At 41.6% G+C, this 72,089-nt stretch overlaps 1 non-coding gene across 1 annotated transcript; it reads right to left on the minus strand.

The window, feature by feature from the left end:
• Nucleotides 1-42,096: 42,096 nt before the first annotated feature.
• On the minus strand, nt 42,097-42,199 carry LOC126163344 (U6 spliceosomal RNA). Its single transcript, XR_007535233.1, has one exon. It is a non-coding gene; the product is annotated as a U6 spliceosomal RNA (small nuclear RNA).
• Nucleotides 42,200-72,089: the final 29,890 nt, after the last annotated feature.

Below are 72,089 nucleotides of genomic sequence, written 5' to 3' on the forward strand. Positions count from 1 at the left end.
TCCGAAACATACAGGAGGCGTCGTGGATTGGCCTCCCTATTCGCCAGACATGAACCCCTGTGACTTCTTTCTGTGGGGACACTTGAAAGACCAGGTGTACCGCCAGAATCCAGAAACAATTGAACAGCTGAAGCAGTACATCTCATCTGCATGTGAAGCCATTCCGCCAGACACGTTGTCAAAGGTTTCGGGTAATTTCATTCAGAGACTACGCTATATTATTGCTACTCATGGCGGATATGTGGAAAATATCGTACTATAGAGTTTCCCAGACCGCAGCGCCATCTGTTGTTGACAATTGTAACTACTGTAATTTCGAAAGTTTGTCTGCCTGAAAATGTACTGTTGTCCCAAGCATATTGCAACAAACGGTGTATTTCTATCGCTGCTCGTTTAGTTTTTATTACCGTTTGAAATATACCGGTCATTTTTGAAACACCCTGTAAATATTGCATTTTCGGGCAAAAACAAAGTTATAATACGTGGCAGGTGTCATTAGCGCACAGTTAATAAAGTCATTTCATGAAATAATGGATAAACTAGGCACTCATCTTTTCGTGTTTCCCACGCTGGTCTCGTTGTGAACCCATGGCTTCAATCGTCGAAAATCTAGGTGGTGATAATTCCTAGCTCGGATGCAAAGAGGCCTAGGTGTTATTCTGCGACATTCAAAGTTTTATAGATGTGTTCCACAAACCATTCTTGAAGATTGAACTTTTACAAGTTAGCACAATGGTGATGTAAAAAAGTAATCAGCACTACGAATTTAAGTTATACTTCTTTTTTATTACTTTTGTTGCAATATCACGTAACTCACAAAACATCACTACACAATATAAAACATACTTGAAAACATCTTCCTCACTGTTAAAGTTCACTGACAACAATTTGTGTCTTTTCAACATGACATCCATGACTTGACTCTCTAGTCTCTAATGATCGCTTACGTGCCCCAAAAATCAGGAGTTACAAGTACGACAAAGATCATAGTGAGAAAAGAAAGAATACACATAAGAATAATATCATTGCAACATAAACATATTGATGTATCAAAGTATCTCTACATTAATGAAATCAAATCTGAATGTTGTCTGAGAAATATGTATACTTTACACAAACACAGTGGAATATTGCTGGTATCGAGAGGTTGAGGTGAGCTGCCGTAATGGTTACGTAATTCAAGTACCATTACAATGTCTATGCAGTAACTTCAGATTTTGACCATGCCCGTTGAATATTACTCAGTATCAGAACGTAAACGAAATACCTCAGCCAAACAAGAGCGGCGAGCAGATTAAAAACATAGGTTATTTTCTGTTACCACTCACGCTCGTGCCTTACAGAGTCGCGATTCAATTTTCGCAAGCATTAGGAAACAGTATCAATTGAATACAACACTCAAATGTTATCCATCCTCATTTAATTCATTTTCGAAATAACATTAATGCCGGCCGATGTGGCCGAGCAGTTCTAGGCGCTTCAGTCTGGAACTGTGCGACCGCTACGGTCGCAGGTTAGAATCCTGCCTCGGGCATGGATGTGTGTGATGTCCTTAGGTTAGTTAGGTTTAAGTAGTTCTAAGTTCTAGGGGACTGATGACCCCAGATGATAAGTCCCATAGTGCTCAGAGCCATTTGAACCATTTTTAACATTAATGGCTACATTTTTCGACTTCTTTACGGTCTGTGCCAGGACATTCTTTGTCAGCTGTTAACGTATAAGGATAAGGAGTTGAACGAGAAACTACGAACGCCTGTAAAAGGGAACAAGGGAATGCTATCCTGCAAGGTATGCGGCAGAACTACAGTGAAATTACAAATGTAGGAAATGAGGTACTGGCATAAGTGAAGCTGAGAGTGAGTGTCATGAGACGTACTTGGACAGCTCAGTCAGTGAAGCACTTGCCCACGAATGGAGAAGGTTCCACATTCGAGTCCTAGTCTAGTACACAACTGTAATCTGCCACGATGTTTCACCTCAGGAGATGCTTCGAAAGTGTTCCTCAACACTTTTGAACAATGAATAACTTGTATCAACAATGAGCCACACTGGATTTTGCAATATTATTCCACGCAATGTGATGTTTGGTTTGGTAAAGTCCAGGCTTCGTAGTAGCCGTTACAGTGGGTCTGAAAACATTGCTGAGCCACACCCAATCCTGCGGTCTCGTAACTGTTCATCAAGGAACTCATGCAGTGAATGGCAAAGTGTTCTGGGGCACCGTCTTTCTGTAACCACACATAATCCATGAATCACCGGATATCGTCCTGAAATATTATCCACGTTTGCATCATGTCCAAATAAGAACTTTTAATTGTGTACCGTCAGGAACATATGGTCGAAACAGGTATTATTATTACATTCCGGCCCTTATCATATCATCAGGCGACTTCCTTCCCGCGTTAGCACATAATTACATCCGAAAACCGAATACAAAACGATATATTGTGTATAAATCATAAAATTGTTCTTGAGCCAACACTACATTTGGGAAATGTGTAGGATGCAACTCACTGCTCCACAGATAATTCATTGACAATAAATCCATTCATTTTGAAAATCTTTTGTAATGCGTTCATTCATTTTTTATCACAGTACAAAGTTCATCTGCTTTTTTGTGAATGGATTTCATTGGAGACTGTTCAGTGGCTTAAGCGAAGGAAAGGCACGTTTCCCGTCGCTTTCTCTTGCGTCTGTTACGTGGTCTTTTCTTTGACGCCGCCTTAAACAAAAATACTATTATCGCTATAATAACAAATGATTGCTTTACGAGAAGCGGCGTTCCCAAAGCAACCGCTACATTAATTGTCTCTGTCATTGTTTGTCGTTTACGGGAACGTTCATGCAACCACACACGCCACTAATCATTGTGAGAGTAACAGCACTGTAGCTCCTCAGATCAACCTTGGCTTAACAACTGAAACAGTGCAAATACTGAAACACGCAACAATGAAACAAACACTACAGTTCTGATAACAATGCTTTTCCTCATTTTCAGAGCAGGGTTACATTCAAAATAAATACGTTGAGCTCAACAAAACACTCCCTGACTTTAAAATTAAATAACATGAAAGCAGTGATCGACAAAAGAATGCAACAAACGCTGTGTTTATTGTGAAATCTGTAGGAATTTTACACCTAAGATTCGAAGTTATAGTTACAAAAGCTGTTAACAGGTGGCACAGTAATCTCAATATAAGGTGGCCAGAGTCCAGAGCACAGAGTGATCATTTCCACTGTTAAGGCATGAAAGCAGGTTCGCGCATTGAAGGAGGAGGTTTAAATGGTGTACTCCAATGCACAACGTGTGTTTATGAAATTAGAATACTCAATTTAGATGCGTAGTATTACGAAAAAGAAAGAGATGTTTTCGAAAGCGTTTTTAATGTTGCCGAAACCATTCTCAAGCCTGTTTCCTAATTCGAACTGATAGGCAATGTTTCTAATGAACTAGTGGTGAATGTTGGTCTTAAACAAAGTGTTGTTCCTCCTGAAGTTTCTGAACTCATTCAGCAACAGTCTATGAAATATGTCTGAAGAATATCAGGAGAGACTGATTCCAAGCGTTCCAGCATGCATACAATACTCAAAAACAGTCTACATATGTTTACATTAAAAATATGATGTCATTGTTTCATACCAGTAACCCCTCTGCGACTAAGGCATGACTTTGCCAATCAGATTCTCGTAAAAATTGTTAATGAAGGATTCAATTATAGCTGTACCTAGTTCATAGATGTACACTCCCATATGAATGAATTGGTAAATAAACAAAATTGGTGATTAAGTGGTTCGGAAAATCACCATTTTTGTGAAGAGAAAGATCTGCTTTCTCCCAAAGTTACTATTTGCGTTATGGCAAGCAGCAGAGACATTATCGGTCCTTTTTAATGAGGGAATTGATAACTAGCGAATTTTACGTTGCAATTTTTGTCGTCGGTGGTGGACGAACCACCAGGCACAATGTGGTTCCTATAAGATTTGATCTAGCGACATTGCAACGTACAGGTGTTTCTCTTTTGCGAAAAGTACTTCGGGAATAGAGTAATAGCGTTGAATTACCCAAAATTTACTCACGTAGGCATGGAATGGCCACGGTATTCACCGATATGACTCCTTGTGACCACTTTCTGAGGGGCACAAGAAAAGACATTAGCTACTGGAACTATTGTCCCAACATACTGGACGAGCTCGTATCGTCAATTTTCGTGGCAAATGAATCCACTTCTGTTAAGACGCTACAAGATGTAATTGAAAATTTCATTATTCATAGGCGCCACCTCACTACTACGAGCGATGGACATACTGAAAAGATTGTGATGTCTTTTCAAACACTGCTTGCAGCGAACAAATTTATTTGTGCATGCCGATACGATCGCTACAGCATACGCAATCCATCAGTTAGCAGTTTTTGTAACTACTACACTATCTGGCGCCGACCGGAGTGGCCGAGCGGTTCTAGGAGCTACAGTCGGGAACCGCTTGACCGCTACGGTCGCATGTTCGAATCCTGCCTCGGGGATGGATGTGTGTGGTGTCCTTAGTTTAGTTAGGTTTAAGTAGCTCAAAGTTCTAGGGAACTGATGACCTCAGCAGTTAAGTCCCGTAGTGCCTACAGCCATTTGAACCATTTGCCACTATCTGGCAAAACAAGTGAAGCACGTAGGATGGGAGGAGGAAATAAAATCAAACATCACGTGTAAAATGAGTATTTGACATTACTGCAGTCATTGCTAATTCGCCTTAAATTTACAGGGAACTTTACAGTATGATGCATCAAAAATGGCTCTGAGCAATATGGGACTTCTAAGGTCATCAGTCCCCTAGGACTTAGAACTACATAAACCTAACTAACCTAAGGATATCACACACATCCATGACCGAGGCAGGATTCGAACCTGCGACCGTAGCGATCGCGCGGTTCCAGACTGTAGCGCCTAGAACCGCTCGGCCACCCTAGCTGGCTATGATGCACCCCTTCATCCTGGATACATGCACTGATTTCGTTGAAGAGTGTGTCATAAAGCCATTGTATCATCTCCTGATGCAGGTTGGCCCTGAACTGTTGTAACTGGTCGTTGATACCCTTGGTACTTTTACTGGAACGTTGTTGACGTACGAGCTGCATCGACAGATGTTCTGTTGGGGGCAGAACTATTGATTATGTAGGCCACGGAGATACTTCAGCATGACGCAGGCAGTTCATAGAGATTCGTAACACCTGCAGACGGGCATTGTCATGTTAAAAATAGCACCATGTTATCGTCGAATGAGAGATAACACATGAGGACACAATTGTGCACCACATACTGTTGTGTTTTCACAGTTATCTCAGTCACTACCCCACACCATGGCACAAGGAGTAACACACTTATGCATCTACAGGAAATGGGAAAAATGGAAATTCTCCCCATATAGACTCGCCGATGAAGGTCATCTAGGGCAGTGAAGAAACGTGATTCATCAGTGAACACAATGTGACGACATTCGTCAATAGTCCGTGCTTCTCAGTCATGGCACCACTGCGAAAGCAGTCGTTTGTGCTGTGATCTTTACGACAGCCTACACATGGGACGGAAATACGGAAAGTCCGTAGTCCCGCTGCTTGGTTGTTCTCCAACCTGTGGTGCGGGATGATATAGAATGTTGCAAGGTGTCCATTACTTTCTCGGAAATAAAAGCCGCAGATATGAAGGGTTACACTATTCCTGGTGCGCAATACGGTGAACCTCTCTTGTGTTGGTCAACCAGAATCTTGACGACGACTGCGCCTGTCCTCATATTCCCACGAAGGCTAACGTTAGACAAGCGTCACATCCGAAATCTCGTAAATATGGATATTGCACGATTCGACCAGCAGGCCAAATGGCCAAATGGCCAAATGGCAACAATGGGGCCCCTTCCATACTCTGTGAGGTACAACATGGAATCTCAGTGTCCCCCAAAGTGATCACTCAACATTTGATGTTGTTCACGTCCCTCTCATGTTCTACCACGTCTGGTACCAACAATAAAGAAGAACAACACTAACGCAATCTGGTGGTCATTCTACCTGGCAAAGGGAATCGGAAGTCTAACCGTTTACATACCCTTAGATTTTGTGTACGTGTAAGGGATTACACGGCCCGCAGCTCATGGTCTAGTGGCTAGTGTTGCTGCCTCTGGATGACGGGGTCCAGGGTTCGATTCTCGGCCGGGTTGGGTATTTTCTCTGTCCGGGGACTGGGTGTTTGTGTTGTCCTCATCATTTTATCATCATCATCATCATTCGTGACAGTGGCTCGATTGGATTGCTTAAAAATTGGACTGTCTAAAAAATTGGGACTTTGTACGGCCGCTGATGACAGAGAAGTTGAGCGCCCCACAAACCAAACATTATCAGTATCATCATCAAGAGATTACAGTGACATCCGATCATGTTTTCTGGGTTTTTTGTTAGACAATGTACTTAGAAACTTCCCCGCTCGTATAGCTTTACGTGTTAAGTCGCTACTTCCGTGACGAGGAGGTTCGTCGGCCCCAATTCGATTCCACCTGGCATATTAACAACGAGAGCCGGTGCGCCGCCCCACCATGGACATTGTTTTAGACCTTTTCCCACATCCCACACGGTGAATACAGGACTAGTGCCCAAGTCCCGCCCCAATAACATGATTCGCAAACATTTAGAAAATTTCCGCTCAATATCGTATGAATAACACAATATAACACAGTATTCCGTTCTGGGGGAGGGGGATAATGGGGTGGACATTCAGCCACCCGTTGCATTAACCATGCAAAATCTGTTACCAATGATGCCGACTCTATGCTGATGCAGGACGAAGCCACAAGCAAATGAAGAAGTGTGTTTAGAAACTTAAAGGCTTCAGACTAAAAGTACTGTTTTAAAAACAAGAAATTCTTCTTTGAACGCTCTATACTTACATTTCATCAACTGTGGAAAGTCCAGAGCGGTACGGACTCTTCTCTTACATGTTTCCTTTGTCGTTATTACACAGGGCGCCCATATTGGCGACAGGTACACATAGTGGTCAGTACAGTCTGAAGAGCCTCTAAGGTTGTCGCGAAGTAGGTATGGTGAGAAATGACTGTTAAGAAAATAATTCCTTACGTTGCGCCATATCTGAGTTAATTATCACTGAAGCTAGCCCATCAGGCGATTGTGCGCTCGAGTTCAAGTGGCCCGCTAGAGACGGTATCGCGTAACGTGTCCTTCGATTGGTTTCCTAAAACCTAACAAGAGAGCACTACAAAAATTTGACATGGGTTGGTAATAAGGATCGAATCCGAATCGGAAACTGAACTGTCTCTTACGCTATCGTCAACGCTATGAGAATAACTCGCGCTAATTGTCTCGGGTAGCTTGAATCTGACCGCACAACGGCCTGATGGGTAAATTCAATGTTGCTACGGCTGATCAACAAAGGCTGAGGCTAGTTTTTTCCTGCAGCTTCCTTGATTGTTTTCTAACTGTACCACGAATACCTGAAAGAAGTGAATTTTTATGAATAATGTCCATAGGTGGCAGTACCTCGTATCGGTAAGTTGGTAGTAATGCTCCAGTATATATAACCTCTTTGCTTTCCGTGTACCAGACAGTGGAAGTGATGGGAAAGGAGTAGTACGGCGCATTAAAATTCTGCGTTCGTTTAAACCATACTGCCTCTGAAACTCACGAGAAGCTGCAGAAAGTGCACTGCGAAGATGCACTACCTCGTGAAACAGTGTTTTTGTGGTTCGGGGACTTCTAAGAAGGCCGACTTCTCTGTTTTAAGAAAGATTGACCTGGTATTTCGGCTTTTGCTGTGACTGAAAGCAACATCACTACAGCTGCTGTGACTAGCCTTGAAGATCGGAGCATAACATCACGTAAACTCAGTAAGTGTTGAGATTTTGGCGTGGAAATGTCCCCATACGACCCCCGTATGTTGAATCCCCAACAAAAGCTTTTGCGGATGGAGGTGCTGCGACTCTTTGCTGATGGAATCGGTTACCACCGGTGAAGAGTCGTGGTTGCATCATTACGGCCCTGAAAAAAATAAAAATAAAAATAAAAATAAACGAGCCATCAAAGTGTAGAGATCGCCAGGTTCTTCGTCACCAAAAAAGGCTAAAGTTATTTAAAGTTATTCCATCTGCAGGGAAAGTGATGACAATCGCATTTTTTGATCGTCATGGAACGATTTACCAGCATACTGTTCCCCCTCACACTACTGTTACAGGAGCAGACTACACGTCAGTGCTAAGTCAACTGAGGAAGTACTTTGCAAGGAAACGATCAGATATTTCTCGCACTGGGTGGCGATCTCATAATTGTTAACTCAACACTTTCAAAAGCCAAAAGATTGAATTTGCGACCTCATACGTAATGGGTTCCTTATCGGTCTTTATTTATTTATTTATTTATTTATTTTGAGCTATTTCCTCATTACAGAGGCTTATCTCCAACATAATAATTTACTCGGAAATTACTGTACAAAGAATAAACATTCTTAAACCACATTTTCAAAATATTCCTCCAGGAGTTTCGCTCTTGTATGTCCTCTTCCTCTGCGCCCATTCTCCTCACTGTGTGCTGTACAGTTTGGATCCAGGTGGTCATAGGTCGTCCTCTTCTTCTCCTCCCTTCCGGTTCCCACTCCAGTATCAATTTTGGTATTCTGGCTTCCTTCATTCGTCGTACATGCCCGTACCACTATAATTTCTTCCTCTCCGTTACGTCATATATCCTTTCTTTTATTTCCATTCTCCTTATTGTTTCGGTGTTCCTTATCTTCTCTTTCCTGGAGAGTCTTGCCGATCTTCGCCAGAAGTCCATTTTTTAATGTGTTTCAGGTTAATTGTCAAGGCCTTATTTCCATATTGAACCTCAATCTCTAATACAGATTTTTATATTAATTTTTTAGTTCTGCTCATTAAATTCCTGCTCCATAAGACTGACCTTAGCCTTCCAATGACCTTCCGTCCGCTACTAATTCTTTTATTGATTACTGATTCTGAATTTCCCTCGATATCTAAAATGGATCCCAAATAACAGAAAGTGTTCATCTTTTTGATTTTCTTTCCTTCAATGTATAGTTCAACTGAATCATTAGTCAAGTATTCTATTTTTTAGTGATTTAATCTTCAAATCCCAAGTGTTGTTTGCTACTGCTAGTTGATTGCAGATGTAGTTAGCAACCTCCCCATCTTGTGCTACGACTACTTGATCATCAGCAAACAATAAATGATGTAGGTAATCTCCATCTGTTATTTCCAATCCCATACTATTACATTTACGAGACCATCTTCTAAGGCCAATATCTATATAGGTTTTATATAATGATGGTGACATTGGACAGCCCTGTAAAAGGCCTTTGCTTGTTCTAAATTTCTGTGAAAGTATATTGCCAACTTTCACTTGGCAAATGTTATCGAATTTTTTCTTAACAATTATTTCTCGGCGCAACTTATCGTGATACACTGTACAAGCGATTCCTGACTACCCTGTATACAAAGTGTTCGGCAACTCCCTTTACAAACTTCTAGGATATGTAAAGGGGCGTGAGTACATAATATTTTGAAAAGGAACCAATGTCCAGAAATCTCATCCAGCGACGCTACAGAGCGTCAAAGTTACGAGCACTGGCACCTGAAAATGTACGTACATAAAGGGCGATTACGAGATAATGTTACACACTTTCTAAGATGATGGTCAGGGATAAATGTACCGGTTTAAGGTACGGTCCCTGTACCGAAAACGATGTAGTCAAAAGTTATAACGAAAACCGTTCTGATACCTCTGACGTTCTGGTATAGTTGTTGCTAAGATTGTAGGGCAGGAAGTTCCAGATGTGGTAGTATGGACCTAAACAAGAACAATTGTCCAGTTAAAATGAGCTCTAAAGTGCATATCCTAAGAGCTATGAACACTTGTTCAATAGAGGTGTGTTTCACAGTACCGAAGAATAGGTGCTCGTAGCGCCTCAGACATGCGTATTACAGATCATGTTTACTGGACATTTTTTTCCTTGTTTTGGCCCTACCACCTCTGAAAGTTGCCTACCGTAGACTCAGCGCAACAACAACAGCGATACGTGTAATCTATTGTCAGAGGAATCAGAACGGTTTTCGTTTATAACTTTCGACTCGTTCGTTTCCGGAACAGCAAACCTTACTTCAAATTGGTAAATTTATCGCTCTTCATCATCCTACAAAGCTTATAACATCGTCCTCGGAGTCACCCTGTACATACTTAGATTTACAGGTGCCGTTGCTTATAACTTCGACGCCCTGAAGCGTCGCTGGATGACGTTTCCGGACATGGGTTCCAATTCAAAATACAGGGCTATTACAAATGATTGAAGCGATTTCATAAATTCACTGTAGCTCCATTCATTGACATATGGCCACGACACACTACAGATACGTAGAAAAACTCATAAAGTTTTGTTCGGCTGAAGCCGCACTTCAGGTTTCTTCTGCCAGAGCGCTCGAGAGCGCAGTGAGACAAAATGGCGACAGGAGCCGAGAAAGCGTATGTCGTGCTTGAAATGCACTCACACCATTCAGTCATAACAGTGCAACGACAATTCAGGACGAAGTTCAACAAATATCCACCAACTGCTAACTCCATTCGGCGATGGTATGCGTAGTTTAAAGCTTCTGGATGCCTCTGTAAGGGGAAATCAACGGGTCGGCATGCAGTGAGCGAAGAAACGGTTGAACGCGTGCGGGCAAGTTTCACGCGTAGCCTGCGGAAGTCTACGAATAAAGCAAGCAGGGAGCTAAACGTACCACAGCCGACGGTTTGGGAAATCTTACGGAAAAGGCTAAAGCAGAAGCCTTACCGTTTACAATTGCTACAAGCCCTGACAGCCGATGACAAAATCAAACGCTTTGAATTTTCGGCGCAGTTGCAACAGCTCATGGAAGAGGATGCGTTCAGTGCTAAACTTGTTTTCAGTGATGAAGCAACATTTTTTCTTAATGGTGAAGTGAACAGACAATGTGCGAATCTGGGCGGTAGAGAATTCTCACGCATTCGTGCAGCAAATTCGCAGTTCGCCAAAAGTTAACGTGTTTTGTGCAATCTCACGGTTTAAAGTTTACGGCCCCTTTTTCTTCTGCGAAAAAAAAAAACGTTACAGGACACGTGTATCTGGACATGCTGGAAAATTAGCTCATGCCACAACTGGAGACCCACAGCGCCGACTTTCAACAGGATGGTGCTCCACCGCACTTCCATCATGATGTTCGGCATTTCTTAAACAGGAGATTGGAAAACCGATGGATCGGTCGTGGTGGAGATCATGGTCAGCAATTCATGTCATGGCCTCCACGCTCTCCCGACTTCACCCCATGCGATTTCTTTCTGTGGGGTTATGTGAAAGATTCAGTGTTTAAACCTCCTCTACCAAGAAACGTGCCAGAACTGCGAGCTCGCATCAACGATGCTTTCGAACTCATTGACGGGGACATGCTGGGCCGAGTGTGGGAGGAACTTGATTATCGGCTTGATGTCTGCCGGATCACTAAAGGGGCACATATCGAACATTTGTGAATGCCTAAAAAAACTTTTTGAGTTTTTGTATGTGTGCGAAAAGCATTGTGAAAATATCTCAAATAATAAAGTTATTGTAGAGCTGTGAAATCGCTTCAATCATTTGTAATAACCCTGTATTATGTACTCACTCCCCTCTACGAGTTCGTAGAAGTTTCTAACGGGAATTGTCGAACACCCTATATGTCACAAACAGTTACGGAACATTGTACAGAAAGAAGTCGTACATCCATTGTTTTCGTTGTTACGTCTGAATGAGGCATCATCACTCCTCTAGTACAGACATGTCTGCATAGCGAGCCTGCCTAACAAGTTGTCATTTGCACAATGCGTGCTTTCCAAAGGCACTGCCGCATTCTTCTGCCGTGTCCGCCTGGGAACCACAGCGGATTGTGACGTCAACGAGTGCCGTTTGTGTGTTTCCTCTCCCTCTCTCTCTCTCCCTCTCTCTCTCTCTCTCTCGCTCTCTCTCTACCTCTACCTCTCTCTTCGGCTGCGCGGTCGTACTTCCACGCGGGAATTTACGGCGAGACGGCGGTTAGAGAGACCAACAATACGGGACTTTGTGCGACGCGAAATTAAATTCCTGCCACTCTTTCTTTCTTGCTTCCGCGGCGTTGTTTCCTTGCGACGAGCCGCGGGGGACGAACCGCACGGCGGCCGCGAGCCGCGCCGCTGCAGTCGGCAGGCCCGCCCGCCTACCCAAGGCGCGGTCGCCCACTGGAACGGCCTACTCGCTCGCGCTGCCCTTAAAGGAATTTCCCTCCCGGTTAGAAACTTTCCGCAATCGATGAGGCCGAAATTTTAGCATTGAACTCGGTCGGGTAACCGGCGCCAGTTCGGAAAGTAACTCACCCTCTCACTCTCTCTCTCACTTTCGTTCTCTCTCTCCCACGGAGGAAATTAAGCGAAGAAACGCCCATTCGATACAGCACGGACGGCGACATTTCCTCGCAGAATACCGCGGCGTATTTTTCAACGAAAGCTCGCGAAATCGTAGGCGAGAGGAAATTGACATGTATTCAAATCTTTTCAGGCGCCTACGGTTGACAGATAACGAAACGAGCCTGAAACCAAACTCTCTTCAGCTTGTACGCTTCCATGTTTTAAAGTAATTCAAGTCTGGTTACAGATTTTACGTGCAGATTCTGTGTGAAGAGTGCCACCTCATTATATTATCTAAGACGAAAAATAACATTTTAGGAGAATGACAATGAGGTAGTGCAGACTAAATTGGCCAACACCTGACCAAGTGAAACAGTTGATTTATGACACAATACTCTTTTGCTTCTTTTTAGCTTCCCATTGTTCCTTCATTCTTGTTCCCTGTTCTTCATTTCTTTATTCTGGTCCTGTCCTTCTTCCCTTACTTCGGATTTTCTTTTCGAAAACTTTATTTTCCACTTTTACCATGGATTCATGACTATTTTTTAAGTATTTATCTTTTATTGCCAACTCTTGTACATCGTTCTTAACTTCTATAAACGATGAAATTTAAACTTTTGGACTTTTTTCAAAGAAGTACTATTTTTTCCAGCTTATTGATACTGATTCTCTTTAAGAGGCCATAAAAATAATCCTCTGTGTTCTCGATGTATCTGTTATATTGTCAATATCCGTCCGTTTTGTTTCCCAATTTCTAAATATCATTTGCGTATAGCAGACCCAAATTTCTTTTGTTTTATTCTTCTTTCTTTGTTTCTTCTCCAAAATATTTATTTGTCTGGCTGTATTTGTGATTCGGCATGCTGGGTGTACAGATACACGGATTTAATCACTACATTGTAGTGCCTCAGTTTTATACTGATAATTGGTTTTTTCTGATGTTGGTTTTTGCATGGAATGCTTTTCCCATTTTTATGGCCCTATATATAATAGCCGATTTGTCCAGAATATTTATCTTCATTGTCATTTAAATTCTGCAGTCTGTGTAAATTCTCAAACTTCCGTTATTTTTCCATATTTTATTTCCTTGAATTTTGGTGCACCTTTAATGTCTGAAATGTACTCGTATACGGGTTTTTAAAATCAGATTTGTGATCCAGTCTTTTCTTCTTCCTATTGGAAAATGCTTATCATTTCCTATTGGAAAATGCTTATCATTTCGTATCATCTCGTAGGTTCTTTGACAAGATCGCTAATAGCCCTCATATCCAACGTTCTGAATTTTTTCTTTGGTATATTATAATGGCTGTCGCTGATCATGTGCAAATATGTTAATGTGCACTGCAAATATCATGTTAAAATTAGGCCTTCTCTCTTATAACTGAAGCAAAAAAATGCACTAATATTATACCATTTCTCCTTGAAAGTGTGCTGGTACGCAAACAAAATGGCCTAAAAGATGTTTTGCAGCACTTTCTCCGTTATAACTAGAAACGACAGTGATGAGTGCTGAAATGATTTCAACCATGCTACGATCCATTCAGGGAAGACATGCAACTGTCTTTGTTCAACTGTGCATTCTCTGATGTGACGTCATCTCTGCTGGCACTAACCGTGCCTCAGTCCTTGCAGCACAACGTCAGCAGAGACAAAGAACACAGGATCTAGCAAAATCTCTACCAGCCGTCAGAGCTCTAGCCAAACGACAACGGCAAGTCAGAACTGGAAGGCGAATTGGAAAGCATAGCTTTGTATTGCTAATGTACAACGATCAGAAATACGTCGGGCTTCATACGATTTCTTATAATTAAATGTCAAGTAATGATATATTGGTTATAAAAGCTTTCAGGAGATCGAAACATGAGTAATAATATTATTAACTGCTGTATGTGTTCAGTGTGGACTTGTGGTTAGAAATGTGCAGTCAAGGAAATGACAGCAGTAGATCCACATCTTGTCGTATACAAACATTTTTTCCCATCTTTTTGTAACAGGTTCTGGGATCAGCAATGAAAGTTGTATTCTTTCTTGTCACAAATATGCGGCCGGTTTATTCAAATATTTCGCGAAATCTAAAGGTGTGGTTAGCTAGAACTGAGAAGAATACGATAACCAACACTGAAGTTTTTAAGTCCAAAGTCAAATTAAATTCTACAGCAGAATACAGCAATGTATGGGCATTATTTTTCGTCACTGAGCAGGTAACAGCTTTTTTAACATATTTTTCTTGAAGTTGTTTGGTTGTTATTTCTGTAATACTGTAGGGCATTAGTAAAATATTGTATGAGCCACCACTGACATGATCTAAATTCTGTCTTCTCCTATAGTTTTTGCCCTCCGCAACTCCTTTCAGAAACATGAAAATTATTCTGTGATGCCTTAACAAATGACCAAGCAACTTGTCCAAAACCTCTAGTTAGTGTTTCCCACAAATACATTTCCTCGACTGCTTCGATTCTTATATTACCACTGCATTAGATTTCCATCTTTCTTCTATAGAATGAAATCCCAGATTCTTCATTTATATTCTTCTCCAGTAACCCCACTGCCACTGCCACTCCCATAAAATGTCATGCCTATGTACATTCTCAGAAGTGTTTTCTTGGCAGTAATGCTCTGTTTTGAAACTAGTAGAATTCCTTTAGTGAGATATTTCCTCTTTGTTTGCGCTACGCTCCTTATATCCTCTTTTCTCTGTTTGTCAAGCGACACTTTGCTTCCAAGAAAGGAATTGCTTCACTTCACTGAGGAACCATTATTAATTTATCAACAGTCTCATTTCTTCTCCTCCCTATTATTTCTGCCTCCTTTGGTGTACTCTCACTCAGTATTAATTGCTCTTTAGACTTTTCAACTTATCAGGTAGCTTCCATAAATTTTGAAAATGCACGGCTCATTCTGTTTGGTATATGCAAAAATGTCACATCTCCTATTAATCGAGTACACCAAGGAGAAATAATAAACAAGGTAGAAAACTGTAAGGTCTTAGGTATGCATGTTGATAAAAACTTTGTTTATTATTTTGAGCTTTTCCTCATTACGGAGGCTTAACTCCAACATAATGATTTACTCGGAAATTGCTGTACAAAGAATAAACGTTCTTAAACTACATTTTCGAAATATTCCTCCAGGTATTTCGATCTTGTGTGTTCTCTTCCTCTGCGCCCATTCTCCTCATTGTGTGCTGTACATTTTGGAGTCAGGTGGTCATAGCTCGTCGTCTTCTTCTCCCATCCGGTTTCCACTCCCGTATCAATTTTGGTAATCTGCCTTCCTCCATTCGTTGTACATGCCCGTACCACTGTATTTTCTTCCTATCCATTACGTCATATATTATTTCTTTTATTTCCATTCTCCTAATTATTTCGGTGTTCCTTATCTTGTCTTTTCTGGAGATTCTTGCTGATCTTCGCCAGAAATCCATCTCTAGAGCTTGTAATTTTTTAATGTGCTTCAGGCTAATTGTCCTGGTCTCCGTTCCACGCAGAACCACACTCTTTAATATGGATTTGTATATTAATTTCTTACTTCTTCTCATTACATTTCTGCTCCATGAGAATGAGTTAAGCATCCCAATGACCTTCCGTCCGCTACTTATTCTCTTATTGATTTCTGACTCTGATTTTCCATAGATTTCTAAAATGGATCCCAAATAACAGAAACTGTTTATCTCTTTGATTTTGATTCCTTCAATGTATAGCTCATCTGAATCAGTAGTCAACTACTCCGTTTTTTTTTTTTTTGGTAATTAATCTTCAAACCTCAAGTTTTGTATGCTACTGCTAGTTGATTGCACATACAACTTTAGCATCCTCCCCACCTTGTGCTACGACTACTTGACCATCAACAAAGAATAAACGATGTAGGTAAACTCTATCTCTTATTTCTAATCCCATACTATTACATTTACGAGACCATGTTCTAAGGCTAATATCTATATAGGTTTTAAATCTAGATCTATGAATATTAATCCTATATTTTAGGATTTTTCCTTATGTTTACTCCAAAATCTGTCGTAATGTGAAAATTTGGTCTACACATGGTCTTCCAGCCGTGAAACCAAATTGTTCTTCTTGAGTTCTAAAATTTTTTTCCAGTTTGCTTTTAATTACTTTCGAAAAAATTCTCATTAATGAGTTTTTAACACAAATTCCTCGATAGTTTGAACAAATTTTGCGATCCTCTTTCTTAAATGTGGTATTAATGTAACCTGACTTCACTTAACTTAAAGTGAAAATACTCTTCAACACACATGCGATTAAAATGATTGTAAAGTTTGGGGATTATGAAAGTCAGTATGTTAAAATGGTCTATGTTTTGTATATATTCATTCACTAATGTCTAACGGGATAATAGTCTGCAGTAGCTGCCGACTTAAAAAAAAGTATTAATTACCCATAAGAAAGTAGGGTATCTAGAGTTATTCGTTGGTCTCAAACACACACTGTGGTATTACGTATCAATTCCATATCACAGCGTATGAAGTTTGTAAACTGATTGGCAAATTTCCGTTTGTTCCTGATAGCGGTTGTGGGGGGTCTGGCAGATCCGGTGGTGTACGTCTTACCCACAGCAGTTCTGTACTTGGAGCGCCCTCTGCTACCGCAGTACAAGACGACTACGGCTAGCCTACTTGCGCTAAGAGCCACATCGTCACGTTACGCTAAGCCGACGCAGTCTAGTCACGGCTCTGCAACCACAGTTCATGCTGTTGTGCACAAAACCTCAACCATGTTGACAAAGAAAGCTTTAAACCCCTTCACACTGCCTTATTTGTACCGAGCCTTCGTTTGCTTCGAGAAATACAAGTTGACGAAATATTCTGTTTACTGTGATTGACTTGTTCGCTGGTCAGTTTTGTCCTGTCCAGCTTTCCCACAATGACAATTGCCGCAACACTCTGTAGCCCACTTCTCCTTACTGTTGTGTACGAAGTCTTACAAGCATATGGCGACGAGTCTTGGAGCCGGCCGGAGAGGCCGAGCGGCTCTAGGCGCTACAGTCTGGAACCGAGCGAATGCTACGGTCGCAGGTTCAAACCCTGCCACTGGCATGGATGTGTCTGATGTCCTTAGGCTAGTTAGGTTTAAGTAATTCTAGGATCAAGGGGACTAATGACCTCAAATGTTAAGTCCCGTAGTGCTCAGAGCCATTTGAACGAGTCTTGGAGTCTGCGTGTGACAATCTTCAAGTTATTTTCTTCCTGTTCTGTAGTATTTGCCTTGGTTTTTGCTGTTCTTCATTGTCTCGTGGCTACCCCGTGTTTGCCTCGCTGGTGCTCTTTACGCTCTAGGTTCCACGGTTCTTGCTTTTGCACCCGTTTTTGCTCTCTCCGTGCTATTTTTGCTTTTTACTGTTTGTCTTTGTGCATCGCTTAACTGATGTGGCTGCTCCGTTTCAGTCGCCTGCTGCGCCGCCTGCAGTTGGTCTAACTCACTTTATTCTGTTTTAGTGTAGACTAGCGCAACTGCTTGAGATGACGAATCGCTTTATGGCGGCACAGATGATTTCACACAAGACGCCTGTACCGACTGCATATGTGCCGCCGTTTCGTGAGTTTGACGAGGCGAAGGAAAACTGGACGGAGTACCTCGCGCAGTTCAACGTGCACATTACAGCACATCGCATAACAGATACTGACAAACATTGTTATTTCTTGACCACGGTGGGAGTAACCGTTTACCGCCTGTGCACAAACTTGTCACCCACGTTTCGCCGTGAATTGGTAGACTATGAAGCTCTATTGCAGGCGCTTCCAAATTAATATGACAAGGTTCAAATGGTGGCTGCCCGTCACACATTCATTAGGTTCTGTAGGCAACAAAGACCGAGTGAGGTGCCGCAGTGATAGTGCACTGGACTCGCATTCGGGAGGCCGACGGTTCAAACCCGTGTTCGACCATCCTGATTAAGGTTTACCGTGCTTTCGTGCGGTAGCGTTCTCGCTTCCCACGCCCGGGTTCCCGGGTTCGATTCCCGGCGGGGTCAGGGATTTTCTCTGCCTCGTGATGGCTGGTTGTTGTGTGATGTCCTTAGGTTAGTTAGGTTTAAGTAGTTCGAAGTTCTAGGGGACTGATGACCATAGATGTTAAGTCCCATAGTGCTCAGAGCCATTTTTTTTACCGTGCTTGCTTCAGGCAGATGTCTGGATGATTCCTTTGAAAGAGTTACGACTGACTTCCTTCCCCATCCCTCCCTAATCCGATGGGACCGATGACCTCGCTGTCTGGTATCCTTCCCCAAATAACCAACCAACCGTCTCTGAGTGACTGAACTACAAGGCATTACTAGACAGTGTAGATTCAAATATGACTGTGGGAGGTACTACGGTGATACCAAGGATCCTAAAGCTATTACACGCAATGTAGCTGACTCTCATCGAGAAACAGATTCTTAAATACCTGGAGACTCCCTTGCAACAGGTTCTGCAGTCTCTAGACTACCGAGATTCCTACAAAGGCGCAGCAGACAGTCCTGAGGTAACACCTGTTTGCGCTTTGGACAGCTACGACAAACAGGCCTCCAATCTGGCTCTCAAACAGCTGCCTGGACGGCCACAGACACAGCTCTGACGTAAACACTTGACGCATCCCTCCCAAGGTGTGAACTCGTGACCTCGCTGTAATAGAGCACATGCTCGCTGATCTTGCCCCTCGAGTGCAGCAACTTAACTTTTTGTGGTAAAAGGGGACATGTACAGTCTGTGTGCTTACAGAAGCGTAAGGCACCCTCTGCTGCTATTCCCTCATGCAGGTATGCGTCACAAAATTGTGTGGTGTGTCTTCAAAGCCCCACAGTGTCATTAGTGCAAAGGAGTGTAATGCCATTCAGCAAAGACTCCCAACTCATCCGCAGTGCTATGGGAAGACAAGAAACTTTTTGTGTCTCTTAATATTGCTGACCAATCAGTCTGTCTGCAACTTGACACTGGTGCTTCAGTGGGTTTGCTCAATCATAGCACTCACGAAGTGCTTGGCAAACCTAAGTTCTGAACATCGCACCATACGCTGACGGCCGATGATGGCCAAGACATTCCGGCCTTAGTAGCTGCAACTTTCCTGCAACTTTCCTAAATTTGGCGCCTAGCGTCCGGATTAAGGAAGGTCGGGGAAGGAAGTCGGCCGTTCCCTTTCAAAGGAAACATCCCATCATTTTCCTGGAGCGATTTAGGTAAATCACAGAAGACCTTGCAAGAGGTATGCGCTACCTGCGATATGTAAGCTATAAGAGAATCTGAGACCAAAGAGCAGTGTTGACTGCAGTACGAACTGTGTAGCAGTAGCAGTAAGTTGTTGCTAGCGAGCAGTCGCCTGTCTGCGCTTCTCAGTCCTGTTGGGTGTATCATGTTGGGTGGGCCGGTCGCGGTGCAGCGATGCCGGAGCCTGAGTATTATTGTATATGGTAAAAGAAAAAGCAGCCTCGCGCATATCTAGTAACATTATGTAAACTCACATGTAAATCTTTTAAAAAATGTCCTAATAATAATGTTTGTCTAATTTCTAACAAGCATTCATTTCAATTTAAAGAATTTAATACCTTTTTTTAATGCATGATCATTCCGTTTGTTGCAAAAGAAAAATCATTTACTTCCTTTCATGAATAACAAATGTATAGGCCAGCATTGCACAGAGCTGTGCCGGAAAAAGCTATTGTAAGAGCAGATAGTTGTCTACTTTATCGAGGTGAGAATTTTTTGTTTTGTTTTTTTAGAATGATCTTACAGGGCCATGACGCAGAACTGCTGTCGTCCAAATTCTACCAGGTTACTGAATTTATATTTTATTACGAGGTTTAGGAATTTTTCTGTTTCGAGCTTACATTAAATGGGAAACAAATTTGGTGTGGAGGTTAAATGTGAATGAATTTCTGTAGGGAGGTTACAAATGTGAAAGGAATGAATTTTGTGGGGACGTTACACTTAAATTAGAATCATTAACCCAATAATATTCTTTTTTTGTGTGTGTAGGGAGGCTATACTTGGCGACAACCGGCCAGGAATGTATTTCTTTGTGAATCTCTGAGGAGTAGTCATATATCTGCTCTTATCTACTTAAATGTAGTTTGCATCTGGCGCAACGCATTTACTAACTTGTCACTTTTTCTATCACAGATCAACGGCAATTTATTGCTCTTTGTTGTACTTGTTTGTTCCATTTTTGCTTTGTCTTTGTTTCATTTTTGTGCTTAATTTTGATTTGTGAAAAATGCCGCGAAAAACTGTTAACAGTACATCGCGATGTGCAATGAGTGAAATAGCCGACTCGAATAGTTTGACCGATAATACTAACGACACTCAGTGTCTTAATGATAATCCTCTATTTACAGACAATCAGTGCGTACCGACCACTAGTAATGATTTTAATGCTAATGAGGAGCAAACAAATTCAATTGTGTCCTCTGTTAACTTAACGACAATTTATGACGCGGCACGTTCTGTTACAATGAACGCTGCCCAGTTTGACACGCCTAATTTGCAAAATTTACGTAGTGAACAGATAAATTTTTCTCACGAAGATGAACAATGTAATCAAAATACGTCGGATTTATTTGATTCCGAGGTAGTGACCAACAGTGCACATCCAATTGGCGAACCTTTTCTAGAATCAGAGAATGACCAAATGGTCACACAAAACGTGACAAATGCAGATACACCATCACACAGCAAAAAAATAGAATCGCTAATTTTGGCTTGGATCAAGTTATGGCATTATTACTACAACTCAATGAAAAATACGACAACCAGAAACAACAACTTAATGAAAAGAATGAAAGACAAGATAACAACTTCAAACAACTTAGTGGAAGTTTCAAGCAATCGAAGAAAGAACAAGACAACAATCACAAACAACTTAGTGAAATTTTCAAACAACTCAATGAACAGAACAAACAACTTAATGAACAGATTACAGCCGTTGCCACGCAATGTCATGATATTAAAGAACAATTACGTGTGGAAATTAAGGCTTGTGCTAGGAGCAGAAATGAAGAAATTAGATCTGTGGCTCAAGAATTAAGTAATACACATGCAGCCACTACCAAATTACTTAGAGACGAAATTAGTGCAGTCGGTAAACAATTCTCTGAAAACGCAACACAGTTACGCGACGAGTTTAAATTAATGTCAGCAGAACGTTCACGCACACTGGATGCAAAAGTAGACGCGAAGTTTGACCAGCAGAACAGCCAAATTGACGAACGTTTTAATCACCACCTGCAAAACAGTGAAACGTGTTACCGTAAATTCATACAGGAACAGAATAAAGTAAAGCGACAAGTCATGGAAACAATTACTACACTGAGACAGGAAGATAGCGTAAATTGTTTACGAAAGCAAAAACAGACGTAGACAATAATATTGCTACAGTATCAGACGAAATTAATACTATCAAACAGTTGAACACCGAACTGCATGATGAAATCTCCGATCTTAAAATAAAAACAGACACACACACATTAGACTTTCAGACAGTGACCGACATACTTGAACAATTAGAACTAATACAGGATCCCGATGCCATCAAAGCAGACGTTAAAAAATTGAACGAAACCACACGTAAAATACAAAAACAAATTAATGCTTGTGATAATAAAAATGATGATCAGGTAAAAGCACTGACTGAAAAATATGATGAATTAGCCAGTCGTGTTGACGTTACCGAAAGTAATAATGACACCAAATCAGACGATACGTCACCTGTTTCGTTTAATCAAACACCCGAATTTCAAAATTTACAGCAGACGATAAGTGAGATAGGTTCGTCTAATAATACATTACGTAGAAAATTGTCAACTTTACAGCAAGAGGTAACAGAGATGAAAAATGTTTCAGCCTTTAACACGTCACAGCATGTGCCACTTTCCGAACATTTGTCAGACTCACATAGCCAGTATAATTTAGGTAATTTACTGAGATTACGTGATTTAGTTTCCGAACACTCACAGACAAATAGATTCTCATACAATCCTGAAACTGTTCAGACATACAGAGACGATAATTTTGATTAAAAGCAATTTTTATCCGTAAAAAAATTAAAGTGCTTAATAATGACAGAACACAGACTCTCGCTTTGGACTGGATACGACAATTTGCTTTTGTATTTTCATCAGCTTGGCCTGTAATGCAGAAACTAGAATTGGACTGGATGCCACAACTTGCTTTTGAATTTTCACCGCCATTGCCTGTAACGCAGAAACTAAAATTTAATTGGAGCGCGTAATTGACCTCAGGAGATTCATTACACTTCGATGAATATGTGCCGTAGCGTGCACAGGGCCCCGAGCCGTAGTAGTGCTGTTTCATCTTTAGTTTTCTGCACTGCTGCCTTCTCTTCTACTATCCTTTATATTTATCAAAACAGCTCTTCAACTATGGATCTATCTAGAATTAGAAACGTGTAAAGAAAACCCGATATGACAAACTTTACGGAAAGTGACAATTTTCATTAGACACTCCTGAAATGACAAGAACAATCAGCGTAATTTTAATATCAGACAAAAATTTAATCATCAGTATTGTCATAATTATCAGTAATAACAAACGCACTTTGGTAACAATAGAGGTTTTTCTCAACAACAGCATCAAAACCAGCCGGTTAGCATACCTAACCAACAATGCAGTCTGCAAGGTCAACCAAGCTTTAATGTTTCCCCGCCTACACGTATAGCATCGGCTCCACCAAATAGTGACGCACTGCAACAAGAAAACCAGTACGTACAGAAAACACGTCATTTCAATTCCTATCGCAACGCGCCGTATAGAAATGACTATCATGACAGACGTAAAGATAATGGTCACAATTTTCAGCGTACGTTTAATAACAGTCGGTCTTATCAGCAGCAAAATCATCCGCAACAACATATTATCATGAATGAACCAGACAGTAGATATCATCCCGAACGTAATACGCCAGGAAGAAATAACAGAACAGTACAAATAGTGGAAATGCAACAACATATTATCATGAATGAACCAGACAGTAGATATCATCCCGAACGTAATACGTCAGGAAGAAATAACAGAACAGTACAAATAGTGGAAATGCCACAGCATCCTTCCGCAAATAATAGCACGTCAGAGAGAATTTGACTAGATACAGTACAGGTTGCATCTTCCAGCAACGCAAGCAATACTTCAGATACGCAAAATCTTGTTCACGAAAATGTCATTACTTTTGACGACATCCGAGACACTCTTTTGCAGGAAAAACCAGTTATTCAAAAAACCATTTCACACCCTGTCATTGAAGTAAAGATTGGATCATCTAAATTTTCAGCAGTAATCGATTCTGGATCACCTATGTCAGTTATAAATGAAGAAACTTTCAACGAATGTAACAAAGAGAATACCTATCCTACGTTACCATTACGCAAAACTAAAGTAAAAGGAGCAGTATCTGGTAAAGGAGTAGGTGTAAAATTACAGACACATTTATCATTTTGTATTGCAGGTCATAAATTTCACTCAAATTTTTGGATTCTTCCCTTATTGACAACAGACGTTATTTTAGATACGAATTTTCTGGTACAACATGACGCAATTATTGACTTTCAAAACTCCTATTTAATGTTAAAGGATGAAAATGTTCAATTGGCTTTAGAATTTCAGCACTCTTTATCTGCAGAAGAACAAACAATTAATCGCACAGAGGTCATTTCCGCATCACGTAACATAGACTGTCATTCCACATTGTTCACAGATACGTACGTACACAACTATAATACTCCAGACGAAGCCGACTATGACGTTATACAAATGCTTTCTGATATAGTTAAACAGAGCAGTGCAAATACAGACGAGGAACTCACTCAACTACGCAAAATTCTTTTACAGCAAGCTCCAGTTTTTGACAACGTCCCTGGTACTATGTCCGGTTTTATGTATGAATTTCAAGTTAAACAGCACGACACATTTAAAGCCAAACATTATCCCATTCCGTATATTCACAGAGAACAAGTTAAGAAAGAATTGCAAGCTATGCTTCTCCAAGGAATTATTGAACCGGCAGTTAGTCCGTACATAAACCCACTCCATATTGTTAAGAAAAAGGATGGTTCACTTCGCCTCGTACTTGATTCGCGTCACATCAACGACATTATTATTAATGAAACAGATCGCCCGCAGACGCTAGAAGAACTTCTACAGAAATTTCATGGTACTGCTATTTATTCCACATTAGATTTGAAATCGGGATTTTGGCAAATTCAGCTCCATCCGAACTGCAGAAAGTACACAGCTTTTCTCTGTTTTGGTGACTGTTATCAATTTTGTAAATTACCGTTCGGCTTAACTATTTCTTCAGCAGCATTTATTCGCGGATTGAATACTATACTTCCGACAGAATTAGAAGACAGAATCACAACGTATGTAGACGACATTCTTATTGCAGAAGCTAACTGGTCTGAACACAATCTGATTCTTGAACCACTGTTACGAACTTTACGTGCACAAGGACTCACAGTTAATCTTAGCAAATCGCACTTTGGCAAAACTTCTATAATATTTCTTGGACACGTAATTTCAGCAGAAGGCATTGCGCCTGACCCGTAAAAACTTCAAGCTTTACGTGACATTACTGTTCCTACGACGAAGAAACAGCTACGCGGCTTTTTGGGTTTAATTAACTTTTTTCGTAAATTTATTCATTACTCTGCTTTAGACGCCCCTAGATTATGTCAATTGACGGGTAAAAACACTATTTGGTCGTGGGATAGCCAAGCACATTTTGAATTTGTGAATCCGAAGGAAGCTATGTTGAATGCACCACTTTTATCACATCCAGATCTTACTAGAAATTTTTCCATTGCTACCGACAGTTCTAACACCGCTTTAGGCGTACACATTTTTCAGGAAATTGAAGAAGATGGTACTACAGTAATTAGAAACATCGCCTTTGCGAGTCGCATTCTGTCACCTGCTGAACGCAATTATTCTGTTACAGAACTTGAAACATTATGTGTTGTATGGGCATTTACGAGATTTCGGCATTTTCTTTATGGAAGACACACTACCGTTTACACAGATCATAGATCGATACAGTTTCTACTTTCCGCAAAATTTACACACGACAGGTTAAGCAGATGGAAACTTTATTTACAGGAAATTAGTTTTACAATTGTTCACATTCCCGGTACACAAAATATTGTAGCAGACGAACTATCCCGTTCTCTCAGCAACAATCAGCAAGACATCGCAACCAACTTCTGCAAAGCAAATTTCAGCGTCATGTATATTCAACAAGTTGCATTTGAAAATTTCATTTCTTCTTCATTACGAGACGTAGCACAAGAGCAGAGTACAGACAACGCATGGGGAGAAATCAAACACCTTTGGCAAGATAGGAATAATGTTACCATTAGAAACCATTACGCTGTACGCAATGACATCCTGTTTCGCCACTCTCATCCTGACAGCAACAATTGGTTATTAGCATTCCTGACGAACTTGTTAACAAATTAATCTGGTATACTCATTTAAGTTACGCACATTACGGAGCCAGAAAATGTTTTCTTATTCTGAGACAGAACTGTTATTTTACCAACATGGAGAAACGTATACGACGAATTTTAGCGTAATGTAAAATCTGCCACAAAGCTAAATCAGACACGACTTCACAAGTTCCTCCATTACATCCCATTGTACCTGTTAAATTGAGACATATGGCCGCTGTAGACATTTTTGGTCGGATTTCCAGAACTAATAGAGGTTTTTGCTACATCTTTGTCGCTGTTGAACTGACTTCGAAATTTGTTACCTTCACTCCGTTACGCAAAGCTACTGCTAAATCTGTTTCGAAAGCATTTGTAAAACATTTTCTATTTCATGTAGGGCATATATTGAAAGTAATTTCCGACAATGGATCAATTTCAATGTGCTATATGGACACGTATGTTACCAACAAGAAACATTTCTCCGATCTATATATATCCAAGTATCATGCTTATTCGAATCCTTGTGAACGATTAATGAAAGAAATTGGTAAACTGTGTAGAATATACTGGCATAAAAGACATATTGATTGGGACACACAAATACTCTCATTCCAGGATGTAATTAACTCGATACCAAATGAATCTACTATGTTATCTCCGACTGTTATACTGAAAAATGATGAACCACCTGACAAAATTGAAGAATTAGTATCCTTTCCTACATCTCGTCGACTACGATACCATGAAATAATTGACATTGCGCTGAACAACATCAAACGTGCCGCAGAGCGCCGGAGAAGACAGCAAAAACAGGTTTGTACACGCCGTGACTTTGACATTGGACAAAAAGATATTAGTGCGTAAACACTATTTATCTAACAGAGGAAAGAGTAGTTGTAGTAAATTTGAGCTTCTATACGCAGGTCCATATAGAATTCGCAGCATTCCTCACCCGAATGTAGTACACGTCGAAACTCTGAGAACCAGAAAAAGTAAAGGCAATCACCATGTCTCCAATATTAAATCCTTTATTGAATGAACATACTTTCTGATTTATCACACTGTAATGCCATTTCCTAATTTTTTATGACCACTTATACTATTATATTTATATGAACACTTACTGATGATTATCAAATTTTTTCTTGGCAAGTGCCCATCAAGGTAAGGTTAGCAGGTCGCTTTTCTTGTCGTTACACATAAGACTGTGCACATTTATCCAGATAAACTTACACATTTTATGACCACTTATGCAATTATATCTATGTGCTTACTTACTGATTATTATTATATTTTTTCTTGGCAAGTTCCTGGCAAGGTAAAGTTAGCAGGTCGCTTTTCTAGTTGTTACACATAAGACCGTGCACATTTTTCCAGATAAACTTACATATTTTATGAACAATTATGCAATGCTATCTAGTGACATATTAATTTTATCAAATTCTCTCTCCATTAAAGTCTTCAACTCTCGCCTCTATCAACTACACAACATACAAGCTGAACACAAAGAAAGTCATTTCTTGTCGTTATATATCAGACCGTGCACATTTTCCATTTTTTGTGTATGTATGATTGTTTTCCTGTTTCTTTGTATGCACTATGAAATCTTTAAGATATAACAAACACCAGTTGCCTCTGACATTTTTGCCTTATGATATCTCAACATCGTGACTATTTTACATTTTTTTGCTACTACATTATGATACTCTGTGTACATTTTTGCACCTGCACACTGTCTGTGTTTCTGACATATTACGTTCTCTGTCATGCTATGCTGTATGCTTAATTATATCACTAGAAACCAGTTTTTATTTAATGGGTATGTGATTTAAATGCAAGACATTAATCATTGTTCATCTTTTTCAGAAAGCAATAACGTGTAAATGAAACTAACCACAGTAGATTACTATGAAATGGGAATTTCACCTTCGGAATGAACGAAAGAAGATGCAATACCTCGTCACGAAGAGTAAATGGATCAGAATTAACAAACATTAACATGAATATACTATACACATCGTATGATAGCAGTCTTAACTAATTTTTTCTTTTAGAATACGAGGTGATTGATGCAGGCTGTCAGACAGAACTACACATCTTAGTTTTAGTGTTGAAATATGTTAGAAATAAGGAACTCTATGCTATGAATAGTTGTGTGAAGTAAATGGTAATATGAATAATGAATAATGAAGTGTCTTTTTGCAGATGATAATGAATGTTGATGAATAGTGATGAAGAATATGGTAATATGAATAATGAAGTTTTGCTTTGCAGGTGATGATAGTAATGAAGTTATGGTAATATGAATAATCAAGTTTTTCTTTGCAGATGAAAACAATGATGAAGTTTATATATCTGCTGTTAGTTAAGAAATGCTATGTAGTTATTTAAGTATTTGTTGCAGTTCGTTTTGACAGTATGTCTTATGTTGCATGGTATAATGACTGATGGTTTTGGAGAGGACAGTTAGAGTACATATATATTGAATACACATTTCGTTACCTGTTAATTCGAAGTTCACTACTTTTCAGCATTATATGCGTTTCTTCTTTCAGCTTAATAATCCATTTTGTATTTTTTCTAGGAGAAGCTATTCACGAAATTAATATGCTATAAGCATTTAATCATTAAACCTGTTCTAGTACTTGCATTTTTGATTTTACCCATTTTTGTGTGTCATTCATGAATGTGATCAAATATACTCTACTTGTTTCATAACCTTGCTACAGCTGACTCATGACAAATGACGTTAATAATCTTTATTTGCAGCAATAAGTCAAAAACAAATATTTTTATGCCCCAGCAATTAATTATCGATCCCAACGCAATGCATTGCTAGCACAAAAAAAGGTATTACCAGTCCCAAATAATGCTACCAGTTTAAGAGAGTTCTGAGTAATTCTGAGTAATGTTTTATAGTCACAGACCTTGAATAATAGTTACAGTATGTTACATTTTCAGTATGTCCTATGTCACTGGAATGATCAGTTCTGAGTAATACTGAATGATGTTTTCTAATCACAGACCTTGAGTAATAGACAGTGTGTTACATTTTCAATATGTCCTATATCACTTAGATGATGAGTTCTGAGTAATACTGAATGATGCTTTGTAATAATGCATAAATACTATGCCAATAATTTCTGTAAATAATATTTTTGTTATACTCTGTAAATGCTATGCCAATAATTAACTCTCATTTTGAATGATAACTTCTGAATAATACTGTATAAGGTTTTATAAAAATATAAGAATACTTTGTAACTGGCCAATGAGTGCCAATAATTATTTTAAATATCTCGTATGTCACTTGAATGATGAAAAATGTATTGTACTATTCAATACTTGCTATAGGTTTTATAACTGGCCAATGAGTGCCAATGATTACTATAACTAGGTGAATTATGTTAATATTATGCCATTCATTAGCTCCTGTTTTGAATGATGACTTCTGATGGTTTGAAACTGGCCAATGAGTGCCAAAGTTCACTGTAATCAGATGATTTATCAACATTATTCTGTAATACTTCATACATAGTACAGAAGTGTTCAATAACTAGGCGATAAGTGGCAACAATTAGTCCAATCGGTTGATAGACTAGTGTAATTCTCAATAATGACTAGCATGAGACTTAATGTCCTTCACCTTCTGACCTAATTACCAGAAATTACTGCAATATACGTTTGTCCTGTCTATCATTATGATCATGGAGCACTATATTTGGTTTCTGCACTAATTCAACGTTGGTGAATGAGTGTGGTGTTGACACATCATGGTGTCCACCACCTTGAACAATGGAGATGTTACTATGGTTCCACTGTTTGGTGTACCTAATGTACTACCAAAATGATGACATGGAATATTAATACGACATTTCAGTGTCTTTGCTACACAGATTAATACTTCAGGGAGGAGAACTTCAAATTGTCTCGCTGGGTGTTGTGCTTCTGTAGAAAGATATGGACTTTCATTGCAGCTATGTGCAACCTAATGTGCTACAACCATGATGCAATCCTTTCCTTTCCTATCCTAATTCTCGTAAATTGGTAAAAAAATACTGCAGTGCGTATGCACTTTGTGTCATTTGTTAATATGATTTGTACTCATTGCGTATACATTTTGTGATTTCTTGATATGTTCTGTACTCAGTGCATGTGCACTCCATTTCATTTTATGTTCTGTACTTATATATATATATGTATATACTCTGCGACTGTCAACTTAGTTAATTGAGTTGTAACCTCCCCACAGAAATATTATTTAAATGATTTTTTAAATATTGTACCTCTGAACAAAATTGGTTCCCATTAATAGTCTCCGTGCAGAAATGTATTCACATTTAATGTAACCACAAAATTCAGTTCCTAAACATGGAAATAATAAAAAAATTCAGTAACCTGGTAAATTTTATCACGACAGCAACGCTGCGCCACGGCCCTGTACTCTGAATAAAAATGCAAAAATTCTTACCTCAATAAAAACTGCGAATATATCTGCTCTTACCTAAAAAATTTTCGGATCAGCTCCGTGCAATACTGGCCTATGCTTTGTGATTCATGAAAGGAAAGATAATCCACTGAATAAAATCTTTAAATTGAAATGAATGCCTTTTTTAAAAAAAATTACTTTCTGTTATAAAAATTATTATTGGGGCATTTTTGAAAGAAATTGGATGCCAGTTAACATACATTACTAATGCGCAAGGCTGCTTCTTTACCTTCTACAGTAATACCCATCCTCCAGAGTCCTGACCAGAGCACACTGCCGACACGCGCAGACTACTGCCGACTCACGCACACTACAGTCGACTAGCGACAAGCAACAACTAACTACATACTGCTCTCTGGTCAGAGACTCCCGTAAGTCTTGCCTGTTGCAGGCAGCGCATACATCGCATACCTCTTACAAAGTACATTTTAGAAAAATTTGTTGCTCATGGCAACTCCAATTGACTCACCAACGCTGCCAAATTTTTGCCCTCTCCCCCCCCCCCCCCCCCCAGTGGAGGGTTATGTAAGAGGTATGCGCTACCTGCGATATGTAAGCAATAAGAGAATCTGAGACCAAAGAGCAGTGTTGACTGCAGTACGAACTGTGTAGCAGTAGCAGTAAGTTGATGCTAGCGAGCAGTCGCCTGTCTGTGCTACTCAGTCCTGTTGGGTGTATCATGTTGGGTGGGCCGGTCGCGGTGCAGCGATGCCGGAGCCTGAGTATTATTGTATATGGTAAAAGAAAAAGCAGCCTCGCGCATATCTAGTAACATTATGTAAACTCACATGTAAATCTTTTTAAAAATGTCCTAATAATAATGTTTGTCTAATTTCTAACAAGCATTCATTTCAATTTAAAGAATTTAATACCTTTTTTTAATGCATGATCATTCCGTTTGTTGCAAAAGAAAAATCATTTACTTCCTTTCATGAATAACAAATGTATAGGCCAGCATTGCACAGAGCTGTGCCGGAAAAAGCTATTGTAAGAGCAGATAGTTGTCTACTTTATCGAGGTGAGAATTTTTTGTTTTGTTTTTTTAGAATGATCTTACAGGGCCATGACGCAGCACTGCTGTCCTCCTAATTCTACCAGGTTACTGAATTTATATTTTATTACGAGGTTTAGGAATTTTTCTGTTTCGAGCTTACATTAAATGGGAAACAAATTTTGTGTGGAGGTTAAAAGTGAATGAATTTCTGTAGGGAGGTTACAAATGTGAAAGGAATGATTTTTGTGGGGACCTTACACTTAAATTAGAATCATTAACCCAATAATATTCATTTAATTTTTTGTGTGGGGAGGTTGCAACCTTAATTAGGATGTCCGGGCGCGGGATTGAACCGTCGTCCTCCCGAATGTGAGTCCAGTGTGCTAGCCACTGCGCTACGTCGCTCGGTCCGAAATTTGCCAAAGACGGTGATATTTGCAGTGTTTTCCTTTCGAGGTTGTTCTAATATTTTTGGTCTCGTCTGGGTTGAGGATTCAGTACGTTGTACTTTCTGTTTCTTCCTTTGATCCGTGGGGCTGTGTTGTTAAGCTACTAAGATATTTCAGAATCTGTTTTCTGAAGGTTCATGTAAATCCAGTAATTTGGTTGCCCAACTTACAGTCAAGTACAGCGCACAACCACATTATGTTTCAGCTCGTCAGGTTCTTCGAGAACAGGCGGCTCAGGAACTTACTGCTTTGCAAGACAGTGGGGTCTTAGCATCTGCTATTGACTGGGGGCGTCTCCTCTCGTTATACTAAAAAAGCCATACGGCAGGATTCGGTTGTTTGTCTATTTTTAAAAAACCGTGAATCTTCAAATACTCATGGATTTGGGATACTCCCTTGCCATGCCTGGGAGAACTAATGCAAAAATTGGGCGTAGGTCGTTACTTTTACTTTTCTAAAACTATATTACGAGACGCCTACTTACGAATCCCTCTGGATGAGCAGTCGCAACAAGTATTTGTTGTTAGTACTCAATGAGCCGTGGTAAAAATTGCTGTTTTGAAGAGCACGCCGCAGCGCGTAGTGTGAAGCAGTCGCTTTCGCTTGTGGCGGTGGCACCGCTGTGGCAATCACAGCTTTGGTGTCTCCCTCTGGTGGGAAAGGGAAAAGGTTGCCTGTTCACGTGCATTTAATGGGCGCTACGAGCTCGCCAGTGGTCAGCCTGGGTCAGTCTCTCGTCCCCAGCTTGCTAGTCTGTCTCTTTTACGCATTTGTGAGGCAGTTAGTGTCTGTCAGTCGTCTGGAGTGCTAGCATGTCTTTCGTTCGGATCAACCTTTAAAGCCGGCAAAATGAAAGTCTTTCCACTCCGCCAGTAAGAGAACTCAGCGAGTAGTCGCCCGGTCGGGACTTATCTCCTGCATCTGAGTCTGCGCGTTAGGCCGGCAGTCTTCTCGAGTTTGCTCAGGCAATGGTCATTGGCGGTTGGATCGATCGATTGGTCGGTCGCGCACTGAGACACAAGTTGACTTGTCCGTCTTGAGGGTCGGCGCATAGGTCGCCACGTTGAGTGCAGTGGGCCGCGCCGTATAGCGAGGCGTAGTGGCTTCGCGGTCGACACAGGAGTCAACCCACGACATCAGTCTGGCCGGTGCGAGCTGCGACGCCGTGAGGCGGGAGATCAGCACGCCTTCCTGCGTCCGTTGAAGCGGCTGGCAGCGGACGGTTCGGGGGAGTGATTTGGGGGTGCTGCGCCAGGTCCTCTCGAGAAATCGCAGTTTATTAGAAGTTAAGTGATTGGTGGTATGTTGTTTCATTTACTCTTGTTAAATTCTACTTGTTTTCTTGGTGAGGTCACCAGCCGTTTTGCTTTGGGATCGTCCCGACCATTCTTCTCCGTTTGCCCACCCACGGGAAGGTGGTTGTTTATAAATTGGGTGGTCCGTTTTTCCCTTGTGGAGTAGGGGCGAGTTGCAGCAAGTTGCGGTTCGGGTTTTTCGGTAATCTCCCTATCAATCTACCGTACGTTAGTAGCTGCCTTTGTCATGTTTGTCGGATTTGGTGTGTTAACGAATTTATCGCTTGGAGCGTAACGGCCTAATTCCTGAAATATGTTTTGATCTTGCCTATCATCTTAAGAGGCGGTATCTGTGTATGTAGAGCATCTTCACTTGTTTGGCCAACCTTGTAGAATTTGATATAAGATTGCATTTCATGGGCTTTTATTTAAATGATCATTTTAGTGTATAAAGTTGCCACCCTTTCGCCGTAAGACTTTTCTTAGAAGTTAAAATCAAGTTAATATTTTAATTTTTAGTGTTTTGTACCATTTCCGTCCCTCCTACGGGGGGTGCATAGTTTGTGTGCTAGTGTAAATTGTTAAAACCTTTAATTTAAAGTTATCTGGTGTGTTGCAGAATTGCACCAGCGTAATCTTTCAGAGGCTGTTGTGAGCGGTCGTAACTACAGCCGTGTCAAAAGGGAGCGGCAAGGTTCTTTCCCTGAAAGCTCATACAGTCAAAACTTGTTTCTTTCTGCCTCTGAGTAAATTGTAACTTGATATTTAGAGGGTGCTTTCTGATTATAATTTTAAATCTGTTTCTTTTAAAAAATGCTTTTAGGCACTATTAAAGTGAATAAAATTCCCATTTATTAAAAGGAATTTGTTTATGATTTCATTAGTTACTCTCTGCCAACTACTTCCATGCTTATAGAGTGTGATTAAATGTGTTAATGCTCTTGATGAATCGCTAGCAAATAAAATAAGTTCTTAAGAATATTCTTTGAAATTAAATCACGGTTCACTCAACTGGTTCTCTACAAGTTTTAGAGACTGCAAAAATGGTTAAAATGGCTTTAAGCGCTATGGGACTTAACATCTGAGGTCCTAGTCCCCTAGACTTAGAACTACTTAAACCTACCTAACCTAAGGACATCACGCACATCCATGCCCGAGGCAGGATTCAAACCTGCGACAGTAGCAGCAGCGCGGTTCCGGACTGAAGCGCCTAGAACCGTTCGGCCACAACGTCCGGCTTTGAGACTGCAGTTTGGCAGTGTTCTACAACCGCCATTTTTAAAATGTGTGGTTTTGAGACTGAACTTGAGTACTGAGGACATGTCATTAATAGCCAGAGCGTTCACCCACTGCAGTCACATTTCCTTGCTATCTTTGAACTTCCACCAGCCACTCAATGTGCGGAAATTTCGGTCTGTGTTAAGGAAGCACACGTATTATTCTTAATCCACTCAAATTGTGGCTCCCTTCCATCACTTGTGCGAGAACAATGTTCCTTTTAATTTCACCTTAAGAATCTTTGCTTTCCAGAAGTTGATAGATGCTTTGCTTAATGATCGATGTCTTGTTCACTTACATCCAATCAAATCTTTGGTCTTGGCTGTTGATGCTTACTCTTGAGGCTTCGATGCGGTTTTCTTGCATAAATGTTGTTCTGCTCACTGGCCCATTGCCTTTTCTTCGAAGTTGTTGAACAAAGCTCAGTGTAATTTTTTGCAAATTGAAAAGGAGACTCTCGCCATTGTCTATTTTGTCACTAAGTTCAACTATTATCTTTGTGGCAGAAAATTTTATTTGGTGAGAGACGAAATCTCCCCTGTCTTTGTTTAGCCTGTCTTAGTCAGTCGCAACTTGCACAGCGCAGAAGTTTCATCGGCCGGCTCTTCTTTTGTCAAATTATCAATATGAGATTGTCTATCCGCCCACTTCTAAACATGTCAACACTGATACTATTTCTCAATTCCCTGTTGGCCCTGACTCAACGTTCTGCGAGTCCTCTGTTTCTTGTTGCTACATTGATGCGTAGCTTTCTGCTTCATCATCGTACAAATGCCCAGGCCACAGCAGCGGATCCTGATTTACAGATTCTGGTCACTACATCCGAAGTGGCTGGATGCGTTCAGCCAGACAGATTCTGTTTTACGTAGGAATTCTTTCCACTGCAAAAGTAATGTAGAAGATTCATATGGAAGCGTGTTCATGGTTGATTAACACTTTACTTGCATTGGTAATGTTTTACGTGAGTGAAGAAAAGGATATAGTTGCAATATCTCTTTGGTTAATCAGCCCAGAATTCTTTCAAATGTTCAGCGTTTCTCCTGTCGAGTGTCTGAAATTTCGGCCTTAGTTACATGTCTTAATATTGTTTTAGAGAGACAAATAATTCACTAACTAAACGTCCATGCTAAAGGGTTTGTCCTACAGTTATCAATGTCAACACTAATTCTCACAGGGTACACATCCATTCCTAAGCAGATTTCTTCTCGGTTCTTGGTCACTATGTTTTCATGTACGTCAGTCCTTTTCCTCCTTTATGATAGGACACCTTGTGACGTAGGTACATAAACACGTTCCTTTAAAAATTCTCAAAGAATGTAATTATGTGCTTTCAGTTGGTTGAAGATGAAGACCACTCATACTAAGCGTGTTTATCCGGACTCATTCTACCAAGTTTAGAACCTGGAAACTCATTCGGGTACCGAATGATTCCTGCAACGAGACGAAATCTTACCTTACGTGATATTCTGGCTAACTTCTTGCTGCAAAATTAGCCAAGTGTGAATAGGACTTGTGCAGAGAGGACTCCGTACAATTTAATAACGTATATATGTATTACATCCATCCCGTCAGTGGAGAATCACGGCTTCTTTTGTCTATTATCGATATCGATACTGGAAAGATATCATTCCTGGGAATTCTAAGATCGTATCAAAATCTCTGCAGTATTTCGTGAGAATAGCCCGGACATATAAACACAAGCCAGCAGGAGACTTCAGTTTGTATATGCAGAGAGAGAAGATTCGATTAAATATATTTTATTTACTTCCTAAAAATATTTTATTTGCTTCCTAAAACATGACTACTACTTGTATTTTATGTTTGCATGCAATAATATTTTTCTACTATGCACTTCACAGGTGATGAATGCAACGTACGTTCTAAAGACAAAAATGTATTTTGATGAGATATAATTAAAAATTAAGAGTTATCGAGATTTTTACCTTTACTTTTAATGTGTAGCCTCAATTCTTGCCAAATTTCACGATTCTAGGTCAAAGAGAAGTACCCTAAGGATTCTGATGAGTATGTTTGCGAGTATCGAAATACGTAACTTAAAAGGCCGTCTCCTTTGACTGCATTGACTTAGAAGTTTAAATTATTTACACTGTCAAGGGATGTATACCTTAGTATGTGACATAAATTTCAACCAGTACCGGCTATTCGTTCCTGTGAAGAAAGGTCCTTAGCAGTCGGACACAAAGACAGACAGACGAACAGGCAGATTGACAACAAATCTGTCCTGTAAGTTACGAAACCCTAAAAAGAACGGTCAAAATTAGACCACACTCTTATGAAGCACACCTGCTTCCTTCTTCCAGTTGAAGCCACTCATTGAAGATTATGTAGTGTAGAGCTACGAAAACGCGGGAATGTTGATTGCTACGTTTCTTCTGCGGTTTCAAGTAGTCCCAGACATTTTACGCGAGATTGAAATATGGTATTTTACCTTAGTTGAGGAGCGATGTGGTGATTGCCTGAGGCTTCGCAAATCAGTAGCATATGCTTATAACTGTGTGAACACTGCTGCCTTCTTCGAATTATCACAGAATACTATTTATGAAGATGTGGTAGAACGGACAACACATGGCCACCGAGAATACAGCAAGAAATATACCGATTCATGTTCGCGATAACAGGAATGACTGAACCCCAATCATGGCACCTTTTTCTCCGAACCAGTAAAAGATTTCCGAATAGTGATTCAACTGAATTAATTAAATGAAATGACATGTTTGTAACACATGTAGACAATAATCGCTGCAAGAGGAAAACGCGTAATTTGATGATGATAGTGACTCCTTTACCGCACGGGCTTCGTGACTCTGAGAGAAAGTACCGTTGTTCAATACAGAACACTGTATGTGATTATTATACAGGGTGTCCATAAAGTCGCTTTACAACTTCAAAATTTTATTACAACGGCAGTTGTTAAAATATTTTAACATTTATTTTATTGTAATCAGTGTTTATAATTGTTTTGAACAGTGTTTAACAGACCTCTATATGGGTGCCGTTAGTTGCACAAAGCACATCAAGACGGTACTCGATTTCCTGCCATGTTTGCTGTATCATTGCGTCTTGCGTCATCAATGGTGGCAATGGCATTACGAACCCTTTGCTTCAAGTCAGCAATGTCCCGTATCCTTGTTTGATGCACGATATCTTTTACATACCGGCATAAAAAAGTCCAAGGGAGTGATATCTGGCGAACGCGGTGGCCAACGAACTGGCCCATCCATTTCAGTCCATCTACCTGGAAATGTTTCATTGAGGAACCGATGAACATGTGGACCCCAACGTGGTGGTACACCATCTTGCTTGAAAATGATAGTAGGTTGTAAGTCAATCAGTTGTGGTTCTACATATTCGGTCAGAACGTCGAGGTAAACATCTGTAGTAATTGTTGACTCGTTGAAGAAAAATGGAATGATTGCACTTGGTTGCACATGATTCCACACCATACATTCACTATTGGACTATCCCGGTGAAACTCCCTAGTCACATCCCCAAATTCTCACATTGTGTCCGTTTAAATGTCCCAGAAGCATGCAAAGTTGCCTTGTTTTTGTCACTGAAACAAATTCGCTTGAGGAATGCTTCAATCTCCGAAAGGCGTTGCAGCATGTTGAGTGCATACTCTGTCCGTTTTGGCTTGTCATTTGGCTCAAGTGTCTGTAACAGTTGCACTTTGTAGGCATACGACCGTCTGTTGTTCTTGTGGAGGACCTTATACACTGTTGAACGCTGTCGCTGTCTCCATAAACATTTGCGCCATGCACGGATTGAGGGGCGTGATGGTGGGTCTCTTCTATACTTCGTTCTGAAGTTTCGTTGAGTCTGAACATCTCATTTGGTCTCAATAAACCAGGACAGACATTGTGCCTTCTCTTGAGGAGTTCCATTTTATAGCGGTTCAGTTCCTTCCATCAACAGATTATCTGAAACACAGAATTTTAGTATATTTAAAAACTTTAGTAAACAGTGAGTGCAATAAAAGAAATCTTGTTAAAATATTTCCACAACTGCCGTTGTAATAAAATTTTGAAGTTGTAAAGGGACGTTATCAACACCCTGTGTTCCGTCTACCACCATATTTTCAACTGAAAATGTGAGTCCTGCTTCTGATTGGTGTGAAGACGAACAACGTCATTGATTGGAGGCAAGTGACTGAAGCATTCGTAGCGTAATTTGCACGAAAAATTACTGCAAGTAACTTTAAAAGACATGTGATGTTCCCCAGAGACGCTTTGTATTCTCCTCAAATGCAATGAACTGACTGAACATGGCAGGTTTTCGGTCATTTCGTCTCCTAACTATTTGCTACTGACTTATCTGTTCCGGCAGGTGCACATTCTGAAAAATAGTGGATAAGCAGAAATACATGTCAGTGTTCGAGGATACGAAATTATTCATTAATAGATAACACTTCAGTAAATTACATCGATGTTTAATCTTAATTAAAACCAGCTTAAAATTGCATACATGCGAGACTCTTACATAATAGGTCTACTCTGCAGCACAGATCGAAGACTAGACAAAAGTGAGCTACCCACAGACCTTAAATAACATAGACTGCGCACACCCATATCTCTGCCGTGTTGAGGTTTGAAACCAACAGCTAAGTCCTGTCATTCGGGGCAGGAAGATGAGTTTCCATCATTACGAACTATATGAACTGCAGTTGACAACTACAGTTTTTCTCATTTATTACTGAAATCAAGCACTGATCGCAACAATAAACAACTTAGACCTACCTTATTGCTGTTACCCATGTAGTAGCACAGTTAAATTAATTTCTCCAAAATGCTTAATATTAACAGAAAAGTTATCGTTTGTACACGTGGCCAGCTGAAAAGTACTGACAGTTCTCTTTACAAGCAACAGAATTAAAGTTCTTCAGCGAATACCTGTTTTTCTTTCACCATGATTTTTTAGTTCACCGCTTCCACAGGAGTATAAGACAAAATGACGATTCTTCAACAATATATGTTAAAAGTATTGTTATGCTTTTTTAAGAAATGAAATCCTTTTTATCCATGATTTCTGTTTTTTTACGCAAAGTAAGCATCTGTATTTATATAGAAAACTCTTGTAGTTAGTAGGCTATTAACGTTCAGTCATCTTAAAATCTATACTCTCATCAAATTTTACTTCTAAGGACCAACATACATCATAACTCTCAACTCATGGAAACATCTCTGCACTGATTGTGAAATAGCACACCGTACAACTGAAATTTCCGTCCATTTGTCTATTCTGTAGGCTGCAAGACAATACTTCTCTAGGTATATATGAAGGTCATTACTTCAGTTTGCAGTACAAAGAGCAAACTATGATCTGAGGCAAAATCCCATGAAGAAGGACAGCCTTCTGTGATGTAGAATGAGTCAAGATTTACATTAACAAAAGACAAGCTAACTATAGACCTTAATCTGTACCAATATTAACATTAATTTATCTACCACTGTACTGATTAGTATTGCTCATGCCTACACTTTCTAAATATAACGATGAAGTGTAAGCGTAGGCTTCCGCGGCCGTTGTCATCTTCAATAAAATTCTTCAGGGTATCAGACCGCATCGTCATAATTTAAAATGCGCCAACGTTTCGGCCAGCGTTGCAGCTAGCCTTCATCAGGGCCTTACGTTAAACTGCTAAATGAAACACACTTGGTTCCTTAAATAGCTGCACGAGAAAACCGTGTCGTTACTTGATTGGCTGTAAAAGGAGGAGGAGTGAAAGGTATGCTTTATTGGTGTTTCCTTTATTATCTGTCATTGGCTGAAATAGCTGTTTTCTATTGGTCTTTATATTAATCCACCCCATTGGAGGAGACGGACGAATAGCGAACAGGTGATGGCTGTGACGTCACACTGTTTACATGCTGTCCAGAAGCCGGCTGCGGCGTGCCATTGCTTTGTGTGCTCGCGACCACTACTGCGGCTCTCCGCGTGTCTGCATGGGCCGCCACGGCTCTGCCGCCGCTCCGTAGCCCTGCTATAGCAGGCAGCCAAGACCTCGGAAGCTTGTACCCGTCCTCTCTATTCATGTTGGCGGGTATTTTGGCTATTTCTATCGCCTCTCTCATCTTTCTTTTGAAAGTGAGAGGCTGTTTCGCCAGGACGCGGGCTTCTTGAAAAAATATTGGTTTCCCGCACTCGTCTCGGTGTTCCGCCACTGCTGACTTAGTGTGTTGTTTCAGGCGGATATATCTTTCATGTTCCGAGAGCCTTGTGCTAATCGGACGTCCCGTCTCACCTATGTAGACTAATCCACACGCACAACCAATTTCATACACGCCAGCTGTGTGTAGTTTGTCAACTGCATCCTTGGTAGAACCGAGCATGTCTGATATTTTGTTATTGCTTCGGAAAATTGGTTTGATGTCGGCTTTTCGTAGAATTTTGCCAATACGTTCGGTGACCCCTTGTACATATGGTAACACAGCAATGCTCTGTGCCTCCTTCTCCTCTTCCCTATTAGTCTTCTCCCTTGTCGACAGCTATTGTGCAGCTATTTAAGGAACCAAGTGTGTTTCATTTAGCAGTTTAACGTAAGGCCCTGATGAAGGCTAGCTGCAACGCTGGCCGAAAAGTTGGCGCATTTTAAATTACGACGATGCGGTCTGATACCCTGAAGAATTTTATTGAACATAACGATGAAAGTTAAAAAGAAAGTTGCTACTTTGAAAGAAGATGCTGTCTCCACAAATATGTTAAACAGTCACTGATTATCTCGTCCTGGTAGCTTGATCTTTACCTGATCACCCCTGTTTTTATAAAAAAAGTTCCTTCCATCTTCTAATTTCTAATTGACACTCAACTTTATAAAGCGCACTCTTACGTGTCACGGAACTGACTGAACTTTTTTATCCATTTATCTAGATCTTCAGGCAATTTCTAGGAAAAGTGGGTAGTTACGTGATTTTTTCGTTTAAACTAATAGGAATTCCCAATGCATAACTTCCCCTGAACACGGGGCAGAAAACCACAGTATACATGAAGATTACTTCCTTTCTCTTGTCCTATGACTGAGTGCATCGCCATTCTCCTGAAGCTTGTTTTTGTTGGCTGTAAGAAAAACTGTTAAGGAGTAGAAGTACTGGGGAGTATGTGAAGAGTTCCAAGCGCCTTAAAAAGCATTCTGCACATTTTATGGTTATCTGCTTTACATAACAGTCTTGCTGTTCAGTTCTGGTGAAAAAACACTTGATTCATTTTAAGTACCCTGCCTCAGTGGAAAATTCTTTATGAGGTAAACAATTCCTGTTTAACAGGACCGTTATCAGTTTCATAAAAATGCATTAACTTCTTTAGGATCTGCAATAGGCTGTGTGGTATGTATTAGAATACAAAGAATGCTGTATTTTCTGGTAAAAATAAATGTCGTGTGACTAGGGCCTCCCGTCGGGTACACCGTTCGCCAGGTACAAGTCATTCGATTTGACGCCACTTTGGCGACTTGCGCGTCGATGAGAATGAAATGATGGTGATTAGGACAACACAACATCCAGTCCCTGAGTGGAGAAAATCTCCGACCCAGCTGGGAATCGAACCCGGGCCCCTAGGATTGAGAGTCTGTCACGCTGACCACTTTTTTTTTTAATCTCATGATGTTCTATATTGTTCGTTGACTATGTTCGTGGAGGACGTCCGATGACACTCGTTCAGGTTGTTCGTTGATCCGTTCACTCAGTTTTTTTATTACAGAGGGGAGCTACACCCTCTGACCGAACACACTGAGCTACCGCGCCGGCGTGTCATCCTTGCGCAGGGGCTATGCTAATCTTCTCTGTATCGTTCCAGTTTTAGTATATGTACCGCCGAAGCGAGTACAATAACTCAGCTACCGGGGGCGGACATTTTTCTGGTGAGCTGTCATGGACAAATTGTTGCTGGTGACTGAAAATTTACTCTTCCCTGCCTGGTGCCAAAAAGGTCAACAGATCCCTTAGGACACAAAAGAGAAATGAAAGAACTATTGGTAACAACAGAAAAACTTAATTTATTAAAATTCTCGTCATAGAAAAACAGCATTAATGAAAAACTTATATCCTTTTACTGTTTAAATTTATTACTGTATCACTTAACACAGATCCTTTAGAATCAACTTCATTAAATCCAATTTTTGCTGCCGTGGAAGCACTGAATGACGAGGAAGATGAAAAATAGCTCAGTCATCTTAAAATTATGATGACGACACAGTTTTAAGGCACAGAAATTAGGAAATTGATATTCTGAATTACACGCTGAAAAAAAGCATTACTTTCACTCTTGCCAGCAACAGAGTTTAAGAAAAATACAGAGGAAGGTTAAAGAATGACACTCAAATTCATTAATTTAGTTCACATAAACGAAAACAAAATTGCAGCTCTGCTGTAGGTGACTTGACTGCTGCTGCTGTAGGTGCTACCACGTATGTGAATACTTCTGTTTTCAAAAGAATTGCAAAATGACTGATTATTAAACAAAACTATTTTTGTGTGAAGACTTATAATCAGAGCATGATGAGCCTTCTCGCTGTGGAGCTTCACTTCATGAGGTAGCCTTGTTTTACAATACTCGATGAATACAGAGTTTTTCAGTTGATGAATGTGATTATGAAGGAGAGAACTGTTTGAAATACGTTTATTCAGCTGAAGGAAAACATCTTTCCTTACATCCTGAGAAGCTGAGATAACTAATTTTTCTAAGTGTTTTTCCCACTGAAAATGACATTGGTCTAAAACTTTCTGGACCTTTTTGCGCAGATAAACATGGTCATTCGATGTATTAGACAAGCCACCTCCTTTTTTTCTGTTCAAGATACCGGTACTCGAAACTTTAGGTCATGGTAAGATTTGTCAAAGTGACTCTCCAATTTTTTGATCAGTTTCCTAACCAAAAACAAAGTGTAAGAAACAGGATGAGGAATGTCATCACAGTTTTTATTTATTACAGTGGAAGAGCCGCTTGCTCTAGTAGGTATACCAATATAAATGTGTACCAAAATCTCTTGGAAGCAGCTTCAGACTGCTAGATTGATATTTTGTTCGTCAACGACTAATCACAGCACTGAAAAACACTCCACTTGATTGAGTTTATAGACCATTAACAAAGTCTTTAGTGGTACAAATCTGCTTCTGACTGCGTCATACACAACTAAAAATGGATATAGACTCTTAATTTTACCAATAAAACCAGTAAAGTTCCCGCAGGAGATTCTTTTAGTGTAAACTGGCACTGGTTTGCTTGTTTTACATACCAGCATCACTATAAGTGGCAAAAGTCATAAAATGTAAACGCATATTTTTCGAAAAAACCGGGCATTACTAATATGAAAGGATTCGATTTCTTAAAAAAGCATAAGAAAATATTTCACACTTTTGTTAAAGAAACGTCAGAAAAGTAATGCTGCTTGCCAAATTGATATGTCTTTTACTCCTGTGGAAGCTGGGGACTAAAAGGTTCACACTGCGACAAAAACAAGCATCCACGGAATAACCGTAATTCTTTTGCCTGTAAACAGAACTGTCAGTGCGTTTCACCTGGTCACATGTGAAAACGATAACCATCGTATTAATCTTAGGAATTTCGGAGAAATTAGGTTAAATGCGCTACTAGTGTAATAGCAATAAGTCAAATTGTTTTACTGTTAAAATCAATGCTCAATTTCAGTTATAAATGAAAAAATCTGTAACTGTCAACTCCACTCCACGCAGTGCGTAATAACAGAAACTCGACTTCTTGCCCCGAATCATTTGACTTAGTGGTTGGTTTAGTATAATGACGTCACGAACAGTCTGTAGTATCTATAGCCTTTGGAGCTACCTCTTGAAAAACAGCCGGCGTGTTTTCTCCTCTCCTGTTTTTCGCAATAAATACGTATAACACGGATTGCTAGTATATTTGGGAGAATATCCGTCTTTTTACAATATCGATTTGAATTATCTTTATGTTAATGTAATTGAATATGGGTGGTGCACTAGAGTACTCTGCTCTTGACGTCAATAAGAAAAATATGTGTACTTTCTGAAGAAACGTCTCAGCTCTCAAAACAACAGACCTACCTTAGCATCAATGGGCTCCCATACTGTCGACGCCTTGCGCTATTTGAAAAGAGACCAAACTGACACTCATGTGACCATGATACATGCTTCCAGTCTGCTACAATCTGTTTCTGTCCTTTTGACCCAATGAATACATGTAGTTTTTCTGGACGTCTGTGAGATAATCAATAAAAATGTCATAAAACTCAATCTCCAACTGTTTGAGAAGGACCTGTATTCACTGAGAACGGCAAGACCTTTCTGGTTTCAAAGCGATTATCATTGGGAAGATCGCTCCGGTCACTGCTTTCCGTTAATTAGGATCTTGCTATTACGACATTTCTTACGCCATGTTACACATTTCCGGCTGTTGCACGTTCCATATAGATGTGTTGGACAGCCTGCATCGATATACCAATGATTCGGTCAGCTTCATTCAAGCTGCTGTCGTGCGCACGTCCAAACACGTTGGCACCATTCTGTCAGTCTTTCTCGTACCCACGCCGACGCATCTTGCTGCACAGTTTCAATACAGGCGACACGCACAGATCACATCCCAGCCATGACCTGTTTCAATGGTGTAGGGCCATACGACCGCTTGGTGTAACTTCTACATCTTTAACAGTGCTCTAAGGTGACTAGCGTTCTGAAAATGACACGATCATAAACGTCGTTCTCATACGTAAACCATTCGTTTGGCAAGGAAACCACAGTCTTTTATACTATTATGGACTTATAAAACTTGCACGCGAAACGTATTGGTCTGCAAGTGTCTCCGTAAGCCCTTCTACATAGACGTCAGTGGATTAACTGACACGTAGCTAGCTACCCTAGGTACTTCTTAAGGCTAAATAGTACTGATTCTTTTAACATGCACATCGCCGGCGGACATACAGGGAAACCTGCGCAACACAGAAGCCCTACCACCTCGGCTGTATGGATTACCCAAGATCCATAAGAACAACGTTCCACTGAGACCGATCGTTAGCGCTCCTGGCTCACCAACGTATAAACTGGCAAAACACTTGGCCTCTCTGCTCCAGCCACACGTGGGGAAGACCGACACATATATTAAGGACTCAGGACATTTCATTGAGAAGCTGAAGAAACTGAGACTTGCACCAAACGACATCCTGGTCAGCTTTGATGTTGTTTCGTTATTTACGAAAGTGCCACTCAGTGACGCTCTGGAGCACATCGGTTCCATGTTCCCGCAAGACATAAAAAATCTCGTCCATGAATGTCTCACCACGAGCTATTTCACGTGGAATGGCGATTCCTACGAACAGCTGGAAGGCGTCGCCATGGGTAGTCCTCTCAGTCCAGCGGTGGCCAACTTCTTCATGGAACAATTCGAAGCACAGGCACTGGACTCGGCGACTTGCAAACCTAAGGTGTGGTACAGGTACGTCGATGATACTTTCGTGATGTGGAGCCATGGTGAAGAACAACTCGGTGACTTCCTAAGACACTTGAACAGCCTCCATGCCAACATAACATTTACCATGGAAGTAGAAAAGGACAAGAAACTGCCATTTCTAGATGTGCTGATCACAAGGGACGGCGGAAACCTGGGACACAGCGTGTATCGAAAACAGACACGCACGGACCTATACCTGCACAAACTGTCAAACCACCACCTCAGCCAGAAAAGAGGCATGATAAGTACGCTCGTAACGAGATCAGGACGAATATGTCAGCCACAACACCTCAAACGAGAAATGCTACACCTGCAAACTGTTCTGAGGAGCAATGGGTACTCCACAAATTACATTAGAAGTGTAACAGAGCCAAACACTCGGCGAAGTAAGGAACCAGAAAAAGAAATGTCGGGTACGGCCTTTCTGCCATATATTCCCAGAGTGACGGACAGAATCGGCCGTATATTGCGCAAACATGGCGTAAAGACGATTTTCAAACCGAAAAGGAAGATCAAAGCGTGTCTTAGATCGGCGAAGGAGAAAAGAGACCCACTTGCAATGTCGGGAAAATACCGTATACCATGCACATGCGGAAAAGTTAATGTCGGAATGACTGGACGATTAATTAACACCAGGATCAAAGAGCATAAGCGATATTGCAGGTTGAGGCAGGTGGAGAAATCGACCGTGGCAGAGCACGCACTGAATGAGACCGACCACGTAATAAAATTCGCCGACACGGAAGTTCTGGCTGTAGAGAAGCACTATCACACGCGCTTGTTCAGAGAAGCTGTAGAAATACAAAAACACGCGAACAGTTTCAACAAGAAAGAGGAAAGCCTTAAGGTAAACGGATCCTGGCTTCCCGTACTGCAGCGAACGACCGTCGCAGGTAGCAAGAGGAGAACTACATCGGAAATGACCGCGGAGAAGCCCTCGGACGTTGGCGCACCAGGTACATACAGTCTGCGGCCGCGAGCTCGGCTCCAGTTCACCACCGACAATGGAGGGTGAAGCTTTGTCAATGCCAGCCACTCATGCTGGCGAAACGTCAGCAAAATCATTAGATGAACGTCGGCCGAAGAACCCGAGACAGAAGCCAATAGGCGGTTTGTCAACAAGTGGCCACGAAAGCCTTAACAGTTTTGTAAGAGAGGGAAGTTTGGTTCTCGTCGTTATGCACTTCCTATTTCCTGTTTCGTACACAGCGATGTAAACTCTCCTGTCACATTATTGAGAATACTTTTCAAAACTTGAATAAACATATTTTGCTGCGCGTACCGCTATGAGGCGTGGTGTTAGAGAATCAGTGCGGTTCTGGAAGGACCGACATGGTTGTGGCGCCGCGCCGAGTCCTGTGCCGTAGCCAACAGCGATTTGTTTCTCGGTTGAGGATCCATGGCGCGAATAGCCCGATCGAGGTGGCTCCACAGATTCCTACTGGGTTTTAATCTGAGGTGTTCGGTGACCAATGGAGTGCGGTAAACTCATTCTGTTCGTCTCTGAAAAACGAACGTACACTGCGAGCTGTTAACAAGTTGCATTGTCCTGATGGTGGATGCCATCTTGCCGAGGAAAAACAAACTGCATGTAGGGTTGGACACGATTCCTGAGGACAGATGCATACTTGAATTGATCCATCGTGACTTCCAGAATCACGGGATCACCCATGGAGTGCTACGAAAACATTCCCCAGCCCATACCGCACTTCCCTCCGGCCTGTAGTCTTTCGAAAATTTTTGCATTGTGTTGGTTTCAGACGTTTCACGCTGCACACGCCAACGGCCATCTGTCCGATAGAGCATAAAACGTGACACTTGCGAAAAGGCCACGTTCCCCCCTCAGTGGATGTGCCGTTTTGGTACTGGTGTGCAAATTCTAGCTTTCGTCGCCCATGGACAGTAGTCAGCGTGGGTGCAGGAGCCAGGTGCCTGCGACGTTCGCTGGACGGTCGTTGCGGAGACACTATTGTTAGGCTGGCCGCAAGATGAGACGCAGGTCCGTGAGGTGACGCAGGGTGACTCACGGTAAGTTTTGCGAACCACACAACTGAATGGTCCTGCGCACGTTAGAGCGCAGCGTGACGTGACGCGGTTCCTGCGCTTGGTGACCCTGCGAACCGCAGTCTCCTGTACGCAGTTTACTACGAGGCTCACCGTGGTTCTGGCTGTTGGTAGTTCGAAATGGAGGAAGAGCTACTTCCAATCGGCCTTGTAGCGTTGCACCCGTGTCTGTCAATTTCATTCCTGATGAGACCATGCACTTCTTGGAATTGATCACGGTTTAATCTAAAATAGTTTGTGAATTTTTCGTCATCAAATTCCTTAGTTAAAGCAAATTCCCCATGACTTAGTCATCGTTTCATGTACGCTCTTTTTTCTGCTTTTTGTTTCACCAAATCGATGTAACACACCGTTTCGAACTCAAACTCAAAATCGGAATCCGATTCTGAGCTTATATCTATTAACATAGCAGAAGTAGTCGCCATCTCTGCCAGAGCCAAAGTTCCTCAGCAAACTGCGTATTGAAAGTGCGATCCAACTTGCGATGATTGTCGCCGTGACTCACACTGCCGTGAGGAATTTGGCGTGAGGCTCCCTGCGTCACCTCACGGGCCTGCTTCTCATCTTGCGGCCCGCCTTAACCACTTGGTCCATGTAGTCGGGCAGTTGCTCAACAATTGCACATCTATTCACCCGCACACAACTGCACACCCATCGTTCACCTCTGTCATCTGTGAGCCCATGTTGCTCCACAGTTGCCTTGGCGTAGGTTTTCGGTAGCGCCATTTTGCCATGTAACGCTGTACGTTATTCACGTCGGCACGTGAAAGCTTGAAAAGGTAGCCATTTCGGACGCAATTCCAGTTTTGGCCCTAAAGCCAGTGATCATGTTGTTTTGGAGATGAAATAAATTGCTGAGTTTCCACATTACACCAACGAATGCTCTGGTTGCGCATCACCCGACACGCTTTATATACCACCCACTGCTTGTGGTGCCCCGTGCCGTCTGTGCGTGGGCTGGCGTCGAACACAGGTGATGGTCACATTAACGTGACTGGACCACGTATATAAGATTAAAATAGAGGCGCAGCTTACATTTAACGTTACGGTGCAATTCTATAGAATTCACAGAATGGGTATTACGACATCAGTACCGGTATTCCTTTTATAATTATTTTTTTTCTTTCTTATTCTAGCATCTGCAGTATCTTACGTGTTTCCGTCCACATACCACAATTGTTCGAGCGTTATAACTCATTCGGCTGGAACACGACGTTCATATCGTAAGCGTCATACGGTATCTATTCGAGAGCGATGGACAACATTCGTTCGTTGAGTGGATAACTTATCTGACGGTTAACCGGCCGCGGTGGCCGTGTGGTTCTAGGCGCTTCAGTCCGGAACCGCGCGACTGCTACGGTCGTAGCTTCGAATCCTGCCTCGGGGCCCGCATCTCGTGGTCGTGCGGTAGCGTTCTCGCTTCCCACGCCCGGGTTCCCGGGTTCGATTCCCGGCGGAGTCAGGGATTTTCTCTGCCTCGTGATAGCTGGGTGTTGTGTGCTGTCCTTAGGTTAGTTAGGTTTAAGTAGTTCTAAGTTCTAGGGGACTGATGACCATAGACGTTAAGTCCCATCGTGCTCAGAGCCATTTGAACCATTTTCGTGAACCTGCCTCGGGCATGGATGTCTGTGATGTCCTTAGGTTAGTTAGGTTTAAGTAGTTCTAAGTTCTAGGGGACTGATGACCTCAGATGTTAGGTCCCATAGTGCTCAGAGCCATTTATCTGAATGTTGGGTCCGATTTTTCTCTTGATAATAGACTTGGATTAGCATTCTTTGTAAATGTGGAAGTATGTCCTACTCGAATTTTCCATTGTCAACAGCAGGCAGATCTTAAATTGGCAGTGACATCATTGTGGAAGCACAGATTAATGTGGTACTGTTTGGAATAGTGTATAGAAATACGAGGGAGGGGACTGTTACGAAGGAAAAGACCACTCGCGTGATGAGCACATTATTTTATGCTCTTCATAAGACTTTAAAAACTAAATACATTCCAGTGTTCGTGGAAACAAGTTGTCTCTTCTTTTAAAATAAGCACTACGCAGTCATTCCTCTGTAGGAGAAGTGCATTTATAAATCTTATTCCAATTCTAAATATTGAAAGATGAGACAAGTCACTTCTTTTTAAAGTAATTCCTGAGATCTGAAAAAAATTTTCAGTGAAACCAGAAACAACTAGTGTTATTTTATTGTTAGAACTTAGATAAAAATATGCTAACTATTAAACTAAGTAGAAAACATGAAATTTGTTACTTTCTCCTTTGATAATGTAACTTTTAGATACTATAAGTCGCAAATTATTTGACATCCCATTGGTAAAAGGGGCCAGAGATACAAAAAAATTCATCTGTTTTGTACTGAGGTATTAAACAGAGGACACCATTTAACCGCGTAACATGGGTATTATATGTGAAAAAAATTAACCATTAAACAGTTAAAGTTTAGAAAACAATCCGTGAAATCAGTTGAAAATTGATAAAAGTGGTAAAAATTTTTGTGTATTGGCGGCTGAAAAGCAAAAAACGAAACTAATGTGTAGCTCGAAAGGAAGATTTTCTATTAAGAATGTAATGCAAAGTTCCTCGATTTCATTAAACAAGTTAGCTCTTACGGGACTTAATCGAAACGTTCACATTTCAGATACATTTACACTAACTACGACAATATTTGATACAGATGAAAGTGCCAGCTCCTTTCCTCAGATTTGTAATTATCTAGACACGCTTGCAGACTCTTGCTTACTGGAAATTTTTCGTTATTATGTATTCGCCTGGGGCAGTTTTCACCACTAACTTCTTTTTACAGTACGAGTACAAATTTTGAACCAGAGGCCCCTGGTATCTCATATAGCCTTGCTTTAAACTGGCACTAAGTATACACAAAATATCTGAAAGCTTTCCTTCCTATTTCATACCATCTGAATCCTACACTCATTCCTTTACTAGAAAAAAACCTTATTTCTGTTTGGAAGAGTTTGTGGCAACATGAGACGTGATGATTATATAATTAGAAACATGCTGTTTCTGTGTACCTTTGTATGTCACGTTTAGAAATAGACTGCTCTTCATGTGAGAGAATCTGACATTTTTCAAGTTGCATCTTCCTTCAACAACTAGTTCTGCGATAAATTACTATGTCATGGACATCGACTTTGTTATGACCTCAACGGCCTTGGTGAAATGCGTCCAGCATGTGCGTATGCCACCACATTTAATGTCAGCCTAGACTCCACGTGAAACGAAGTTAGGTTTTCACTTTGTCTAAGCCTACAAATGAAAATGTTAGCTAAGAGTATGAAACTCATTTTGACGTAAAAACCTCAGGAAAGCTAATAAAGTGCGGCTCCCGACAAATTTAGAGAGGCGGCAAAGATGTTCAGAGCGATCTCGATTTATTTTTCCTTGGCTTTGTTACTGACGATATTAACTTGACAAGCAAACGTAGTAATAATTTTTAAACATTACTAAATATTTTACACCTGAGACGCCACAGAAGATATATCAAAATATAAATCATAAACCGAAAATGTGTGGGTGCTAATGAATGTAGCCACTAAAAGCACTCAAAACAAAGCGCAATCGCCATTGCTCCTCAAATGCGGGTCCCGCGTGACGTGCTCATTACATCACGGAGAGAAGGGGAGGTCAAGCGAGCCGTTTATTCGCTCTCCCGCCGATTATTGAATTTCTCATTGGTCAACAATGAAGCGATTACTTTTATTTTTTGTTTTATCATTTTATCGGCTGTCTTCCATCTGTCCCTAAATCTGTCCAATCTCTCTCTGCCTAACTACACTCCTGGAAATTGAAATAAGAACACCGTGAATTCATTGTCCCAGGAAGGGGAAACTTTATTGACACATTCCTGGGGTCAGATAAATCACATGATCACACTGACAGAACCACAGGCACATAGACACAGGCAACAGAGCATGCACAATGTCGGCACTAGTACAGTGTATATCCACCTTTCGCAGCAATGCAGGCTGCTATTCTCCCATGGAGACGATCGTTGAGATGCTGGATGTAGTCCTGTGGAACGGCTTGCCATGCCATTTCCACCTGGCGCCTCAGTTGGACCAGCGTTCGTCCTGGACGTGCAGACCGCGTGAGACGACGCTTCATCCAGTCCCAAATATGCTCAATGGGGGACAGATCCGGAGATCTTGCTGGCCAGGGTAGTTGACTTACACCTTCTAGAGCACGTTGGGTGGCACGGGATACATGCGGACGTGCATTGTCCTGTTGGAACAGCAAGTTCCGTTGCCGGTCTAGGAATGGTAGAACGATGGGTTCGATGACGGTTTGAATGTACCGTGCACTATTATGTGTCCCCTCGACGATCACCAGTGGTGTACGGCCAGTGTAGGAGATCGCTCCCCACACCATGATGCCGGGTTTGGCCCTGTGTGCCTCGGTCGTATGCAGTCCTGATTGTGGCGCTCACCTGCATGGAAAAAAGAACACATTGACACCGGTGTGTCGGACCCACCATACTTGCTTCGGACACTGCGAGAGGGCTGTACAAGCAATGATCACACGCACGGCACAGCGGACACACCAGGAACCGCGGTGTTGGCCGTCGAATGGCGCTAGCTGCGCAGCATTTGTGCACCGCCGCCGTCAGTGTCAGCCAGTTTGCCGTGGCATACGGAGCTCCATCGCAGTCTTTAACACTGGTAGCATGCCGCGACAGCGTGGACGTGAACCGTATGTGCAGTTGACGGACTTTGAGCGAGGGCGTATAGTGGGCATGCGGGAGGCCGGGTGGACGTACCGCCGAATTGCTCAACACGTGGGGCGTGAGGTCTCCACAGTACATCGATGTTGTCGCCAGTGGTCGGCGGAAGGTGCACGTGCCCGTCGACCTGGGACCGGACTGCAGCGACGCACGGATGCACGCCAAGACCGTAGGATCCTACGCAGTGCCGTAGGGGACCGCACCGCCACTTCCCAGCAAATTAGGGACACTGTTGCTCCTGGGGTATCGGCGAGGACCATTCGCAACCGTCTCCATGAAGCTGGGCTACGGTCCCGCACACCGTTAGGCCGTCTTCCGCTTACGCCCCAACATCGTGCAGGCCGCCTCCAGTGGTGTCGCGACAGGCGTGAATGGAGGGACGAATGGAGACGTGTCGTCTTCAGCGATGAGAGTCGCTTCTGCCTTGGTGCCAATGATGGTCGTATGCGTGTTTGGCGCCGTGCAGGTGAGCGCCACAATCAGGACTGCATACGACCGAGGCACACAGGGCCAAACCCGGCATCATGGTGTGGGTAGCGATCTCCTACACTGGCCGTACACCACTGGTGATCGTCGAGGGGACACTGAATAGTGCACGGTACATCCAAACCGTCATCGAACCCATCGTTCTACCATTCCTAGACCGGCAAGGGAACTTGCTGTTCCAACAGGACAATGCACGTCCGCATGTATCCCGTGCCACCCAACGTGCTCTAGAAGGTGTAAGTCAACTACCCTGGCCAGCAAGATCTCCGGATCTGTCCCCCATTGAGCATGTTTGGGACTGGATGAAGCGTCGTCTCACGCGGTCTGCACGTCCAGCACGAACGCTGGTCCAACTGAGGCGCCAGGTGGAAATGGCATGGCAAGCCGTTCCACAGGACTACATCCAGCATCTCTACGATCGTCTCCATGGGCGAATAGCAGCCTGCATTGCTGCGAAAGGTGGATATACATGTACTAATGCCGACATTGTGCATGCTCTGTTGCCTGTGTCTATGTGCCTGTGGTTCTGTCAGTGTGATCATGTGATGTACCTGACCCCAGGAATGTGTCAATAAAGTTTCCCCTTCCTGGGACAATGAATTCACGGTGTTCTTATTTCAATTTCCAGGAGTGTATTTGTCTTATCGCAGTTAATGTAGGCACATGAGCGTAAATGAAGATCGCAATCCATTTGTAGTGACGCATTGTAGACTGTAAAATTTAACAATTGTGCTGCACCAGAGTAGCAGACAAGAAGAGGAAAATGCCTTTAGGAATTACACGAAACATAAGATTATGTGTATGGAGCTACAGAGAATGCTGTAGGAGCGCCGCATTGTTGAGACACGAGGTGTGCCTTTTAGCAGGGAATGAAGTCTGGCAACAAGGTGACGTAGGTGGCGGATGTAGATGCAGGTAACGGCGAATCCATCGGATACAAACGAAAAATGGTTGTTAAGGCTACGGAACCAACCGTTCAATATATCTGCGTTTCCACACGAAACTCAAGAACAACCGGCTCAACAAACGACTCTTAGTGGAAGTTGTGTTGGTACAATGTTCTCAAAACACATTTCTCTGTATTGTGAGCAATATGTGTCGTACTCCACATTTCACTGTGAGCTGTTGACTTTTACCTTTAGAATTCATTCAGATATTTTTGTGTTAAATATATTCTGAAACGTCTAGTAATGAGAAACTTAGGAGGCACGTGTATAAACCTGATGATGTCAATGAAAATCCGTTTCAGACAGCAAACTATTTGGAATATCTATTAACCGGAATGGATAGCTTCTCGAAAGGACGCTGTAAAATGAATGTTAACAAAAGAAGAATAACGGTAAGGGAGCGTAATCGAATTAAATGAGGTGATGCTGAGGAAATTACGTTAGAAAATGAAGCGCTAAAATTGGTGGCCAGTTTTTGCTGTTGGGAGATGAAAACCTGACGATGGGAGAAGTAATGCTTGTATAAAAAATTAAATGCAAACTGACAATAGGAATCTAAGATTTTTCATACAGAAAAAATGTCGACGTTTGATACAAATTACGCGTTAGGTATCGTTTTATGATAGTATACGGTGTTTCAAAAAGATACTTTTGATTTCAAAAGACTATGCCTTCTACAAAATCAAATTTTACGCTGTCCAGAAGACAAAAACCTGCAGTAAATTCTACCTAGTCATACGACTACAAAGGTTTTATTTTAATCACAAGCATCTGATATTATATCGTTTACATACATGCAATTAAAAGCTTGGATACATTTTAGAATAGCTTTTACAAGCAGTTTTCGTTTCACTTTCGTAAGTATTCAGTGTGCCCTCCATGAGACGTATGACAAATTTCCAGAATATAGACAAACCCGTTTCATAACTTTCCGAACATGTCTGAAGTTACTGTATTCACTAATGCTGATATGTGAGTCGGAGTTCATTCAAAGGTTTTGGTGCGGAAGGTATAAAGGAGTCTTTCACAAAACCCCGACAAAAAACGTCACATACCGCACACTCCTTACAGACGATCTACGAGGTGCATTCAAGTTCTAAGGCCTCCGACTTTTTTTCTCCGGACTGGAAAGAGATAGAAACATGCGCATTGTTTTAAAATGAGGCCGCGTTCATTGTCAATACGTCCCAGAGATGCCAGCACCGTATGGCAGATGGAATTTTACCGCCAGCAGCGAGAATGAGAACTGTTTTAAATACTTAAAATGGCGACGTTTTCCTTACTTGAATAGCATGCAATCATTCGTTTTCTGTATTTGCGTGGTGTGAAACCAATTGAAATTCATCGGCAGTTGAAGGAGACATGTGGTGATGGAGTTATGGATGTGTCGAAAGTGCGTTCATGGGTGCGGCAGTTTAATGAAGGCAGAACATCGTGTGACAACAAACCGAAACAACCTCGGGCTCGCACAAGCCGGTCTGACGACATGATCGAGAAAGTGGAGAGAATTGTTTTGGGGGATCGCCGAATGACTGTTGAACAGATCGCCTCCAGAGTTGGCATTTCTGTGGGTTCTGTGCACACAATCCTGCATGACGACCTGAAAATGCGAAAAGTGTCATCCAGGTGGGTGCCACGAATGCTGACGGACGACCACATGGCTGCCCGTGTGGCATGTTGCCAAGCAATGTTGACGAGCAACGACAGCATGAATGGGACTTTCTTTTCGTCGGTTGTGACAGTGGATGAGACGTGGATGCCATTTTTCAATCCAGAAACAAAGCGCCAGTCAGCTCAATGGAAGCACACAGATTCACCGCCACCAAAAAAATTTCGGGTAACCGCCAGTGCTGAAAAAATGATGGTGTCCATGTTCTGGGACAGCGAGAGCGTAATCCTTACCCATTGCGTTCCAAAGGGCACTACGGTAACAGGTGCATCCTACGAAAATGTTTTGAAGAACAAATTCCTTACTGCACTGCAACAAAAACGTCCGGGAAGGGCTGCGCGTGTGCTGTTTCACCAAGACAACACACCCGCACATCGAGCTAACGTTACGCAACAGTTTCTTCGTGATAACAACTTTGAAGTGATTCCTCATGCTCCCTACTCACCTGACCTGGCCCGTAGTGACTTTTGGCTTTTTCCAACAGTGCAAGACACTCTCCGTGGCCGCACATTCACCAGCCGTGCTGCTATTGCCTCAGCGATTTTCCAGTGGTCAAAACAGATTCCTAAAGAAGCCTTCGCCGCTGCCATGGAATCATGGCGTCAGCGTTGTGAAAAATGTGTACGTCTGCAGGGCGATTATGTCGAGAAGTAACGCCAGTTTCACCGATTTCGGGTGAGTAGTTAATTAGAAAAAAAATCGGAGGCCTTAGAACTTGAATGCACCACTTATCATTAGGACAGCTATGTGTCGGCATAACGACAAGCGCCCATACGTCGCACTGGAGCGTTACAACAGAAAGGGCTGTGAGACGACGTCAGCTAGCAGTACGCTGCCTAGGACGACACCACGACAGGAGCGGTCGCTACACGAAGAATATGAAGTGCTGCTCCGCCTAGCCGCGGCGGCACTTGAAGACGAGTCGTCATCCAAACGTTTTAGCCGTGACTTACGAACTCTTGTGTTTTGCTTGCATTCACATTGTATATACCAAAGGGCATTGATTATTTGCATGTCACCAATTGCTTGCGACACCTCTTTGTGAAAATGCGAAGTTAGATTGTAACCTCCCCACGGAAATATTAATTAAATGAATTTTAAAATATTGTAACCTCTGAACAAAATTGATTCCCATTTATAGTCTCCGTGCAGAAATGCATTCACATTTGATGTAACCACAACGTTCAATTCCTGAAACCGGAAATAACAAAAAATTCAGTAATCTGGTAAATTTTATGACGACAGCAACGCTGCGCCACGGCCCTGTACTCTGAATAAAAAAGCAAAAATTCTTACCTCAATAAAAATCTGCGAATATATCTGCTCTTACCTAAAAAATTTTCGGCTCAGCTCCGTGCAATACTGTCCTATGCTTTGTGATTCATGAAAGGAAAGAAAATCCATTGAATAAAATCTTTAAATTGAAATGAATGCCTTTTTTTAAAAAAAAATTACTTTATATTATAAAAATTATTATTGGGGCATTTTTTTAAGGAAATTGGATGACAGTTAACATACATTACTAGATATGCGCAAGGCTGCTTCTTTACCTTCTACAATAATACCCATCCTCCAGAGTCCCGGCCAGAGCAGACTGCCGACACGCGCCGACACGCGCAGACTACCGTCGACTACTGCAGACTCACGCAGACTACTGTCGACTACTGCCGACTCACGCATGCTGCTGTCGACTACTGCCGACTAGCGACAAGCAACAACTAACTACATACTGCTCTCTGGTTAGAGACTCTCCTAAGTCTTGCCTGCTGCAGGCAGCGCATACATCGCATACCTCTTACAAGGTATTGTTCATTTTACTTACTGTATTAAACTCCATTAATAAGGATTGCTTGAATTGTAGTCTAGGTATCCGGGAAAATAGCTTCCTAGGCACCGTTTATTAGACGAGTGAGCAGGATACCTCATGGTACATGTTAAGAAATGCCCCTACATGCAAGTGCCAAGGCGGTGGTGCTGTCTGCTGTAGAAAAATGAAATCGCGTTTGAACATGTGTTAACACAATGTCGACTAAACACTCTCTGGGTAGTGAAAGAGCGAATACTCAAGCTAACAGCGTATAGGATACCTATACAGTCAACCACATGACCCAGAAACTTTCAACTGGCGCTAAGGTAGCATATGGTTAAAAACTTCTGTGGAATAAAAAACTAAAATTATTGCATGAATTGCTGTTGCCTATCCTGCTGTCCAAATAATGATCATTATATCTTTAATTACTCGACGGTCACATTAAACTGATGAACTCGATTCGTTTCTCAATTGATTAAGTCATTGAGATCATGTTTAAAAATTATGTCTTTGCAGCTGCAAAATGTAGACCCACAAATAAAGGAAAACATCGCTGACACTAACAAATGACCCCTCATTTGTTAAAATAAACGTATTTTATCGGCCTTCCGCTGTGCACAGCAAATTTTACATGCATATAAACTTAATGATAGGTTACATTTTCAATATGTTTCAGTGGCAGCTTAATGTCCTGGCTGAGAGTAGTATCAGATGATTCTTCATTCCTACCATATTCTTGGTCTTGTGTTGAAGAAAAACTGGCGGATACTGTCTCTGTCACCCCGTAAATTCTGAGAACACAACCGTATATTTTCAGTCAGCCACCCGGCCGCCGTGGCAGAGCGGTTCTAGGCGCTTCAATCCGGAACCGCGCTGCTGCTATGGTCGCAGGTTCGAATCCTGCCTCGGGCATGGATGTGTCTGATGTCCTTCGGTTAGTTAGGTTTAAGTAGCTATAAGTCTAGGAGACTGATGACCTTAGATGTTAAGTCCTATAGTGCTTAGAGCCATTTGAACCATTTTTTTTTTCAGTCAGCCGAAACACAAATTAGATCACACTACACTATAAAACTGAAACTTCCGTTAATGAAACAGTATAGAAAAGTTGGTTATCTGCTACTTAAATTAAAACAATACTATTTAGATTGGGGCTCAAAGCAAGCATATTCAGCACCACATCCGATGCTAGTCACAGAGTGTCACCGAGTGTCCCCGTTAGTTTGGTTCATTACTAACCGTAGAACATAAATATTTCAATGAGTTTCCCGTTTTTTTTCCGACAAGATAGCATTCCTTGGAAGTTCGTTTCTATTAACCTCATTTGTTTCCGACAAGACAGCATTCCTTGGAAGTTGGTTTCTATTAACCTCATTTGTTTATGTTCACCCTGTTTTACCGCAGTGGGCCGTGAAATTAAAATTCCTTGCTCGCATCTTTGCTCTGCTGCTCACCCAGTCGCGGCTCCGTTGATGACGTGCTGCACTCGCACCAGAGAGAGCGTTCGGCGGCGCATGCTCTGCTACAGCGCCACTCCTGGTTTTCCAAGAAAGTGAGAAACAACAGTAGTGGGGCGGAGTAAGGAGAGCAACTGGTTACACCGCCTGAGGACAGTGCTGAAACTGCTGTGGAAGTGGCTGATTTTCTTGCGGCACATTGCCGAGGTCCAGGTTTCAGTGTGACAGCCGAGACTGTCTTGGAATCATTGTATTGGCACAGGATGTGCCGGGGTCAGAGGATGAGTCTGCTGTTCGGAGTGCCAGCAACAGTGTGTGCTTGATGCACTTCCCGGGGTCGCCGTGTACTGGGGAAGACACTTTCTCGCGCAGTGCTGTGCCTTGCATAGTCACTGGCTGCACTTGTTTTGGTTCGGCGTTGCTGGCCCAAAGTACACGCTGTCGGGCCCAGTCTGATGGGGAAGAGTGAGTTCATTGACTGCCACCAAGCACGAGACTGGAACAAAGGGTGCCATAGAGATGGGCAATGTGGTGTTCAGAGTCACAGCAGTCGATGTGGGATGTGGCTAGCTGGATTGGGACATCATCTACTTGGAGAGTCACGGTGTAGTCTGCCTGTGTTAGAAGAACCCGGCAGTTCATAGCCAGGGATGAGGAATACAGAAGATCTTACTTACTGCAAAATCTTACTGAGAACAAAGTTATGTGCTTCAATGGACCTCATCCCTTAGAATAATGTTGGTACTTCTTGTTGGCGGAGTAACTTACAGTGACGCGCCGTGTGCCAAGGTAGGTGAAGTAGGCTGCTGCCTGCTACTGTGTCGAATTGTGTCAGGGTAGTTACATTAATTACATTGTTGAACAGCCGGACTGTGCTTCATAACTGTTATATTTTAATCTATTGTGGTATTAAAGCTCGTCGATAGATTCCACGATGGGCGTTTAATTGATAAGGCAATACGTTTTTTCCTGGAAGCAGGTTGGTTATATTCAGGATTCCACACACCATATTATTTCCCACCCTTTTGGCTGCTAAACCGTATTTTTAACATAATCTCCGTTCACTGTGACGGTATTAAAGCGTCTTAACGGGAAAGCCTGTATGGCCGCAATGCCCGCAAGGTACTACCACTGGTCCGGGTTCATGCCAACGGCTTGTTGCAACAATAGCCTCCCCATCATCCACGTACTGTTTACCGTCGAATGTATTATTCACTGGAACAATCACGTGGAAGTAGGAAGCTGCGAGATTTCGGCTGTAGGGTGGATGAGGGAGAAGAGTCGAATGAAGTCCTGTGAGGCCTTGCATTGCCATGGAGTAGGAGAAGCAGAAGTCCATTTGTATTTTTGTCGCGACGAACACGCTGAAGTTGTTTCATTAATTTCCTGAGGGCAGCACAAAACAGTTCATAGTTGAGCGTTGTGTCTTGTGGGGGGCATCAAATAGAATAACGCCTTCAGGGTCCTAGAACAACGGCGCCATGACTTTACCGGCTCAGCGTGCCGCTTTCAACGTTTTCTTCGGAGGAGAGTGTAACGTTCCCTGGCAGCACACACACTGTTAATAAACCGAAATCACGTTTAATTGTACTATGTACGCCGCTATGAAGCAATTCGTATGTACTGTAATTATTTCACAAAAATATCATTTAATTTTGTTTAAAGGGCGTTGGTTATTATTGTAATATCTTCTGTAATAATATTCTCGATGTATTTATGATTGTAATATTTCTATACTCATAATGTAATTACGAAATATGTTAATATCTGCGATGAAAAAATGTAATATATAGCCACAGAGGAAAATAATGTTGTAAGATTACAAAGAGATATTAATAATCAGCAATAGTATAAATAGCACTACATAATGTGCCATCTTTGTCGTCTTCCTCGAGAGCTGAGAGAGAGAGGAACCTGTGACGTAGCATTATATGCATGAGTAGACTTCTTTTGTCAGTATCTGCCTTTAGCCGCCATTAGAGGAGTAATTATAAAGATGTGTAATTTTAATTGCTGTTGTCTAAATACATTATAATTTATCAAAATTGTGTATTAATAATGTAAATTAGCTTGCCCATGTCATCTATAATATTTCTTTAAAGAAGTTTCAGCACTTTTAGCGATTATCGTTGGTGTTGCTGAGCTGTGCCGCGACCGAACGATTTGCAGCGGCGGCACATTTAAAAAGTTGTTCTGCTATAAAATTAACCAAACCCGTAAATAGGGAGCAAGTAAAATTAGCAGTGAATTACAAAATATTTTTCTTTTACAGCGATCCTGAGGCTGACTGAATTTATTACTGGTTTTACATTTGTGCATTCATAGGCGGATAACTAACGTTGAAGTTGTTAATCTGTTGGTTCTTTCAATTTCTCAAGCAAATAACTTAAACGTATAGTGAAGTGTGTTTTGTCAATGATGATTAAACGTTCAGGTCGGCTTGGCAATACTTAACCATTTTATGCTAACAGAGACAGTCTTGTGTTCCATAGCTAACGCCGGGAAAGAATTCAGTAAATATTTAAAAACCCACTGCATTTAGAAAATGTGTGCCAAGGTCGAAATACGTAAAAAATTTAATTTAAATAATTTTCAAAGTCATAAATGTTATTAATCAGTTAGTTTGAATTTATCAGCATGAGAGGGTTGCTAAAGTTCACGTAATTTTTAATGTGCTTATTTCTGTCTAAATGAATTTTTATTACCACACGTAAAAAAAAGGGGTTCTACAACAAAGTTCGTATTGAAAGAGTAAATAACAAAAATATTTAAAGCCATTTCTTCCCCATTTTCGTTTATTCATTTTACGTTATATATATATATATATATATATATATATATATATATATATATATATATATATATATATATAATTAAAAGAGACTGGGTGACGCCGCTGCATGCATAGCCGTTTTGTTTCCGTTTCGAAGTGATAAACCATGTTTCATCGCCTGGATGATGTTCGACAAAAATGGTCACGATCAGCCTAGTAGGACGCCATCAACTGGTCACAGATGGTCCTTAGTTGCTCTTTATGGTCTTCTGTTTGGTGGCGAGGAACACAGCGGGCACATAGCTTTGAGTACCCCGACTTGTTGACGAGTGTTTCAGCACTATCAACAGAGACCTCCAGATGACCAGGTGATCCGTCGATCACCTCGAATGAGAGCGTCCGAATGCTCCAACATTGCATGGTCACAATTGTGTGCAACCCGCCGGCACGCCTGATATCGGACAGGTTTGCACGACCTTCTGTAAGTGGGCTGTTAAGGTTTTTATGTTGGTAATGCCGTGTAGTGCTGTGTATGAAAATCGCTGACTGCGCTGTGTGCAGTCTGTGGCTGGTTGGCCTCATTGTTGGAATATTTGTTTGTGTAGTGTTGGGCAGTTGAATGTGAACAACGCTTAGCGTTGGGCAGTTGAAGAAGGGCCGCCAGCAGTAGTGGATGTGGAGAGAGAGATGCCAGAGTTTTGAGCGGACGATCTGGTCGTGTGTCCGTCAGAAAAAGGAAATTTGGTATACGTTTACCAGCACAGTCATTTATAATTTTTCGAATGGGACGTTACACTTGTGATGATGACACGCCTTGTCCAATAACTCACCGAGATTTTCTTTGCTGCTAGGTCTCCTTTGACATACTGGAAGATGCTATGAATATCTGCGATGCTGTGGTTGTCGCCAAAAGAAACTTAATGATACTCAGCGTGATACGCGCTTCCGTTACGGACGCCAATTTTTAAGGCTACGTATAGCGCTGAAACCTATCGGAACATAATGAAACATTCGAGCCTGAAGCATGAATATTCCACAATGTCCCATACCAAATTCAGCATTTCTTCTACCGAAATCAACCGGGCGAAAAATTTGTTGCATTACTTGTTGAATGACCCTCTTAAGTTCACCATTCTATAACAGTCATAAGTTATTCTGTTACGAGCTGAATTATTTGTTATGTGTTAGTGAGTTCTGTGTATTTGTGCTGTCCATTAGTTTTGGATAGGTAGATTGTAGAGGATAATGGTAGTGTAGGTTAGATCTTCCAGTGACAGTTGCTTATCTCACAAGGAACCCGCTGAATGTGAGTTCGCAAGTTCAGTCTTCAGTAAGGCTCATCTGAAAATGTTCCGTTGACAGTTACGAAAGGAAAAATATTTCCTGCTTGTGACTCACTATGCACATCAGGAGGGCGACAGAAGACGAGTGTCCGGAATGTGCAGAGATCTACCTTCTACGGGATGTGAGTGTTACACTTCACGAAGTGGACGTCGCCAACACCCAAGAAATGTTCAAAACAAACCCTAACTTGCACCATCAACAACGAATAAAAAATGGCGCCCCACAGATGTTCGCACTATCAAGATCTAAGGCGAATTCCTTAGGAGTCACAAACCGTGCAGGACGTTAAGCTAGGTTTCCACTTCTAAATACTGTGTATTGAATCGTATTGGTGCAATGTGGCGAAGAGAACTGACCAAATGTGACGGTATGCAACCGAACGCGAAACGGTCTGTCGAGTGGCTTATCGTGAAACTGGCTGTCCCTTAAGGCGTAGCTGTAGATAGTGCAGTAATATGTTTTACAGGCACGGAAAAAACAAACATCCAGAGGATGAATTTTACCACTGGTCCCAGTTGGTCTGAATTGCAATGTCTCACACTTTTCAGGAGGGATAATTTGCTATAAGGGAGTTTGACTTTTATACACGGACCAGGAACCAAGCAAAAGCAAGTTATTTTGACCAGCTATAAGCCAAAAGCAATGCTCACATCTTAGTGGTACGTCTCTTAAAGCCCATATTCTCACTCTTGCTTGCTGTGACGTAAATATTCCCAACTGACCTAACAAGATCACGTACACGAGAAAGAATCGTATGGAGTAGAGCAGCTCCAATTTCTCGCACCACATACAAATGCGTTAAGCTATTAATGTTAGTCGATATTGATACAAGTCTCTTGGTACATTTTATTTCCAGGGTACCTCTCATATGCATTTCCTCTTCAAATCCTAAAAGGTCGGAGTCGAAAACAAGTTCCTTACTAAACGATGGGATAAGTCTGTTTATTTCATCTACAAATTGTCGACCGATTCCGTAGTTTACTGTGCACCGTCTAGTTGCCGCTTTGTTTGAAATTCCATTACCTTACGTATCCCAATTCCGTAGCACTGAAGCCTGTTAAATTGTGAGACACAATTATTTATTTTAAGTAGACACTGTCATATTTGAAGATTCTTGGAATTTTTGTACATATTGTTTATTGACAGTATTACTTTACTGTCACCCCTCAGAGTTGTAAAGTTAATGATGTTCTTTAAGGCTGGTTATCAGAGTTCGTTCAAAGTATTCTGAACTGACCATCTGTGTTTAAAAGTTTAAAACTTTTGAAGAGACAAACAACAAACCTGTTTTTAAAGTATGTTTGTAAAGTGGTTTGGCACCTACCGACTCCCCTCCGGCTCTTACCATTACAAAAAAGATATTTAAAATAAGCCCTCACTCGCACAACCCGTGTCTAAACTCTACACAAATCCTGCGCTACAGCGTTCATTGGATACCTGTATTCGTCGTTTTGTGAAGTGCACAGATTTACTGAATGAACGATTAAAGCAAGTTTCCAAATTTTGCTCCCATCTGAAACCTTCTTAAGGTTCGATTGAAAGTTTATGCAGTTTTTTTCAACTGTAATTCAATATCATCTTCAAAAACATCTGAGGTTGCAATTAACATTATCTGAAAAGCTATTAATATTCAACATGAACACCAAGGATGCCAAGAGACGTTTGAGGGCCACACTTAAAGTTAGTTCTACGTCTTTCAGTGCCCCTCCATAAAAGATAACAATCAGTATTCTCTCTACCAAGAAAACGTCTGTCAAGTCACAGCTTTTGCTTGTTACCCTACACGATAGCAGTTTGTTTAATAATTGTAGGTGTGGGGCAAATAATTTGAGGAAATCAAGAAAAACCATACCTACCTGACTGCCTTGATTCATGTTTTTCAGCACGTCACGTAAGAAGTGTGCCAGTCTGGATTCACGCTATTAATGTTTTCGGAATCCTTGCTGGTTTCATGAAGGAGGTCATTCTGTTGGAGATACCTCATTACGTTTGAGCTTAGAATGTGTTCTAAGACTCTAGATTGAACAGATGTCAAGGATATCGCACTCTAGTTTTGTGAAGGTGGGTGTATCAACTGCACATACTGAATTTTAATCCTAGTAGTGTACATAATTCTGAACCCGTCTCACGAAATGAACACCAGAGTCATAGTGACCGTCAGTTATTTGCTGGAAATATTACTTGAATACAGTATATTTTATAACGAAATTCGACTATCATACACCAAAGCATTATATTTCATCTCTGTCATGTAACTTTTTCAGTCAGTATTGGTATGAATACATCCAAAATTCGAGGCATAGGAAAAACTCACATGGAAAACTCTCAATGATGAATCTTGAAAGTGATCCGGTTAAAAAGATTTTATTTGAAATTCAATTAGATAACATGTTATTCACTTAATGAAATGCATGTATTATAGCAATATTTTGAGATGGTCTCAATTATTCATAAATTCAATCATTCATCGCTTCCATCCGTTTGGAATATGTACTACAGTGTTATCGACAACGGGCCTGTCTCTTCTGCAATGGACATCTGTGTTCCAACAGCGTCCATTCTTATCGTGGACGACTGTACTTTCTTCAGTGCTGTCTGAAAATTCGGCAAACTGATCAGTTTCGACATTGTCTGTAACTGCTGCAGAAGCAGGAGTTTCAGAATCACTTTCGTCAAGCAAGTCACTTTCACGACTCAGTTCTTTAACATTTATTCCACTGCTGAAATGTCATTCCTACGTGCCATTGTCACAAAAATGTACTTCACACCCAATGACACAACAGTTACACGATGTGTACTCCTGGGTTCCAGCAACCCTTAAAAATACTTCTGTCAGATTAATTAAACAACAAGGCCTCACAAGTTCGAAGTTCAGCACTCTGTTGTGTATCTTTCATTACTGAATTTCCATTGTTGGCAGCCGGCTGTGAATGTGTGATCGCGCGTGTGCTGCACTAAAAAAAAAAAAAAAAAAAAAAAAAACCAGCGTCAGACTGACCCTGATGTACTCTTGAAGGATAAAACTATAAAGAAAATAACTGAAAAATCAAGCTTGGCAGCGATGGCGTGTTTGAAAACGGTTACCTGTTGTTTTACCGGAATTTACCCGCTCCATTGTTCTACCCACTTACACCCGCAGTACCCGTTAGGGGTCGGCGTGGGGCACGCAATTGCAGCGTCACAGGCCACTTCAGCTTTAAACACTTGCTGTGCAATCAAATTAACGACAAAACAAGCGGCCACTGGCGTCTATTCTACTGAACCACTTGTTAAACCAACACAACTCTGGGCTGCACGCGGACCGCTGGTCGTTTGCACTTGGCCGCCACTGCCGAAGGCGCCATTTACGTACCTGGTCGGCTGAAAAAGCGCTGGCTTTTGTTCGCGAGTGGGGAATAGGCAGGTGTGAGAAAGAGGGCTACTCTCTCGATAATTAGCGCTCCCAGTCGGGAGAGGTGCCGCGATATTTCCAACAGCTATATTGAGCGTTTTGCAGATAATACTTCGCAATTTTACTGGTGCGTGCCTCTTAAACAGTAGCCTATAGGCCACGAATTTTTTTTCTCCTATTACAGATCGTTAAACAAATACGTACTGGCCTGGTAACGCTCATTAATTTCAGGGTTGGTGACAGCTTCAGGTCTTAAATCTTCTCCAGAGCACGAAGAAAACTGGAATGTTACCAGCTAAAACACGAAAAAAAAACATAGTAGAAAATTCCACTCTCCTGTAATGTAAAAATGTCGAATTAAAGTGCTCCTCCAATAAAGAGTGCGTTTTATTTCACGTTAATTGAGTCTCTTTTCGTGAGATTTTTATTTATGCTCTACCTTCTGAACAGAGGTTACTTCATACACAGTTTTCTGCTTAAATGTGGTGAAAATTAATGTACATCTCTCAGTACCAGCGGTGGCGAGTGCGCGGTATTATATTCGAGTTCAGTTCGAAGGTAGTCTGTTCGGATCTTAGTCGTGGAGGAAATGTTCATTATCAGTATCTGGCCGTCAAGGAAGGAGATGTACTGGGGTAGGGCTCCTGTTCACCAGATTTGAGACAATTTCTGAATTCAGCGCCAAAGCTGTACATATTGTCTGGTGGAGTGAGGGTTCATGCTGTTGATGCTGATCTGTCTATAGTATGAGACCGTTCAAGGAGACTGTGATGAGTTCTCGGAACTGCCGTCTTTCCTTTCCATTTCCATAATAATTTGTAACAGCAACAGTGCTATTGTAACAGCACCATATGTGGGGCGGCGGGTGAAAGTTATTAATCTGTTTGTTCGCCGTCTTATTCACGCGAGCCGGGCAACTAATTTAGTGGTCAGCCAGAAAGCGAAGGGAAACATACTGACCTTAGATTTCAGTCTGCACGGCCACATTCTGAACCAGTGCACTGAAAGGAAAGTTTCTATCCTCCTATTTCTTTGCGGGATCAGGAATTTGATTTTAAATAAAAGTATAAAGTTCCAATAAAAATTATATTATATAAATTCTATTTTATTGTATTCTATTGCATAATTTCTCTTGTAACAGAACATTTAGCAGTTTAGAGGCGACCTCTACGGTACGTTCCTACCAGATTGTCTTTAACCGCCGGCCGCGGTGACCGAGCGGTTCTAGGCGCTACAGTCTGGAACCGCGAGAACCACTACGGTCGCAGGTTCGAATCCTGCCTCGGGCATGGATGTGTGTGATGTCTTAGGGTAGTTAGGTTTCAGTAGTTCTAAGTTCTAGGGGACTGATGACCTCAGAAGTTAAGTCCCATAGTGCTCAGAGCCATTTGAACCATTTGTCTTTCGCACTGACTAAAATTACTCAATGACAGTTTGCAATAAATGTTCGAAATTAATGCTTGCCATAAAGGTCTGTATAGATGTCTGCCTGTTACACATTACGACCCTCTTCAACTCTCGATGGTCATTTCTCAGTCAATAGACGAGGTCGGCCTGTACGCTTTTGTGCTGTACGTGTCCCTTCACGTTTCGACTTCACTATCACAAAGAAACGATGGACCTGGAGATGTTTAAGAGTGTGGAAATCTTGCGTACAGACGTGTGACACAAGTGTCACCCAGTCAACTGACCACGCTCGAAGTCTGCTCTCTCACGATGTCTAATGATTACTGAGGTCTCTGATATGGAGTAAATGGCAGTAGGTGGCAGCACAATGCACTTAATATGGCAGCCATTGATAACTTTTAGTTCAAAGCACTGTAATTTCTATTATTTAAGTCCTTTTTACACTCGTGTTTCTGATGTATTTCTTTCATAGTTTGTCGTTAACTGAAGTTTACAATGAGAACCAAAATAATTTCCGTGCTTGAACAGGTCCATAATGGTGAGTTTTTAGACTCCTTCGAGAGGAACATTCCGCTGTAGACTGAAAATTCACTCTGGAATTAGTTTTAAGTTTTACTCATGATCACAAGGAAACGAAAGAAATACTTTCTTTTTGCTACTAAATCTACCAGTATTGAACTGCGAGAAATGAGGAGGGAAAAAATATCCCCGCTAAGACGTAGAAGGATGTCCATGTTGGTTTACAGAAACTCCACAAAGAATTGCAGTAACTGAATAAAGAGAAATCGAGAAACTCGGATAAAGCGAATGTGAAACAGCAGATCTGGGAAGCTGATATCGCCGAGTTTTTAGACATTTCCCGGCAAATTGTGATACCCGTGACTAGGAGTTTTCGGCTCTAAAACAAGGATTGGCTGCATAAAAGAAGAAAAACAAAGATTCATACAACAATAAATATTACGAAGCTGTCAGTGAGGTAGATATACTGGAAGACTCATCTTCATCTTCATTAGTTCCTAGTGACAAAGACGCCCAGTTTCGTCTACAGCAACGTGAAAAATTACGTTCAGATTGCTTGATTAAAACCTCATGTATACTTGGGATCGAGAAAAACTCTCTAATCGACAAACAAGTACTTCATTTATAGCAACTACAAAAAGCCTTGACCGCGGTGTTAAAAAAAAATGTCCTTATCTCCAGCGTACCATTCACCGAGCTAGACCGATCAACAGATGTACAATAGCGAAGAAAATCGAAAAGCCACCCTTTTCTGATCCTCCTTATGTGGTATTGCGTCGTTATGGTAAACCGTAGCCCTCAGATGTCCATTGGACTGCTGTTCTAGTGGCTGACAAACATTTTGACCATTATCTTGGTGTCCATGTTTCCCTGAGAGACAGTGGCGAGCTAACGGCTGAAGTAGTTATTCGGGAAGTGGACCGATTTGGGCTACGCGACAATATCATCAGTAATTTTTTTTTAATAGTACAGCATCTAATAAGGGACTGATCAAAGCTGCATGCACCAGAATTGAAAGGAAATTCGGACGAGCATTCTTGTGATAGACTTTTCGTCGTGACACCCGTGAACTAATACTAAAAGGAATGTTCGGTGAGTGTTGTTGGGTACCACCAAGTGCTCCTCACATCTAGATTTTTCGCAAGTTCCAAAGACTGTGAACTTTACTTGATAAAAAGTTATGTGTAATAATATTAGATGAAGAAAACCCCGTTGAAGGCTTTCTAGAAGAACAATGGTTGAAAAGGGGTAACTACACTCACAATGTCCTAGGTGACGGAAGTCATCCACGAGAAGACTACAAAGAGTTATTACAACTCTCGCACCTAGGAGTTTGGTCTAAAAACGACTTCAGTTTCGAGATCCCCAGGGTTCTGCATCAAGCAAGGTGGACTGCCAGGGCAATATATATTACTAAATTTTCCTCTTCACTAAGCACTTGAGTATTTCCTCAACGACAACTGAAAGAAATGATACAGGTTGTACATTTTGACAGCCTCGTGTATATTCGCTTTTGGCTCGTGGCAACTGTTGGTCGATGGGTCACAAGGAATGTTTTGGGTATGCTACAGCTTCTAAGCACTCACCTAGGTGCAGACATAAGAAAAAGCCCTCTCATGGTCGCTAGTAGACTTTTGCTATCTGTCTTTCTTGCACTAACATTTTATTCGGGTTGTTAAGGAAAATATGACTAAAAATTTAGAAACCGAACCTGCTAAGGAAAAGAAAATGAAGCAGTTAGAGGATATAAATCTAGTTTTTTAACGAACAGATTTGAGCCAATTCGTTACGAATACATCTAAAAAGTAATTTGGATTGTTTGGGATCCACGACGTCACAGAATGCCGCAGAGATTTTCTAAGCAGCCATCTGAGTGCACTGCAGTAAGATGTATTCCTCTGATAAATAGGTGTAACGAATCGGTCAGGGACGAATAAAAAGAACAGTTATTGTTGAAAGTTTTCTGGCACTACAGAAACGTCGTCACCAAGCGAAAACAGAAGGGATTACATCGTTCAGAGTTGCTTCATGCAACTCATGTTTTGCCTACCATTTTACATATTAATGGTAGTATCTAAGTGTAATATTGTCTTAAGTTTGTTATTTCTAGGTTTCCCAATACAAGTAACAACCAATCAAAAATCTTTATTTGTCTACTTTTACAAAACTCATTGAAGTGTTCAACCTCGAAATATCAACCAGTTTTCTTGAAATTTGGCGTAAACTGATCAGCCATAACATTATGACCACCGACCTACGACGATGTAAAGAAGTCCAAGTGATAGGAGTGTCACGTCGTGACGAGTGACTGCTAGCCACACACATGCGCGGTGCATTTGGTATCAGACAGCGTGCTGTCCGTATGTAGAATGGGGAAAGCGCGCAGTCTATCTCACTTTGACCAAGGGCAGACTGTGATGGTCCTGGGCTCGGCGACAGCATTTTGGAAACTGCACGAATCGTCGTGTGTTCCGTGACTGCTGTGATGCGTGTTACCAGCACCTGCTGAAACTAAGATGGAACCACGTCCAGAAGTCGTAGGGTTGGGGGACCGTCCCTCATTACAGATGTCAGACGCTGCAGGCTGGCAGACTGGTAAAACAGAACAAGGGGCGAACTGTGGCGATACTAACATCAGGCATTAATGCTGGACAAAGTACAAGCGTGTCTGAACACACAGTGCACCCAACACAGCTAACGATGGGCTTCTGTACCCGAGGACCCATGCATGTGCCGACCTTAACACCACGACGTCGCAACTACGACTGAAATGGGCACGTGGCCGTCTTCACTGGATATTGGAACAGTGGCAGAGCGTTGCATGGTCTGATGCGTCCCCTTACTTTCTTCATCGTGCCTGTGGGATGCCGCGAATCCGTCGTCTTCCAGGGGAGCAACTCCTTGACACCCGTATGGGGGGGACGGGTACAAGCTGGCGGCGGTTCCATTATACTCTGTGGAACATTTACGGCTGCATCCATGTGTGCAGTGCAACTCCTGGAAGGTACCACGACGGCCAAGGACTATCGTACATGGGTTCCAGACCACGTACACCCCTTCAAGACGATCGTGCTTCCCGACGACAGCGGCAGTTTTCAACAAGATGGTGCGCCTTGTCACAAGACCGGGAGTGTGATGGAGTGGGTCGAGGAACACAGTCGCGAGTTCCAGTTGATGTACTGGTCCCCCAACCCGCCAGGTCTGAACCTGATAGAACGCATGTGGGATGTGACTGAACGTAGCGTCGGAGCTCATGGCTCCCCTCCTCGGAATTTGCGGGAAGTAGGTGACTTGGATGGGCAGCTCCGTCCGGCTGCCTACCAAGACCTCACTCCTTCCGTAATGTTCTGGTCGATCCGTGTATATATCTTTCTACGTATGTGAGACTTGGGGCATAAACCCGCTAGGGTAGCCGAGAGCGCTAATGCGACGCTTGTAAGTAGGCTGTTTAGATTTTTATATTGGTAATGCCACGTAGCGCTCTGTATGAAAATCACTGGCTGTGCTGTGTGCAGTCTGTGGCTAGTTTGCATTGTTGTCTGCCATTGTAGAGGGGCAGCTGGATGTTAACAGCGCGTAGCGTTGCGCAGTTGGAGGTGAGCCGCCAGCAGTGGTGGATGTGGGGAGAGAGATGGCGGAGTTTTGAAAAATGTCATGAACTGCTGTATATAT

Source organism: Schistocerca cancellata, chromosome 2 (assembly GCF_023864275.1).
Source record: "Schistocerca cancellata isolate TAMUIC-IGC-003103 chromosome 2, iqSchCanc2.1, whole genome shotgun sequence".
Classification (NCBI taxonomy): domain Eukaryota; kingdom Metazoa; phylum Arthropoda; class Insecta; order Orthoptera; family Acrididae; genus Schistocerca; species Schistocerca cancellata.